The following is a 72,089-nucleotide window of genomic DNA, read 5'->3' as shown; positions in this document are numbered from 1 at the left end:
TCTCTACTTTCTCTACCTTTCTTTCTCTAGATGCCTTGTTTTTCTCTCAATCCTTCTCTTCCTCCCAGTCAGGTTGGTATGGATGGTCTTCCTCTTCTCTCCTCTCTCTCCTCTCCGTCAGACTCAAAGTTGTATCCCCGCCCCCTGTCTCTCAGACTCTCGTGGGATTGGTCTGGCGCTCCTCTCTATCAGTGTGTGATGGAGCTGTGCAGCTCTGCTCAATGTCTCAGTCCCGAGAAAACACACAGACACGCACATATTTCCAAGTACAGCCACCTCTTTACAGATAGATATACAGTCATCATCTTTAGCGTTCAACAGGAAACACAGAAAGAATCACTGCTTGAATATAATTGCTTTTCACATTACACTACAATGTGTAAACCTGTTTTCCCATACAGTCTAAAACACACCGGCACACACACAAGTCACACAAACCAGTCACACACACACACACACACACAAAAACACACAAATTAAATACTTAATTTGAACCCCCCCCCCCCCCCACACACACACACACTGACCTACCACAGACTTACACTGTCTGACGTGAGTCATACCGCCACTAGTCTTCCTGTGCTTCGTCACTGAGGCGAAAAAGCCTTCCGTCAGCCTATCACCTTGTTCTGTGTGTGTGGTTCAGGAGTCTGGCCTATCAAATAGACTACAGACATCCCCCACACACTATCTGTTCCTATCTATCTAGTTCTATGGGACACTTTTGCACTAATTCTTCCAGTATTTCCCCTCAAGTCAGCAGATTTGTTTGTTTCCCCCCATGGTTCCTTCCTCCAACCCCCCACCCCGTCACACACACACCCCTGCGGGAGGGGGGGGGGGAGGGGGTCGATCTGTGCTGTGCCACAGTGGAACGTGTCACCCAGTCACTCAGTAAGGCTAGATAGCCCCGGCTCCCCGACCCACAGTCCCGCGGACCATCTTATCAGCCCCCCTGGCTCCAGCGTCTCCCCACCAGGCCTGAGCCCCCCACCATCCACGTCCCCAAAACACTGATAACAGAGAGGGGAGGGGGGACACTCCCTCCTGTATGGCCCCTCACTGTCTCCATCTCCAAGTGACATCATCAGAGCTGGGAATCGGTGAGTAACCATGACGACAGCGTCCATCCCATGGGGGAGAACGTTATGCTTATCACTCAAGAGCTATTAGACGAGAAAAAAAGTTTAGCTTTAGGAAGCAGAGGCTGATGGGTAAATAAGTTAACCAAGCCATATCCTCCATTACACAGTGGTTCCCGTATTTCTCCACTAATAATAGTGTGTGTGTGTGTGTGTGTGTGTGTGTGTGTGTGTGTGTGTGTGTGTGTGTGTGTGTGTGTGTGTGTGTGTGTGTGTGTGTGTGTGTGTGTGTGTGTGTGTGTGTGTGTGTCATCCCACAAGCCCACTATCAGAGTCCTAACTTTATGGCGACCAATTTCATAAAACCCCATTGTGTAATGCGTTTCCTGTCCGTCTTGTAAGAGGGAGTTAATTAGCCAATAACGCGCCAGAGCTGTAGAATGTCATGGTGTGCTGTCATGGCTGATTTCATTACCTGTCCGGATAAGAGACGTGAGGCGATACGGAGGGGAGAGTCCATCATTTAGGGAGGGTATTGACAAGAGAGAAGAGCCCAGGATTCTTACTTCCTATCCCTAATCTGGGGTAGCAGGCCATTACAGTATCCTTCAGATACATGCAAGAAACACACACACACACACACACACACACACACACACACACACACACACACACACACACACACACACACACACACACACACACACACACACACACACACACCCACACACACACACACACACATCCACCAGAGCCCTCACCATGTAGCCTAGCTCCATCCTTATCTCCTTGCCCCGGCGGCATCTTGAGACGCTAACTGTCTACAAATATGGAGAGCCAGGCATTGTCAACACCATCCCTGGCATCCTGATATGGCCCTCTGCCTCGCCCCCCTCCCTGGGAAAGGGTGAGAAGACACTGGCCCATCACTGACAACATTACATACCACTCAGAGTATGGAGGAGATAAGCCGAAAGCAGCACCCTCACCCCTACTCCCACCCAGGCCTAACCAGCTGGATCTTGGGGGAGACTGGGTCTATGGAGAGACTGGGCCTGGGGGGAGACTGGGTCTATGGAGAGACTGGGCCTGGGGGGAGACTGGGTCTATGGAGAGACTGGGCCTGGGGGGAGAATGGGTCTATGGAGAGACTGGGCCTGGGGGGAGACTGGGTCTATGGAGAGACTGGGCCTGGGGGGAGACTGGGTCTATGGAGAGACTGGGCCTGGGGGGAGACTGGGCCTGGGGGAGACTGGGTCTATGGAGAGACTGGGCCTGGGGGAGACTGGGTCTATGGAGAGACTGGGTCTGGGGGGAGACTGGGTCTATGGAGAGACTGGGCCTGGAGGGAGACTGGGTCTATGGAGAGACTGGGCCTGTGGGGAGACTGTGGGGAGACTGGGTCTACTGGGTCAACCGCTCCAAACCGGTTGACATCCGGTTTGGAGCGAGCGGTCGCATTTGCATTCGCTCTGCAGGTAGTATAACTTTTCATTACATTTCATTATAGTACAACGGTTTAATTTGTCCAACCTTAGCAATTTCTTCTTAACTAGCTACATAGCCGTCTGTGTATCAAAGATAATTGCGTAATTATCGTATTTCGTCGTCTATCGTATCTGCCCAGCAGCTAGCAAACGTCCACCGTCTACCGAATAGTAGTATAACTTTTCATTACATTTCATTATAGTACAACGGTCTGATTTTCATTACAGTACAACGGTTTGATTTGTTTGATCTTAGCTAGCTACATAGCCGTCTTTGTATCAAACATAATTGCGTAGTTATTGAGGTTCGCTAGCCAGCTATTTTCGCCCTAACGTAACGCAACGTAGCCAACACTGCTAGCTAGCCAGCTTGCCACCGAATAGCAGCATTGTAGAAACGAGTGCATTACAACGGAACGACTTGATTAGTGTAGTGTTAGCTGGCTACACAGTTGTCTTTGCTATCTTTGATTTGTTTGATCTTAGCTAGCTACTTAGCTGGCTACATAGCCGTCTTTGTATCAAAGATAATTGTGTAGTTATCGAGGTTCGCTGAGGTTCGCTAGCCAGGTATTCTCGTCCTAACGTAACGTAAGGTAGTCAACCCTGCTAGCTAGCCAGCTAGCCACCGATTAGCAGCACTGTAGAAACGATTACATTACAACGGAACGACTTGATTTGTGTAGTGTTAGCTAGCTACATAGTTTTCTTTGCTAGCTTTGTATCTAAGATAATTGTGTAGCTTTGAGTAATTATCGGTTAGCTAGCCAGCTATTTTCGCCTGCCGCGCTGCCGTCCTCCTACCTAGCCAACACTGCTAGCTAACACTGCTAGCTAGCCAACTTCTACCGAATAGCAGCACTGTAGAAACTTACATTACAACGGAACGACTTGATTAGCGTAGTGTTAGCTAGTTGTCTTTGCTGTCCTGGTATCCATGATAATTGTGTAGTTTAGAGAAATTTAGAGAAATTGTCGAGGTCACCTAGCCAGCTTCACTTTCAACAACGCAGCTACTGCTAGCCAGGCTACTTCACCAGCCAGCAGTACTATATCATTTTAGTCAATAAGATCTTTTATTTTATTTATTTTTTGCAACGTAAGCTTAACTTTCTGAACATTCGAGACGTCTAGCCCACTTGTCATTCTAATCTCCTTTGCTTTAGCGTAGCCTCTTCTGTAGCCTGTCAACTATGTGTCTGTCTATCCCTGTTCTCTCCTCTCTGCACAGACCATACAAACGCTTCACACCGCGTGGCCGCGCCCACCCTAACCTGGTGGTCCCAGCCCACCCTAACCTGGTGGTCCCAGCCCGCACGACCCACGTGGAGTTCCAGGTCTCCGGTAGCCTCTGGAACTGCCGATCCGCGGCCAACAAGGCAGAGCTCATCTCAGCCTATGCGTCCCTCCAGTCCCTCAACTTCTTGGCACTGACGGAAACATGGCTCACCACAGATAACACTGCTACTCCTACTGCTCTCTCTTCGTCTGCCCACGTGTTCTCGCACACCCCGAGAGCTTCTGGTCAGCGGGGTGGTGGCACCGGGATCCTCATCTCTCCCAAGTGGTCATTCTCTCTTTCTCCCCTTACCCATCTGTCTATCGCCTCCTTTGAATTCCATGCTGTCACAGTTACCAGCCCTTTCAAGCTTAACATCCTTATCATTTATCGCCCTCCAGGTTCCCTTGGAGAGTTCATCAATGAGCTTGATGCCTTGATAAGCTCCTTTCCTGAGGACGGCTCACCTCTCACAGTTCTGGGTGACTTTAACCTCCCCATGTCTACCTTTGACTCATTCCTCTCTGCCTCCTTCTTTCCACTCCTCTCCTCTTTTGACCTCACCCTCTCACCTTCCCCCCCTACTCACAAGGCAGGCAATACGCTTGACCTCATCTTTACTAGATGCTGTTCTTCCACTAACCTCATTGCAACTCCCCTCCAAGTCTCCGACCACTACCTTGTATCCTTTTCCCTCTCGCTCTCATCCAACACTTCCCACACTGCCCCTACTCGGATGGTATCGCGCCGTCCCAACCTTCGCTCTCTCTCCCCCGCTACTCTCTCCTCTTCCATCCTATCATCTCTTCCCTCTGCCCAAACCTTCTCCAACCTATCTCCTGATTCTGCTTCCTCAACCCTCCTCTCCTCCCTTTCTGCATCCTTTGACTCTCTATGTCCCCTATCCTCCAGGCCGGCTCGGTCCTCCCCTCCCGCTCCGTGGCTCGACGACTCATTGCGAGCTCACAGAACAGGGCTCCGGGCAGCCGAGCGGAAATGGAGGAAAACTCGCCTCCCTGCGGACCTGGCATCCTTTCACTCCCTCCTCTCTACATTTTCCTCTTCTGTCTCTGCTGCTAAAGCCACTTTCTACCACTCTAAATTCCAAGCATCTGCCTCTAACCCTAGGAAGCTCTTTGCCACCTTCTCCTCCCTCCTGAATCCTCCTCCCCCGCCCCCCCCCCCCTCCTCCCTCTCTGCAGACGACTTCGTCAACCATTTTGAAAAGAAGGTCGACGACATCCGATCCTCGTTTGCTAAGTCAAACGACACCGCTGGTTCTGCTCACACTGCCCTACCCTGTGCTTTGACCTCTTTCTCCCCTCTCTCTCCAGATGAAATCTCGCGTCTTGTGACGGCCGGCCGCCCAACAACCTGCCCGCTTGACCCTATCCCCTCCTCTCTTCTCCAGACCATTTCCGGAGACCTTCTCCCTTACCTCACCTCGCTCATCAACTCATCCCTGACCGCTGGCTACGTCCCTTCCGTCTTCAAGAGAGCGAGAGTTGCACCCCTTCTGAAAAAACCTACACTCGATCCCTCCGATGTCAACAACTACAGACCAGTATCCCTTCTTTCTTTTCTCTCCAAAACTCTTGAACGTGCCGTCCTTGGCCAGCTCTCCTGCTATCTCTCTCAGAATGACCTTCTTGATCCAAATCAGTCAGGTTTCAAGACTAGTCACTCAACTGAGACTGCTCTTCTCTGTATCACGGAGGCGCTCCGCACTGCTAAAGCTAACTCTCTCTCCTCTGCTCTCATCCTTCTAGACCTATCGGCTGCCTTCGATACTGTGAACCATCAGATCCTCCTCTCCACCCTCTCCGAGTTGGGCATCTCCGGCGCGGCCCACGCTTGGATTGCATCCTACCTGACAGGTCGCTCCTACCAGGTGGCGTGGCGAGAATCTGTCTCCTCACCACGTGCTCTCACCACTGGTGTCCCCCAGGGCTCTGTTCTAGGCCCTCTCCTATTCTCGCTATACACCAAGTCACTTGGCTCTGTCATAACCTCACATGGTCTCTCCTATCATTGCTATGCAGACGACACACAATTAATCTTCTCCTTTCCCCCTTCTGATGACCAGGTGGCAAATCGCATCTCTGCATGTCTGGCAGACATATCAGTGTGGATGACGGATCACCACCTCAAGCTGAACCTCGGCAAGACGGAGCTGCTCTTCCTCCCGGGGAAGGACTGCCCGTTCCATGATCTCGCCATCACGGTTGACAACTCCATTGTGTCCTCCTCCCAGAGCGCTAAGAACCTTGGCGTGATCCTGGACAACACCCTGTCGTTCTCAACTAACATCAAGGCGGTGGCCCGTTCCTGTAGGTTCATGCTCTACAACATCCGCAGAGTACGACCCTGCCTCACACAGGAAGCGGCGCAGGTCCTAATCCAGGCACTTGTCATCTCCCGTCTGGATTACTGCAACTCGCTGTTGGCTGGGCTCCCTGCCTGTGCCATCAAACCCCTACAACTCATCCAGAACGCCGCAGCCCGTCTGGTGTTCAACCTTCCCAAGTTCTCTCACGTCACCCCGCTCCTCCGCTCTCTCCACTGGCTTCCAGTTGAAGCTCGCATCCGCTACAAGACCATGGTGCTTGCCTACGGAGCTGTGAGGGGAACGGCACCTCAGTACCTTCAGGCTCTGATCAGGCCCTACACCCAAACAAGGGCACTGCGTTCATCCACCTCTGGCCTGCTCGCCTCCCTACCACTGAGGAAGTACAGTTCCCGCTCAGCCCAGTCAAAACTGTTCGCTGCTCTGGCACCCCAATGGTGGAACAAACTCCCTCACGACGCCAGGACAGCGGAGTCAATCACCACCTTCCGGAGACACCTGAAACCCCACCTCTTCAAGGAATACCTAGGATAGGATAAAGCAATCCTTCTGCCCCCCCCCCCCTTAAAAGATGTAGATGCACTATTGTAAAGTGGCTGTTCCACTGGATGTCATTAGGTGAATGCACCAATTTGTAACTCGCTCTGGATAAGAGCGTCTGCTAAATGACTTAAATGTAAAATGTAAATGGAGAGACTGGGCCTGGGGGAGACTGGGTCTATGGAGAGACTGGGCCTGGGGGGAGACTGGGTCTATGGAGAGACTGGGCCTGGGGGAGACTGGGTCTATGGAGAGACTGGGCCTGGGGGAGACTGGGTCTATGGAGAGACTGGGCCTGGGGGAGACTGGGTCTGGCAGCTGACAGAGAGAGGAAGCCTGACAGAAGGGCTCAACATGACATAGGATCTAGGTGACATGACAGACCTTACACTGTGTGGAATGACATAAGTGGTGTAATGACATAAGTGGTGCCCTGGTAGAAGAGGTTACATGAACAAAGGTGTTACACAGTTTGTAACTGTATACGGGAGCATGTGTACACAGAGTAAGCTAACTCAATAATACTAGGAAATATGACATAAGAAGTACATTGACAGACAACATGACCTTTGGAATTGTACATCTTAAACCTACTTTGCCGAATGCTGTATGTACGGGTCTGGTTTGAGACATGATAAGTCTTCTAAGCCCTCTCCCTGCTGCTCTGCAGTCCTGGCCAGAGGAGTGTGTTTCAGGCTAGGGTCAGGGGGGAGAGATGTCAGGACCAGACCTTGGGTCAGCCTGACTGTCTGGGGGATAATACTGCACCCCTGACCTAGGGCAGACAGGGGCAATAGAAAAGTGTGTGCGTGCAAATGTGTGCACAGGTGAGTGAGTGGGTGTATGTGTGTGCACTTTGGGAAGGAGGTACACAGGGCAAAGGACACATTGAAACATACGACTCCACATCTATCCATAATCACTCAATCATTCTACACCTCCATTTTCTAAGAAGTGGAAGAAGAAATCATCAGGAAAGCAACGATCTGGCAATCAACATACTACTATTTCTCTATAGACAACTTGTATTTCTCAGTTTACTCATGTGTAAAAGCCTTTTTACAGACATTATGCTACCAGTCAAATGGTTAAAAAGTTGTGAAATGTGCTCAACAGCTGCAAGGACATCATGCTGCTCTGAAGAAAGAAACAAGGACATCAATGACAGGCTGACAGATGTTCTTGGTCCAATAGAACACTGTTGTAAGCTCTACGACAGTGTTTCCCAACTCCAGTCCTCGAGTACCCCCAACAGAGCATATTTTTGTTGTGGCCCCGGAATAACATACCTGATTCTACTTTTTAACTAATTATCAAGCCCTTGACAAGTTGAATCAGGTGTTTTTGTCCGGGTCTACAACTTAAATGTGTGCTGTTGGGGAACTGGAGGACTGAGGTTGGGAAACGCTGCTATAGTACACAGTCGTGGTGCGTGGGTAAAATCACTGAGCAAGCAGAGCCAGAAACAAAAGCCATATTACAACCCATGTTGTGATAATTGCATTGTTTGCTCTATAACCTGCTAGTTCATATACAGTTGTGGCCAAAAGTTTTGAGAATGACACAAATATTAATTTTCACAAAGTCTGCTGCCTCAGTTTGTATGATGGCAATTTGCATATACTCCAGAATGTTATGAAGAGTGATCAGATGAATTGTAATTAATTGCAAAGTCCCTCATTGCCATGCAAATGAACAGAGTCCCCCAAAAACATTTCCACTGCATTTCAACCCTGCCACAAAAGGACCAGCTGACATCATGTCAGTGATTCTCTCTGTGAGTGATGATGAGGACAAAGCTGGAGATCACTCTGTCATGCTGATTGAGTACGAATAACAGACTGGAAGCTTCAAAAGGAGGGTGGCGCTTGGAATCATTGTTCTTCCTCTGTCAACCATGGTTACCTGCAAGGAAACACATGCCGTCCTCATTGCTTGGCCAGTAAGATTGCACCTAAATCAACCATTATTCGGATCATCAAGAACTTCAAGGAGAGCGGTTCAATTGTTGTGAAGAAGGCTTCAGGGCGCCCAAGAAAGTCCAGCAAGCGCCAGGACCGTCTCCTAAAGTTGATTCAGCTGCGGTATTGGGGCACCACCAGTACAGAGCTTGCTCAGGAATGGCAGCAGACAGGTGTGAGTGCATCTGCATGCACAGTGAGGCAAAGACTTTTGGAGGATGGCCTGGTGTCAAGAAGGGCAGCAAAGAAGCCACTTCTCTCCAGGAAAAACATCAGGGACAGACGGATATTCTGCAAAAGGTACAGGGACTGGACTGCTGAGGACTGGGGTAAAGTCATTTTCTCTGAATCCCCTTTCCGATTGTTTGGGGCATCCGGAAAAAAGTTTGTCCGGAGAAGACAAGGTGAGCGTTACCATCAGTCCTGTGTCATGCCAACAGTAAAGCATCCTGAGACCATTCATGTGTGAGGTTGCTTCTCAGCCAAGGGAGTGGGCTCACTCACAATTTTGCCTAAGAACACAACCATGAATAAAAAATGGTACCAACACATCCTCCAAGAGCAACTTCTCCCAACCATCCAGGAACAGTTTGGTGACAAACAGCATGATGGAGCACCTAACCATAAGGCAAAAGTGATAACTAAGTGGCTCGGGGAACCAAACATTGATATTTTGGGTCCATGGCCAGGAAACTCCCCAGACCTTAGTCCCATTGAGAACTTGCAGTCAATCCTCAAGAGGCGGGTGGACAAACAAAAACAGAAACAAATTCTGACAAACTCCAAGCATTGATTATGCAAGAATGGGCTGCCATCAGTCAGGATGTGGCCCAGAAGTGAATTGACAGCATGCCAGGGCGGATTGCAGAGTTCTTGAAAAAGAAGGGTCAACACTGCAAATATTGACTGCAAATAAATCCTTTGACACTTATGAAATGCTTGTAATTATACCTCAGTATTCCATAGTAACATCTGACAAAAATATCTAAAGACACTGAGGCAGCAGACTTTTTGGAAATTAATATTTGTGTTATTCTCAAAACTTTTGGCCGCAACTGTACATTGACACTGTGGTATATAGGCCTAAAGACAGAGACAATAACAAGAGACAGTGGCAGGATAAATTCAACCACACCTTCATCACAGAGCAACCTCTGTCCGGTGAAGTCCAAAAAGCATATTGCATGTAACAAACAGTTACATGACCTACAGCATGGTCAAGCAAGTTAATGTTTCTGACATTTTCGGACTACTAAACAACTATTGATTTAGAATCACAGAGAGTTACCCCAAGTCGCAAAGAAAACAGGAGCTGCCAGCACCAATTCAACTTCAATATTTCAACATCATCTAATTACCTATGCTAAGTCTAATACAGCAACAACTAAAAGATAGAAAAAACTATTTAGTCCAATCAACGTAAGCTAAATACATATGATGTGGCTGTCGATGGTCCTGATTTGTGTGTGTGTGTGTGTGTGTGTGTGTGTGTGTGTGTGTGTGTGTGTGTGTGTGTGTGTGTGTGTGTGTGTGTGTGTGTGTGTGTGTGTGTGTGTGTGTGTGTGTGTGTGTGTGTGTGTGTGTGTGTGCGCGTGTGTGCGCGCGCGCACGTCAAATCAAATTTATTTATAAAGTCCTTTTTACATCAGCAGATGTCACAAAGTGTTTATACAGAAACGCAACCTAAAACGCCAAAACAGCAAGCAATGCAGATGCAGAAGCACGGAGGCTAGGAAAAATTCCCTAGAAAGGCAGGAACCTAGGAAGAAACCTAGCGAAGAACCAGGTTCTGAGGGGTGGCCAGTCCTCTTCTGGCTGTGCCGGGTAGAGATTATAAGAGTACATGGCCATTAATGCCAGATCGTTCTTCAAGATGTTCAAATGTTCATAGATGACCAGCAGTGTCAAATAATAATCACAGTGGTTGTAGAGGGTGCAACAGGTCAGCACCTCAGGAGTAAATGTCAGTTGGCTTTTCATAGCCGAGCATTCAGAGGTCGAGACAGCGGGTGCGGTAGAGAGAGAGAGAGGGTTGAAAAAACACCAGGTCCAATACAAGGTAGCACATCTGGTGAACAGGTCAGGGTTCCATAGCTGCAGGCAGAACAGTTGAAACAGGAGCAGTAGCATGACCAGGTGGACTGGGGATAGCCAGGGGTCATCAGGCCAGGTAATCCTGGGGCATGATCCTAGGGCTCAGATCCTGAGATAGAAAGAGAAAGAGAGAGAGAGAGAGAGACAGAATACTGAAGTTCACACAGGACACCAGATAAGACAGGAGAATTTCACCAGACAGGACATACTGACCCTAGCACCATATACTATTGCAGCACAGATACTGGAGGCTGAGACAGGGGAAGGGTTGAGGGACACTGTGGCCCTGTCTGACGATACCCCCAGACAGGACCAACCAGGCAGGATATAACCCCACCCGCTTTGCCAAAGCACAGCCCCCACACCACTAGAGGGATAGAGAGACCACCAACTCACTACCCTAAGACAAGGCTGAGTATAGCCCACACAAATCTCCTCCAACGCACAAGCCCGAGGGGGCGCAAGACCCGGACAGGAAGATCATGTCAGTGACTCAACCAACTCAAGTAGAGTATAGCAAAAAAATCCTCGGGACGGCATGGAAGAGCACTAGTAATCCAGTGATAGGATCTAAGGCAGAGCATCCCAGTAGAGAGATGGGAGCCAGCCAGGCAGAGACAGTAAGGGCGGTTCGTCAATCTAGTGCCTTGCTGTTCACCTTCGCACCCCTGCGGGACTACACTCAATCATAAGACCTACTGAAGAGATGAGTCTTCAGTAAAGACTTAAAGGTTGAGACAGAGTCTGCGTCTCTCACATGGAAAGGCAGACCCATCCATACAAATGGAGCTCTATTGGAGAAAGCCCTGAATCCAGCTGTTTGCTTAGAAATTGTAAGGACAATAACGAGGCCTGCATCTTGTGACCGCAGTGTACGTGTAGGTATGTACAGCAGGGCCGAATTGGAGAGATAGGTAGGAGCAAGTCCATGTAATGCTTTGTAGGTTAGCAGTAAAACCTCGAAATCAGCCCTAGCCTTAACAGGAAGCCAGTGCAGAGATGCTAACACTGGAGTAATATGATCACATTTTGGGGTTCTAGTCAAGATTCTAGCAGCCGTATTTAGCTTTAACTGAAGTTCCTTTAGTGCTTTAGCCAGGGAGACGGAGGGTAGAGCATTGCAGTAGTCTAATCTAGAAGTGACCAAAGTATGGATTAGCTTTTATGCATCATTTTTGGACAAAAAGTTTCTGATTGTTGCAATGTTACGAAGATGGAAAAAAGCTGCCCTTGAAATTTTCTTAATATGTTCGTCAAAAGAGAGATCAGGGTCCAAAATAACGCTGAGGTCCTTCACAGTTTTATTTGAGACGACTGTACAACCAACTATCAAGATTTATTGTCAGATCAAACAGCAGTTTCTTTGTTTCTTCAGACCTATAACGAGTATCTCTGTTTTGTTCGAGTTTAAAAGTAAAACATTTGCTGCCATCCACTTCCTTATGTCTGAAACACAGGCTTCTAGAGTAGGCAATTTTGGGGATTCACTATGCTTCATCGAAATGTATAGCTGTGTGTCATCCGCATAGCAGTGAAAGTTGGCATTGTGTTTCCAAATTACATCTCCAAGCGGTAGAATATATAGTGAAAACAAGTGGTCCTAAAATGGAACCTTGAGGAACACTGAAACGTACAATTGATTTGTCAGAGGAAAAACCTCTGACTAACCTCCTTATGTGTGTGTGTGTGTGTGTGTGTGTGTGTGTGTGTGTGTGTGTGTGTGTGTGTGTGTGTGTGTGTGTGTGTGTGAGTGTGTGTGTGTGTGTGTGTGTGTGTGTGTGTGTGTGTGTGTGTGTGTGTGTGTGTGTGTGTGTGTGTGTGTGTGTGTGTGTGTGTGTGTGGATCTGTTCATGCAGGTAGAAAAAAACATGTTGACTCACCCTACTTGTAGAGAAATGCCAATGCCTTCCTCCTCTTTTCCATGTTGACGAAACGGTCTATGACCCTGTCATACAGTACCTGCTATATGTTTTGTTGTCCTAAGCAACCTGTCTAAAATGCTTGCTCGCTAGCCTAACTTGCTTTCATGGGCAATGATGAGCCAGCTAGAAACCTCTTAAGGATCCGCCCCTTTTTTCGCCTAAAATGACATACCCAAATCTAACTGCCTGTAGCTCAGGGCCTGAAGCAAGGATATGCATATTATTGATACCATTTGAAAGGATACACTTTGAAGTTTGTGGAAATGTGAAATGAATGTAGGAGAATATAACACTTTAGATCTGGTAAAAGATAATACAAAAAAAAACATACGTTTTTTTGTATTATTTTGTACCATCATCTTTGAAATGCAATAGAAAGGCCATAATGTATTATTCCAGCCCAGGCGTAATTTAGATGTTGGGCACTAGATGGCAGCAGTGTATGTGCAAAGTTCTAGACTGATCCAATGAACCATTGCATTTCTGTTCAAAGTTTTGTCGCAAGACTGCCCTAATGTACCTAATTGATTTATTAATAACTTTTCAAGTTCATAACTGTGAACTCTCCTCAAACAATAGCATGGTATTATTTTTCTGTAACAGCTACTGTAAATTGGACAGTGCAGTTAGATTAACAAGAATTTAAGCTTTCTGCCAATATCAGATATGTCTATGTCCTGGGAAATGTTCTTGTTACTTACAACCTCATGCTAATCGCATTAGCCTTCATTAGCTCAACCGTCCCACGGGAGGGACAACATTACCATTCTATAGCTACATATTGAACTTCCATCCTCTAGGGCCAGGGGCACAATGTATGAATTTAAGGTTTGATCAGAATCTACGTTATAATCATTGGCAAGTATGGAGAATTAAGTAAAACCACAAGTCCCAATCCCTATCTCCATCCATGGCCAATTTAGGAAAGGGCCATTTTAGCTAGCTAGCGACCGGAAGACAACAACAAAAAGAAACAACAATTTAAGTTGTTTCTGTCAATTACGTTTGGCTCTAGATGTGATGTGATTGGAGTGAAGCCAAATCCAAATTGGCTTCCCTTGACACTTTTTTGGGGTGCTCCAGGTCCATTCACCGTTGAGCTCACTCAGTTAAGCTCAACGCTGATTGGCTATTATTTTATACTTTTTTATCAAGGGAGACCAAATGCTTGCTAGCATTCAATGCTACGGGCGGCAACAATGTCATCATCTTTTTAACCAGAGAGCATCAGATAGATGTCCTACACATATAGAAACAGAGAGGTGCTGTTTCGCTCGCTCGGATGCTTTCTCCGATGAGATCAATTCGCTAGAGGCAGAAGGTAAGAACAGTTCTGAAACCCAGAGACGAAAGATAAATCATTTTATGTATTTTTCTTTTTTGTGGTACATTTTTGGGGAAATCCTGGCTTCCCTTGGCATCCATGAATACACACCACTGCTAGTTCATCCCATTGATTGTTATTCACAGACATTAAGCAGATGATAGAATATTGGCTCACAACTTGTACATATCTTATGTGTGTCTGTCAGGTGTTTAATGGATATTATCTGTGTGTATCTGGTGTTTGATGGATCTCAGTTGTGTGTGCATGTGCATGTGCATGTGCATGTGCGCATGTATGTATCCCTTAAAAGACTGGACAGTTTTGGCAATGTGAGTGTGTCCTGCCCGTAGATAGATCTTAGCAGTGGGAGTGTCCCTCTGGAGCATGGTGAATGTTAGCAGTGGGAGTATCCCCGTTGGGTACTTATTTGGCACCTCTGGCAGAGTGCTAATGCTGCAGAAGCGTTTAACAGTTAAACGACCGGCACTAGGGTCGCCAGGGGAGCCGCCTGCGACAAGCAGCCCGGTCCTCCTCTCCCCTCCTCTTGCCAAGTGGTAATGGGAGGAGGGGGGGGCGGGGGGGGGGGGGGGGGGGGGCACTGTGCCGATCCCATGCCGGCCCCCTGCCACACTGGATGAAAGCTCCCGACGGCCGTCGTCGCGGTAACTAATTTGCAGAGATTTTCTGCTCGGCTGGAGGCACGAGGAAGCCTTCGTCTATCCCCCTCCTCTCTCCTCTCACTCCTTCACTCACACACACTTCCCCTTCGCCTCCGTCCAGTCTCTCTCTTTTTATAACTACTGGTCCAGCCATTTGGTTGTACCAGTATGGTTGTCATGACAATGCAATGGTATATTGCCTTTATACAAATATGTCAATCATATGTGTCAATAAAATGACTGCATAAGGTTGACTTTGGCGTAACTATAACATTGCGCTGACCACCATCTCTCATTTTACCTCATTCCACACTTCCTCCATAGAAAACAACTTCCTCTCCGTATTTCGACACCTTCAACCCCCGGCAGTGAACACGCAGGGTTATCCCACTATCACCTCCTCCCAATATTCACTAATCACTAATAGAGCACTCTTTACAGTTCAGCTGGGGTCATGGGCAGAGGGAGAGGAGGGGTTTAATCACCCATTTTAACCCTAGCCGGCAGCAGCCTTTTAATGGGTATAAAAATATGGAAACGAGGGGTCATTTCCTGACCACAGCATTGCCTCAGCTGCATGTGGACTTGAGAGAAAGAAGGCTTTATGCATTTCACACATCTCTGTGCTCCGACATTCCTGTCACAGTCACACACTCGGTGTGCGTACGCGTAGACACACACAATGTCCCATAACACCTCTACAATGATGTACCTGCAGTAGATAAACATGCGGATTAAAAACAGAGAATCAATATTATTGATGGGAACACAACAGGATATATGATGACTGAGCTACGTGTGTGACACACTATCCCAAGGGTCCACAGGTTCATAATGGGGAAGCAAATGCAGAACTCATTCTGTGCATAGATTAAGGTCTCACAGTCTCACAGTGAAAGTGAATTGCGCAAAAATAGCAACAGAGGTTTCGAAAAATTTGTGTGTGTGTGTGTGTGTGTGTGTGTGTGTGTGTGTGTGTGTGTGTGTGTGTGTGTGTGTGTGTGTGTGTGTGTGTGTGTGTGTGTGTGTGTGTGTGTGTGTGTGTGTGTGTGTGTTCACAAACTGATGGTGTAACCAATTGCAGCTAAGACCTTGCAATAACAACATGAGGGCAACAATAGCTCTTTTCTTGTGGCCATTTGGCTCAGTTCCATTTTCCTCACTGTTATTTTAGCCGTATTACTAATCCCACTTTTGCCACCAGTCAGACAATCCACTGGCCGGAGGATAATTAGTCCTTGAGACTAAAACCAGGAAAGCGATTAGGGCTTATAGATCTATTTTCTTTTTCTCACTGACTAAATGTGTGTGTGTGTGTGTGTGTGTGTGTGTGTGTGTGTGTGTGTGTGTGTGTGTGTGTGTGTGTGTGTGTGTGTGTGTGTGGTTTTACTATCCTTGTGGGAACCAGAAAGCCTCACAAAGATAGCAAAACAAGGGAAATTCTGACAAGTGGGGACATTTTGTCGGTCCTCACAAGTAACACATATATTTTAGGCTTAGGAGTTAGGTTGGGTGTCAGGGATAGGGGTATGGGGTTAAGGTTAGGGGTTAGGGGTTAGGGAAAATAGGATTTTCAATTCTTTGGTCCCCACAAGGATAGTAAAACAAGTGTGTGTGTGTGTGTGTGTGTGTGTGTGTGTGTGTGTGTGTGTGTGTGTGTGTGTGTGTGTGTGTGTGTGTGTGTGTGTGTGTGTGTGTGTGTGTGTGTGTGTGTGTGTGTGTGTGTGTGTGTGTGTGTGTGTGTGTGTGTGTGTGTGTGTGTGTGTGTGTGTGTGAAGCAAATATCTTAATTTCAACGTTTTTTAAACATTTCATAAGAAAGTCAGACGTGCTGAAATATTCTCCAGATCTGTTTATGCTGAGTCTGGGTAATGATATTACAGCAAAAACAGTCACTTGTAATAACACACATAGAGCGCATTCTGTGACTGTGTATGTTCACTCTGTACCTGTGGCTGGGAGAGCCAGGGAAACAGGCTAGCGTTGGACTGCTCTGTTCGTCACTCAGGGCTTTACGCTGACACGGTCCCTTCACACACTGGACACACAGCCAGGGCTTGTGCTGCGAGAGCCTGGGGGTGAGAGAGGAGAGAGGCCCAAGGGAGGGGAGGGTGTGTGGAGGGGGAAGGGAGGTTGAATGTAAGGGAGGGAGGGGGGCTTTAAGTGAATAAAGGTTAAAGTCAGCACTGCTAATAGGGGCTCTTTGCACATGCAGCGCCTTTGCCTCCTCTCGCTGGGCCGGCTGTTAGCACCCTAGCTCCCCGCTCGCCTGCACTTCCACACACTCAACCCCCACCACAACCCCTACACACACGCAGTCCCACACACACCTCAAGCCCTCGGCATCTTCTTGAACCTACACCCCCTGTGTATCGTGTCTTACTTTTACACACACCAACATGCACTACGTATGTATGTAAAAGGGAATATATCTCACTTGTTTAGTCTTTAATTGTTAATTGACTGTAAAACGTTATGATAAAGTTTCAGAAGCTTATTTTGCGTAGTTACCTTGTTGTTAAAAAAAATGTATAGAACATTCTTATGATATTCAAAGACTATTCTGGAAACCGAAAGCTGTCTGCTTGAAATGTGTATGCTTGGAAAATTGCACGAATTGGCTATTATACATTCTGCAAAATTTGTGCTTGTATTCCATTTCGCTGCATTGCCAAAGACAAAAAGGCACAAGAACTCAGATATAAAAGTTTATACACTTTTCTACTCTCATACAATTTCACTCTAAACACTATCCAAGCCACAACACCAGACCTTGACCAGAACTTTTCAAGTTTGTAGTTTGTGTTTGAATGAGCTTTGTCATTGAGCAGGCCCAGCAGCAGTTCTCCCAGTTCTCCCAGGCAGAGACTTCTCTCCTTGTCAAAGTGAAAATCTGTGGAGGTGAAGTGGCGAGTTCTGAAGCAGAGGTCAAACCAATGGAAGGACACCGAGGTGAACGCCACAGTCTAACATGCGTTCCGGAATCATCCCACCTCGGCCATATTTAGAGATGTGTCTCCTCGCAGGCCGGCCCCGGGGGGAACGGAGGGCGATCCAGTTCCAAGGAGCAAAACACAATTAAAGCTCTCCTTAAAGAGATGTAAACTGCAGCCAATCCACAAGAGGCTAGTGTTCCAGGCTAAGCAAACACCATCCCCACTGTCAGCTTTTAGCACCATGACCCTACTGCAAAAAACCCAGGGTGTGTGTGAGACTGCAAAAAGGATTAGGGTGTAGCAGCGCTAGTGCCCTTGTCCCTCCTGGACGTCTGTCACAAGCCTCCTTCAAAACACACACCCTCTCTCACACACAAGTCCCTGTAGGAGCACATTAATCCACCTCTTAACCATCAAGCTCCTTTATTATTCATGGGAATGGCAGAGTCAAACATTCCCATTTAAAGACGCTACACTTGTTTGACCAGGAGAATGTCCGATAGTCATGTACAGACAGAGGGGAAGGCTGAGAGAGGGGAGGGGGAGAGAGGACAAGTTGGCCTTTAGCATAGTGGTAGTCAAGAGAAAGAGGGAGATGGAGAGAGAAATGGTGAAAGAGAGAAAAATTAAGCAAGAAAGGAAGAAAGAGAGACTAAGAGAAAGAGTGAGGAAGAGAATGAAAAGAGAAAGAGGGAGTAATTATTCAGACTGAGAAAGGGGAGGAGTGAGGAGTGAGAAGGACAGCTTTGAAGCTTATTGCGCAGTCTATAGCTTGACTGTCCTGACAGTAGCGAGATGATGCCACTTCCCTGTGTCCAACACCAGAAACTCCCAAGCTGATAGTGACCATGAGCGACACCTATAGGAACATGTGGATAAATCTGCTCTGAAGTCTGAGAGATTAGGAATTATATTGAGACCTCTCCATGCTTTGTCCTTGGCCACCATTCGTCTGCATCACAGTCAACCATCATCGCTTCTTGTGGCCCCAGTCCACAGTGACTTCGCTCCAGACTGACCCATCCACCTAGCCATGCAGGATGAGCAGGAATCAAAGTCACGCTCAAGGCCATGCTTCCTTTCACCAAAGCCCAACTCACCCCTCCTTCACTCTGCTTGAATGGCAACTGCTCCCCTTGTCCTCTCCCACCCCTCCCCCTTACTCAGACACACTCCCCTGGAAACCTTGTCCCCTCATCAAACTTTTGATCCGTTATATTCTAATTCCCCATCACCCCCTCCCCGGACCCACCCTTTATCCACCCTTCATCCATCCTTCCATCCTGTTATCCCAAAGGGTCAGGGAATTGTTGGGGTTAGAAGTGGGAAGAGCAGGGGGGTGTAGGAGTCTATGTGGGGGGGGGGGGGGGGGGGGGGTAAAAAGGGGAGACAGGGGTGGGGAGAAGACTCAGGGGAGAGGGTTTGAGAAGGCCCTGCATTTGAACTTAACCCCGCCATGCCCTGGGACGGACGTGGTAATTAGCACCAGGGATCAGCATCAAAAGGAACAGCGCAGCGGGAAGCTTCTCTAATTAGTCATATGAACGGAGGCAACCGCTCTGCCACTGCATGCCTCAGTCTCAGCCTCGGAGGGAGGGAGGGAGGGAGGGAGGGAGGGAGGGAGGGAGGGAGGGAGGGAGGGAGGGAGCTTTCTGCTGAAACAAGAGGGAGAAGCTAACCAAAGTCTTCTCGCTGCAGTCAGGGGAAATTATATGTATTTCATTCACAGAGTACATTACATCTATTCTGTTCTTGACATGGGACTTAAACAGGTGTTAAGGAGACCACTGATTCCTCAGTTAGACTGCAAATCACTCTGCAAGCATTGGGTTAAAGACACTCATTTTTTATGTTTCATTCTTTTGGTCACCTCTTTTGTAAAACAGTTTAAGATTTGTGATAGGTTCAAAACGTTTCATGATAAATGCACAAATGAAAATAAATGATTTGCTGGAATGCAAGATATGTCTTAGGACACTATTTCGAGCATGTTTCTGTTCTGGTTTATGGATGGATAAATGTGTATGTTTTAATACCAGTCTCATACACAGAGAGCATTCAAACTTATTTGGAAAAGTGTTATGAAAATGCTAATTCATTAATTCATCAGATATTCCAATAATAACTCAACTAAATCATATTATGATTTAGTTGAGTAAGCAAAACACACTCAAAATAATTGGGCTGTTATTTTCACGTTATTGACATTATGAGAACATAGGCCAAAATAAATACAGTCGTGCTAAATATTAGGCTACCTTTGTGTCCTTATCACGTTATTTCAAATGTATTCATAAATAAGCGTTCATTTTTACCCTACAAGCTCTGTAGGTGAATATTGGGTAGTGATGTATTTAAAGGCCTGGTGTGTGATAAAAGGGATTTACATGGACATGCAAGCACACGGATAAAAAAAACGACTGTCTAAATGTATTCCATTTGTAGGCAAATATTCGCCCTGTTGCAATGGTCTGTCTTCTGGTAAAAATCGTGGGGGCGGTGAACGGGTCCGGTCGGGTGTTGGCCACAACAATCCATTTCATTACTGTGGCTCTAACATCGAGGGATTCAATTCAATCAACTGGCGATTATTTTCCTAAATTCCACTCCTCCGGGATATGATATGATTCCGTGGCCACTGACCCTTACATGTGCCCCCAGCTCTCCACCGAAATAATTGTTGAAATCTTGTAATTGTCATATCCCTTAAGTGCCAGGGTTGTATCTGTAGATATCACCCATTCGTATATTGCCATCTGGAACGACCCAGTTGGTTCCTTACCACTGTGCACAAATGTCAGTTCAATGTCTACATTTGATTAACTTTTGGTTGAAATTTCAACTAATCTGAATTCAACAGGAAATCAACAAAGCATGTCATTGGGTTAGGTAAACAATTTGGTTAAAATAATAATAATAATCCCTTACATTGATTACTTTATTTCAAATCCAATCAGTTTTCCATGTTGATTCAACTTCGTCACATTTATTTTTTGTTGTTGAAATGACGTGGAAACAACGTTGATTCAACCAGTTTTTGCCCAGTGGGTTGTTGAATGCAAGAAACCCAGTGGCACGGATATGGAAGCCCTCTGCGGAAGCCGCGGGAGAAATGTCAACGTCATTAACACCATGCAGCATAAGTGTTCTGTTTCTTAGTTGAGCGATAAACACTCATTCTCAAATAACAATGAGCTAGATGAAAATATTGATCATATTGATTATATAAACAGTACGAGGAAAAGGTACCTAGCAAATGCCGTTAGATGCTTCCCTCATGATCACTGATGCACAATTTTGGGTAGACAATTTTGCGTGCATAAAATATTACTCAATCATGGCAAATTATAAATATTTCATATATTTAATTACGAATGGATGTCCCTTTCCACCGTGCAGGAGGATCACAGCGGATGTTTCCCCCGTGCAGGAGGATCACAGCGAATGTTTCCACCGTGCAGGAGGATCACAGCGGATGTTTCCACCGTGCAGGAGGATCACAGCGAATGTTTCCACCGTGCAGGAGGATCACAGCTGATGTTTCCACCATGCAGGAGGATCACAGCTGATGTTTCCACCATGCAGGAGGATCACAGCTGACGTACGGACGGGAGGGAAAGTGCGCACCTTCGGACCTCCATAGATTTTTGGGGAATTTGACACGTTATATTGCTTATATTTGTATTCCTCTTCCATTCAAAACATCGAAAGGACGAATGCATAGCCTATACAGTACATACTTCTACAATCATCAATCAAACACATCGATTGTGTTGATATTCCAATTCTTATGGGGGTCATATAAACTAACCTACAAAATGGGAGAAAGGACCAACAGGTCCATCTTGGTTTCTTCTGGTAGCCTATAAAACCATAATAACCAATGACCAGCAGCTTTTGAATATGCTCTCAGGTTTGCTGTGTCTTTAAGAGTCCCCTCCAGCCACCGGTCCACCGGCCCCCAAAGTGTGAATAATATTCGGTAAGGAGTTACGCTAAATGGGAAAGCTTTTAGCACATTATCCACTGGCAATTGCAAGGTAATCAAATTTGCCAGCACAGGTCCCTTATTAAATAACTGCAGCATCGGATTTGCATCCGGGAGACGCCTTAATGGGTTTAGTGCCCTGTGGATATCCTACCTCAGTGTTCATGTAAGCGCCGGCCCATCTCTCCGGGAGAGTGAGTGACATTGAGGATGAGAGGTGATCCCTCCACCCCGGAAAACACCGGAGTCAGCGCTTTTGAAATATAGGCTATATTTATAGGCGCGCAGTCGACATGCGTCAGTGAGTGCGACAAGTGGGAGAATGGATATGCGAAAATAGGATCTCAATAACGACAGGGAGGGGGGCAGAGAAGGGGACTCAGGCGAGGAAGCGTTCCATGTTTTTGTTCTAGCCTGCCTATCTTAATAAAAACATGTTTTTGGCTTCAGCACAATGTTAAATGTAGGTTTAAAGCTTAAGCCAAGCCTGCACTCTTAGAAAAAAAGGTTCTGGATTAAACCAAAAAGGGTTCTATTGTTAGCTTAATATATGGACTTATTTTGTAGGGTTATTTGATCAGAACCCCAGGGGTTCTTCTTCACTGATGGTTCTATATGGAACCAATTTCGGTTCTATATAGAACCTTAAGGGTGCCATATATGAAGCAAGCATAGAACCTTTTTTGGTTATATCCAGAACCTTTTTTTCTAAGTGTAGGCCTACTATACACATTTTTAGGCTACATTATTTGGGAAAATGTTACAGATTGTCTGTAGGATATGCTATTAAAGAAAACGTGCTATTACAATATTGTTCAGGCCTACATGTTATACCCAGGCAATAGCTATAGCAGGCCGAATATAGGCGAGGGCATTGCCTGCTTTTTAACTATTCGATCACCTGTGCAAGTGCCCCTTTTCCCTTTAAACAAACGTTCTTTACGTTTTTATAGCTTTTGGTTAAAAACAGAAAGCTGCTGGGGTGATTACAGCATTGTAATAAATGCTATAAAAGTATAATAACAATATTAATACAAATAGGCTATTAATACTGCTACTACTAATAATAATGAGAAGAAGAAGAATAAAAAGGAGAAGGAGAAGAAAAATAGTAGCCTACAACACACCAGAAAATGCCCAATCGGAAGAAAACAGATAAAATAAACAAATGTAGGTGCCAGTCCACGTGCATAAAGTTGAAGGTGAGGGGGTAAAGGGAGAGGGGGCAGATTAGGGGCGCATTGGTGTGTGTCATAGCACGGATTAAGCCTGTGCTGCCCCTGCACTCTATAATACTGCACATTAGTGGTCCGTCTGAGAATAGGCCTCCTATTCTCACGAACATTGAACACTTGCAGGGTCAAATAGCCTACCGTGTGTCTCGAGATTCTGTATCTCTTCCCCTCTCTATTTGGAAGAAAAAATTATTGGTTTGTATCCTAGCTATTATTATAAATCAGTTTGAGTAAATTATTAAATGTGTTGCAGAATAGATTGTTTGAGCAGATTTGAATACCCTCCCAGTTGAAATGTGAATATATATGAGATTATGTTAATTATCCAGCCAAAAAATGTAAATATCTTTTTAAAGGTATAGGCCTATGAACCCTCAAATTCTGGAGCTGTGGATTTGAAGAACTGTGTCGACATATTATAAACGTATTCCGATGAAAGGTTTCGTTACATTTATCGGACTCAAATTACAACAACAAAAAACACAGCCTATACAAATCAGTATACATTATTATAGATTATGTGAGAAAGTGTGGCCTATACTGTACAAGAATCAATGGGTAGGTATAACATTAGTTGAAATGACCACTGGACACTGGACATCTCCCATGCTTTTAAATGAATTAAATGAATGATCATTATGGGAATTTGATGGGGCGAACAAATTGAAAACGATTGCTGATGCACTTCAGAAATAAATCATTATACATTTTTTTAAGGTAAAAGCTAAAATATGACGAAAGTTATAATTTAGTCCTACATATTGACGATTATGCAAATGCAGCATTTTTTCTCAATTAGAGATGAGTGTACATATCATCTTATCACGCAATGGGCTACATTAAGTCATCGAATCAAGCAATAACAAAAAAGTGGGTCCAGCCTATCTCTTGATGTGTGAAGTGTCGGGTCGCGGTTAGGTTCCCTCTAGATTTGGGCTAATGGTCGGAATCGGAAGAAAATGTGTTTTTAATAGGCTGTTGGGCTTCGATTCAGTTTGCAGGACAGTATGTGACGTCGACACTGAGGAGGCGATTGGCTGCACACGATAGCGATGGAGAGGGGAGTGGGGTAGGCTAAAATTAAGAGCAGTGCAAAGATTCAACAGTCCGGATAAGACTTTGCCACTGGAGTGAAGACGCACAACGATTAGTCGGTTTTTAACAATGTGTTCAACGAGTCAAAAACGGAGAGTGTTTTAAGTTTGTTCTGTAATAGACGAAGCGCATACCTGTTCAAAAAACAGTCGAATTAGCTTCCATTTTTTCAGCGTTTTTGTGTGCAGCCTGCCAATAAAACCACAGAGCTCACTTCGCGAGCGGGTTGAGCTTTTGGACGTTTTACTTGTACTACTCTCACCATGGAGTACACCTCTTCCCCGAAGCCACAGCTCTCCTCCAGGGCAAACGCGTTCTCGATAGCCGCTATCATGTCAAGTGGAAAAACGAAGGACAAGGAAACCGATGAAAACACCATCAAGCCACTTGGTAAGCCGATCGCGCACAGTGCCTTACATATAATTCACATTTTCAATAGCCTACAATCGAGCGTGATAGTTTTTTTCTTGGCTATATTGTTTGTTAGATTGTTTGAATCAATCTTGACGATTATGCTATGGGTTGTCTATAGGCCTACTTCTGTTCCATGGGTCCTTGGGAAAATAACTGAGAACCTTCATTTAAATGTCTCACATGACTATATTTTTATAACCTTTCATAATATATTGGTCTAAAAATCAGGCAGTGCATAACCCCGGTCATAGACTCAGCAAACGTTTCAGTTTCAGATTGTATTAGTTGTATGTACGCGATACGCATGGATATACATCGTCCAACGAAATGCTTACTTGCAGGTTCCATCTCGACATTGCAACAACAATAAGTAATAATAAAAACATACGAACATAAAGCAATATTGAACGAGCATAAAACAATATTGATGGATTTTACACATGTAGGCCTACAAAAATATGTATTCAGTAGGCCCATGGTTAACTGAATAGGCTCTGAATCCAATTTGTAAGTCGCTCTGGATAAGAGCGTCTGCTAAATGACTTAAATGTAATGTAAATGTAATGAAGCGTTTATTGTATCCAGTGTAAAAATAAAAAAAAGTGTATGGACTAATGAAATAGAGCTATCAACATTATTTCAGAGTTTTCTCTATCCAGAAATATCATGCAGCGTTGGCTGTAGTGGTGCTTGCTGATAATTGCTAACATGTTGCTGAATATTTGATTTAATCAAGTTTACTTTTCAATTTATCCAAGAAAAGGGTCAAATGTAACATTTTCGTCAGATAAATATTAGCATTCAGTGAATACATGGAGACATGGGTTAGTAGACTAGACCTGTATGCAATTACTGACAAAGAAATATAACCCGGACATTGCTGTTAGCCAGAACAATGTCATTGTAAGGAATTTTTTTAATTTAAATTTGTAGTATGCTAATTTAATGTCGTTCAATGAAAAGCAATAAGAAAAACCATACATCTTAATTTTAATGTATATTCTTGCATTTGTCAAATACCCCTCACGTGTATTGATAATTATTTTAACTTATTTGAATACAATACATTGTTTTGGAATTTCTCTCTCTCTCTATATATATATATATATATGCTACTAGGCTCGTTGTTAATTGATACAATAATTCGTTCTACTACTTTCTAAAGCTAAATAATAATAACCAATTTATGACATTTTTGAAACAACTATGGCTATACAACTATGGCTATGAGTTTGTACATTGCTCTAAACGTATAATAGACTTCATATATATATATATTTTTACTCCAGCTAAAACATATATATATGTGTGTGTGTTTTAGCTGGAGTAAAAATAAACAACTGAAACCAGCATTTGAACATGGCGTTTTTTCATCCATAGAACAATTTGTGGAGAAGTCCTCCTGTAACCAAGGTTTGGGAGAGCTGTCTTCTCTAGATGGGCTCGGAGATTTCAGCGGGAGCGCGCCTCCAGTGTGCACAGAGCCGCTGATCCCCACCACCCCCAGCGTTCCCAGCGAGGAGATGGCCAAAATCTCCTGCAGTTTAGAGACCAAGGAACTCTGGGACAAATTCCATGATCTCGGCACTGAGATGATCATCACTAAATCCGGAAGGTAAACGTCAATTTCTCACTGCAAAAACAGAAAGTGTTACATGTTAAGGCATGTGTGTACTATATTATCGAACCACGTAGGCTATTAGCCAACTTTACTTTTTAAATATGAACGACAATTATACCCTAATGTAGCCTAACACGCAAACTAAAGCTACATTTTATAATCCTGTTATGTCTATCTGATTACCCATGTCATATTAAGCAAAGGGTAATTGGATGTTGTGTTTTGTATTTTGCAGGCTCAAGGAATACATTTTTTTAAATAAGTATGTAGCCTATAATAGGACTAATTTCGGCAGTTATTTCTGTTTTTTTACATATGAAAACTGTGCGATAATTGCACCACAAATCATTGTAGCGCACCTGCCATGCGTGGAAATGTTTATAGCCTAAGGGTAATTATGTAATCAATTTACACCTCTAAATGTTGAGAAATAAAAACATTTGTATAAATATTAACATCATTTAAGCAAAATACTTGTCCTCGAAAAATGTCATGCTGTTCAAAATATATTGTAGGCAAATATTCTCCCTCCCATGAATATCTATTGAAAAAAATATAGGGAACATGCCTCCCGCCAAAAACATGTTTTATCAAATAGCCTACAGTTAAAGGAAACATATAAACCTCATACAAAACGGGAGCTATTGATAATATTTATGGACAAAGGAATTCAGTGAAATATGATTCTCATCATCTTATATTTTACTTGGAGCCAAGGTTTGAGTAAATATTTATCTCTCAGCGAAAATGGTTGGCGTGGGTTTGTGTAGTCGTTGTGTTTACCGTCTCTCTTCCCCTCCAACAGAAGAATGTTCCCCACCATCCGTGTGTCCTTCTCGGGGGTGGACCCGGACGCCAAATACATCGTGCTGATGGACATTGTTCCGGTCGACAACAAACGCTACCGATACGCCTACCACAGGTCGTCCTGGCTCGTGGCGGGCAAGGCGGACCCCCCTCTGCCTGCACGGTGGGTCACTTTTTTTGTCTCGTCTCTCATCACAGCGAGGCTTTTATGCACGAGTCGTTAATGTGAAAATCATTCACAAAATGGTATGTGGTAGTAGCCAATGACGCTAATTATTGGTATATGGATAGCAAATACACTATATGGCTTAGATAAATACATTTTGGAAGTATTTTTTAACTTGACCGACAACGGTCAGCATTGGAACAAATCCGTCCTTTTGATTTTGAATAGCATGCTAATACGTTTTTCTGTGTTTGCATGGACCTTTTCAATTCTAAAATGTATTTTAATATACATATTGTATTTATACTGCAGGTTATACGTGCACCCTGACTCTCCTTTCACTGGGGAACAGCTGCTCAAACAAATGGTGTCTTTCGAGAAAGTAAAGCTCACCAACAACGAACTGGACCAACACGGACACGTATGTTATTGATTTGTCATTGATATTGAAACATTGAAGCAGATTCATGTTATTTCTGACATGAACTGAAACATGAAATGACTAGAAGGCTGTATCGCCTAACCCGAGAAAAATCCCATACAGGCTATCCTCATCATATAACTTTGTGGGTAGTTTCCCCGTGCAATATTGGATTCATAATTATTATCTCAAAGTGTAAACAATATTGACAAATTAAAATGATAATTTGGGGGATATTTCTAAAATATGTACGGGAATTGTGTTTAGATTGGATTATAACGGTTTAAATAAATAAACATACTTGCAGGTGATTTTTGAAAGAATTGCTCTGTATTTTCGCGTGGAAAATATTTTTTTCCAAATCTCTTTCACATGTTATTGGGAAATGAAATGTTCTCAACTGTAAATCAGAGACGTGTTGGATTTAAAATCCACATGTTGCTTTGTTTCACCTGTTAAGATCCAGTTGCATTTTATCATTTAAATTAATATTTTCTTCATATTCAAATCATCTTTTTTTCTGAAGGGGAAATTAATACGGCCTACATTTTAACGAGAAGCAGAAACACGTGCTAAACTAAAGCACAATAAGCCTATAGTGCAGAAACGAAAACAATAATGGAATATGTGTCCCATGCAACACCATTCATTTACATTATTAACATTATTAGACTAACATCATACACTGATTAGCCTACACCATACCAACCCAACAGGTTGTGCGGAAAAACGTCTCCTTGAATTTACAAACACGTTACATTTCGAGGGCATGTCCTCGAAATGTATAGGCCTACTCTTTTATTCTATCGAATACCACATTCGGTAGATAAAAAGAGTAGGCCTATAGGCGAGAGCAATGATGACAACACCAGATAGATATTTGCTAAACAATGTGAATGATGTCATGAGATTTTGATTTTCATGACGCAAGTAAAGACCCATAAAGCTGATTGCTTCCTATTCATGCACAAGTTCAAGTTGAGATGTGTCAATTGTGAGAATTTTAGCTGAATGTTGATGAAGGCAGGCAGGAACTCCTAGTTCTTAGGACACCATACTATACCACACCTCCTTTGCCCAGTACAGTCTCATATACAGTATACAGTATGAATCTAGATGTGAATCCTAGAGATCTGAACCAGAGTATAGCAGACTAACTCCCCATAGCCACACAGCCACACTGTATAGGCTATGGAGTCAGATAAAGGAGAAATGCTCTTCATCAAATCAAATTGTACTTGTCACATGCTTCGTGAACAGCAGGTGTAGACTAACAGTGAAAAGCTTACTTACGGGTCCTTTTCAAACAATACAAAGTTAAAAATAAAGATAACAAATATAAAATAAAAATATAAATACCGTAAATACATGAATGAGGAATACTGTAAATACATGAATGAGGAATACTCTAAATACATGAACAACAATAATGAGGAAAAATAACATGGCTATATACAGGGAGTACCAGTACCTATTTGATGTGCACGGGTACGAGGTAATTGAGGTAGATATGTAGATAAACAGTGCATTGGGAAAGTATTCAGACCCCTTTACTTTTTCCACATTTTGTAATGGTACAGCTTTATTCTAAAATGTATTAAATCCCCCCCCCCCCCCCCCCCCCTCATCAATCTACACACAATACCCCATCAAGACAAAGCAAAAATAGTTTTTTAGTAATTTTAGGAAATGTATAAAAAACAATTTTTTTAAATAACACATTAACATAAGTATTTCGACCCTTTACTCAGTACTTTATCGAAGCACCTTTGGTAGCGATTACAGCATCTGGTCTTCCTGAGTATGACGCAACAAGCTTGGCACACCTGTATTTGTGGAGTTTCTCCCATTCTTCTCTGCAGATCCTCTCAAGCTCTGTCATGTTGGATGGGGAGTGTCGCTGCACAGCTATTTTCAGGTCACTCCAGAGATGTTCGATCGGATTCAAGCCCAGGCTCTGGCTGGGCCACTCAAGGACATTCAGAGACTTGTCCTGAAGCCACTCCTGCGTTGTCTTGGTTGTGTGCTTAGGGTCGTTGTTCTGTTGTAAGGTGAACCTTCGCCCCAGTCTGAGGTCCTAAGCGCTCTGGAGAAGGTTTTCATCAAGGATTTCTCTGTACTTTGCTCCCTTCATCTTTACCTCGATCCTGACTAGTCTCACAGTCCCTGCCGCTGAAAAACATCATGCATGATGCTGTCACCTTCACTGTAGGGATGATGCCAGGTTTCCTCCAGACGTGACGCTTGCCATTCAGGCCAAAGAGTTCAATCTTGGTTTCATAAGAACAGAGAATCTTGTTTCTCATGGTCTGAGAGTTCTTTAGGTGCTTTTGTCAAATTCCAAGCGGAAGGTCATGTGTCTTTTACTGAGGAGTGGCTTCCGTCTGGCCACTCTACAATAAAGGCCAGATTGGTTGAGTGCTGTTCTAGGAAGAGTCTTGGTGTTTCCTAGCTTCTTCCATTTAAGAATGATGGAGGCCACTGTGTTCTGGGGACCTTCAAAGCAACAAAAAATGTTGGTACCCTTTCCCAGATCTGTGCCATGACATAATCCTGTCTCGGAGCTCTACGGACAATTCCTTCGACCTCGTGGCTTGGTTTTTGCTCTGACATGCACTGTCAACTATGGGACCTTTATATAGACAGGTGTGTGCCTTTCCAAATCATGTCGTCTCAATTGAATTCACCACAGGTGGACTCCAATCAAGCTGTAGAAACATCTCAAGGATGATCAATGGAAACAGGATGCACCTGAGCTCAATTTCGAGTCTAATAGCAAAGGGTCTGAAAACTTATTTAAATAAGGTATTTCTGTTTTTTATTTGTTATTCATTTTCAAAAATGTCTAAACCTGTTTTTCACTTTGTCATTATGGGGTATTGTGTGTAGATTGATAAGGGGGAAAAATTACTTGAATCAATTTTAGAATCAGGCTGTAACGTAACAAAATGTGGAAAAAGTGAAGGTCTCTGAATACTTTCTGAATGCACTGTAGGTAAGGGTAAAGTGACTAGCCAACAGGATAGATAATAAACTGAGCTGCAGCAGCAGCGTATGTGGTGTTTGTGTTTGTGTGTGTGTGTGTGTGTGTGTGTGTGTGTGTGTGTGTGTGTGTGTGTGTGTGTGTGTGTGTGTGTGTGTGTGTGTGTGTGTGTGTGTGTGTGTGTGTGCGTGTGTGTGTGTGTGTGTGTGTGTGTGTGTGTGTGTGTGGTGTCAGTATGCATGTGTACAGTACACATTATGTGTGTGTGTGGGCATATGTAGTGTGTGTACGTGTATGTGTGTGTTGGGATGTCAGTGTAAGTATGTGTAAGTGTGAGGGGTAGAGTTCCAGGCAGGTACTTTCTGTTAGTGTTTTTGCTTGTAAGCAGGAAGCAGGAGGATAGAGTTATGGTCTGATTTGCCAAAGGGAGGGCCTTGTAAGCATGAAGCAGGAGGATAGAGTTATGGTCTGATTTGCCAAAGGCAGGGCCTTGTAAGCAGGAAGCAGGAGGATAGAGTTATGGTCTGATTTGCCAAAGGGAGGGCCTTGTAAGCAGGAAGCATGAGGATAGAGTTATGGTCTGATTTGCCAAAGGCAGGGCCTTGTAAGCAGGAAGCAGGAGGATAGAGTTATGGTCTGATTTGCCAAAGGGAGGGCCTTGTAAGCAGGAAGCAGGAGGATAGAGTTATGGTCTGATTTGCCAAAGGGAGGGCCTTGTAAGCATTTCTGTGTGTGGAATAAAGGTGATCTAAAGTTGTCACCTCTAGTTCCACAAGTGACATGCTGGTAAAAATGTAAAACGGATTTCAGATTCCCTGCTGTAAAATCACCGGCCACGAGAAACTCTGCCTCTGAATGTGTGTTTCTTATTTGAGTATAACTCTATGCAGCTTGTTGAGCGCTGTCTTAGTGCCAGCATCGGGGTTTGTGGTGGTAAATAGACAGCTATGAAAAATATAGATAGAAGTATGGTCTGCAACTTATCATGAGGTATTCTAACCCAGGAGAGCAAAAACTTGAGACTTCCTTAACATTAGAGAATGTGCACCATATGTTGTTAACAAAGAGACACACCCCTCCTCCCTTCGTCTTACATGAGTCTGCCATCCAGTCTTGATGATGCATCAAAAAACCAGCGTGATGTATATCCATGTCCTCGTTCAGCCACGCCTCTGAGAAACGTAGGATATTACAGTTTTTAATGTCCCGTTGATAGGATAGTCTTGAACAGAGCTCATCCAGTTTGTTCTCCAGTGACTGCACGTTCACCAATTTCTCAGACTCCATAGTGTTAACATGTTTATCTTTTCACACTCCTCTCTACTGCCACCCCAGTCATCCTCTCTCACTCTATCACCTTGCCTCTTCTATCACCATGCTCTCTCTTTCTACTTCCTGTCATCTCTCTCCACATCTCTCACTCTCATTCTCTCTCCTCTATCTAACCCAGTGTTTTGCCCTCTCTGTGTCTCTATAGATCATACTAAACTCCATGCATAAGTACCAGCCCCGGGTCCACATCATCAAGAAAAAGGACCACACCGCCTCCCTTCTCAACCTCAAGTCAGAGGAGTTCCGCACCTTCGTTTTCACAGAGACTGTCTTTACCGCGGTCACAGCCTACCAGAACCAGCTGGTGAGCAGTTAAATCACTACTCAACTGTTCTGTACCAGGGTCTTATTTATTAATGCACACAACGTAAAACCAAAACAAGCGTTTCGTATTTGACTACAGTTACTCCCTCCTCCTTTCCTCCGTATGGTGCCTAGTGAACATGACCCAGGGGTTACCAGGGAGGACGTGTTCTGTTGCTGGATAGTGTTCACGGGTAGAGACAATATGTTGAATATAGGGGGTTGTGTGGCTGGTTTACAGACAACATGCAAAGGGAGTGTGTTCAGCTCTGTCTAAAGCCAGTTTTGCCACCCAGGTTATCCCTGACTCCCTTTGTGTGTTTAGTCTGGCTATCCCATGGAAAAAGATAGAGAGAGCGAGACAGACAGAAAGGGAGAGGGATAAGAGTCTGAGACAGAGAGAAAGGAGAAAATAGCATCTAATCTGTTTGCGGGCCTCTTTCTTTCCAGATAACCAAGCTGAAGATCGACAGCAACCCGTTTGCGAAAGGCTTCCGAGACTCCTCCCGACTGACGGACATGGAGAGGTACAGGGAATTTTATGTCCTTGCCTGTTTGTTTATTTCTGTCCGGCGCGGATAAGATAAACAAGGGGAATGGAACTGGGAGAGAGGGGTGAGAGTAGTTGTGTTAGGAGCTAGCTATGGAGCTATGTACTCATTAGCAAGTGCACATGCCGTGTTGTTTATTTATTTCTGCTCATTAGGAGTGTGTGTGTGTGGAGGGGGGGTATGCGTGTGTGTGTGTATGTGTGTGTGTGTATGTGTGTGTGTGTGTGTGTGTGCGTGTGCGTGTGCGTGTGCGTGTGTGTGTGTGTGTGTGTGTGTGTGTGTGTGTGTGTGTGTGTGTGTGTGTGTGTGTGTGTGTGGTACAGTTTTGCATACGTGTGTGTATGTTACAGAGAAATTGAGAGAAAAAGGAGGAGAGGGGACACTGAATTCGTTTTGCAACTAGATGAAGGACTGTGTTACAGTATAGTGTTGGTTTTTATTTCAATGCCAGTAAATGTCTGAAATGTTTGTTTCTATAGATATCTTGTGGTTATCTGAGTGACTTCCCAGGGTGCAATGCCAACCCACCCTACTATAAACTTTGGGCTAGCACGCACGCACGCACGCACGCACGCACACACACACACACACACATACATACATACACACAGTCCTATCCAAAGGATTTCATGACCTACAGCCAAACAAACACACCTTTTTTTGATTGACCAATTCCAGCACTATTGCCAAAATCAGCTGATAAATCAGACCATCCCAGGCCGTTTCCCAACCAAACAAGCAAAGTCAAAGACTACCAAGAGACAGCTAGACAACCAACTCCCCCTTTCTGGCTGTCTCTTTTTGAGGGCTGTGAATTAGATCTGATCAATTGATCTTCAGGGAGCTGCAGAAATCACATTAGTCTGGAGTCAGCCACTGCACTAAAACACAGTGTAATTTGATTGGCTGCTGTGACTGATTGAAACCAGCCCCCTGCGTCGTGGCCTACTGTGGCCTCTGTGCCGGACAGGCCAGAGCTGATAAAAACACACGCACATTTGTACTGCGCCGCTGACAGATATTGCACTTTCCTAACTTAATTGGGGAGCTAATGTGGACGCATGGCTCTTGTGATGCAGACCACTCCTGTCCAACCAACCCTCCTCCTCCACCACCACCATATCTGTCCCTCTCTGTGTCACTGAGACGCTGTCTGACAAGACTCACAGGAACTAATGCACTTTTTGTTAGAGTACACACACTAAGACTAAGACACACACACTGCTTTAATTATGTACTTTGATACTTAGAAAATAAGGATCTTTGCTTTTATGCTCCAAAGAGGTATCACAACTATTGAAAAATGTTGTTGTGTATTCTGGGCTTTTCTATCTTTATCTACATTATGTGTGATTTTGTTGCACTGGGATTTTATAGACCGTACATTTGCCTTTCTAACTAAAATGTTATGGGCTCGTTATTTTTACATACCTAATGTATACAGATATATTGAATGCGTGCAGATATATTGTGTGTGCTGATATATTGTGTATCTATTGTCTACATACTGTACATTCAGCATTGTCTGTCACCAGTGTAACTATAAAAGATATAATTTGGGTTATAGGTTACTGCAAAGACATGATATATCTTGGTGAGTTGTTTTGGGGTATTGGTGTGAATGCAGATACAGTATATATTGGACTGAATGTACATTTTATATTAGAATAGGATATTTCCATATTTTGGTGTGAATGTACCAATATGTTTAAGAGTGAACATAGAGATATATTTTGGGCCTTTCTCTTTGGTTTTTGCTGCAGGGAAAGTGTTGAGAGTTTGATCCACAAGCACTCGTACGCACGGTCGCCAATACGCACCTACGCAGGTGAGGAGGAGACACTGGGGGATGACGGCCACGCCGCACACAGGGGTAAGAGAGTTTGTCACACACTGATGATGTCATCACACACGTTTCACAAGATGCACATCATGCTAATGAGCCAAATGAGGGTCGTTCGGTGTTACTACTACCGCGTTATTTGACAAAATAATTCAAACAACGGTCATTCACATAAATGGACCAATAGAATGCTGCTGAGTTAATGTAGTGCAACATCAATGACAGTATTATAGTAAGAGGTCTCTAAAAGCGTTTCTCCATCTCTCTCTAAGGTTCTGCGTTCACCGCCTCTGACAACCTCTCCCTGAGCTCCTGGGTCAGCGCCACCTCTGGTTTCTCAGGCTTCCAGCACCCCCAGTCCCTCTCTGCCATGGGCTCCAGCAGTGCCTCCATGGCCAACCCCTTGCCCCACCCCATGCAGGGCTCCCTGCCCCCCTACAGCCGGCTGGGCATGCCCCTGACGCACTCAGCCTTGGCAGGCACCATGCAGGGCAGCGGGCCCTCCTTCCCCTCCTTCCACATGCCCCGCTACCACCACTACTTCCAGCAGGGCCCCTACGCTGCCATCCAGGGACTGCGCCACTCCTCCACCGTCATGACCCCCTTTGTATGACTCCCTCTGGGGTGACTGCCTGGCCGAGTAGCCTCTCATCAGCTACAACTACGCTTATAGACGCACCTGCACACACAAGTAGATAAACTCACCGATTTGTCCCCTTCAGCATCATCACCCATCGTCACCACCATGTCCTTGTAAATAATAAGCCCTCTGGCCGAGGCGACTGACTGGACGACCTGGAGAGGCTGCCTGGCTGCTGTCCTGCATGCTGACAGCTGAACCGGAGAGGAAACAGACTCCTACGGGACCTGGTGAAACAGACACAAGACCCACAGACTGATATGAACACTAGATATGAACACTATTGACCTGCATATGAACATTTACGACCCAGATATGAAAACTGATGATCCAGGTATAAAAAAAAATAATCAACAACAGAGATGCTGAGGAATGATGAGCATGCACAGTGATGCGTTGTGGGAAATATGTAATGGTCTGCTTGTGATGACTGTCATTTGCCCCTGCCCTCCAACTGTTGGTCACAATATTCATTTTGCACCCACTCTCCAGAAAAGCATGGACAGGAGAACCAGTGAACTGTCTGGCTTACGGACATTAAAACCAGAGGGTGTGGTAATTGTTTGTTCTCTCACAGCTTCGGAGGAAAATGAAGAATACGGGACTCCAAAAGTTACGGGCGTGCACAACTTCCAATCCTGGGCACCGCTTGTGGCCACAAAGGAGAACTGTCTTCACACCAGCTGCTGGGGCATGGAGGAATGGCAGCCATTTTAGACTGAGTCAAAGGATTCCCACAGCTTGCTGACCAAAACTCACAGGGAGGGTAGAGGCAACATCTCTCCTCTCCTACTTGAACTCAAACTCCGTTAAGCTTCCTCTGCAGGCAGAATCCTATAGCCTCCTCCAGTCAGGTTGGCTGTTGCCATGGTAGTCAGATTAGTGCACATAGATGCCCTAGAGACAGAGAGAAGCCAATTGTTTCTTTCCCATCTAAAAAGCCAGCCACGTGTACAGTGAAGAAGTTATAGTGGAAGATGATCATGTTTGATAGCAGTACATAAATATATCCACACTACACAAACACACACACAGGACACAAACTATAAGACGAATGTCACATTATACAGTAGTGCCATATCATAGGACGCATGCTGTTTGCAACAGATAACACAGAAAACATTTGTTTAAAAAAATCCTGACCCAAACCGGGTCTCAAACTACTTTTTCAGTTTCCTTTGTCATCCAAAAAGCTTATATTCACCTCATGCCTTTTTATGTACTGCATCCAATTAGATTTGTGAGGTCACTGAAAAGAGATGTTTGTTCATGTCTCACGTGTGAATGGGCCCTAGAAGACCTCTGGAGGACCTCTCTATCGAAGTCACAGAGCGTTAAAATCACACTACGTCGTAACGTATCCCCAACACCAGCAGATTGTCTTCTCTAACCAATCAATGGCAAATCAGTAATGTATCAATGAAGTACCAAGAGGGAGAGAAAACCTGCAGACTCTGCAGCCCTGAAAGGCTAAGATGGACTTTCTCTTGCTGTATTGGCCTGAAGCTTGATTCACTGCCTAACCAATAGCTAACCTCTGGCGCCACACTATAGCCTGATTACTGTAGCCTGATCTATGTCTGTCTCAGGCTGTGTCGACACTACAGCACTCTGGGAGAAAGTCCACACCTGTAAATAATGACTCAGTGGTGCCTCCCCTTAGAGGAGGGTGGGGAGGGAGGGAAATCTATTTTGGTCGTCACATCATTGGCGATTCATCAAGCTAGCCCCTTCTAACCAAAATGACACAGAAGCTAAGATAGTGACACAAAACGCATAGTGTATGCATCGGTACCTTTGTAGTGCCACACTCTAAAAATAAAGAATAATTGCAGATTGATTAATCTATTCAACGATGTCTCATACAGTTTGTTACCACAGTAAAACCAATGTTATTGTAAAATGCCGTTCCTATTTTGGCAAGAAAATGACACCTAAGGCAGCTTTGTAAACCTCTAATTCACAGCTAAGACATCCTGACAATTATTTTTACTATGTAGATCTCTCTTTCGGGGCAAAATGGGACAAACTTGGATGGAAGTGAAGGTCTAATACAGTATTTCATTGTTGGTTTTGTTTTCAATGCTGAGTCTCTTGATTTCATTATGCTGAACAAACCAATCACATGGAGCCAAAAAACAAGCATAAATTAGGCTACAATTTGGCCATATTATTGTGGGCACTAATTCTGCATTTAGCTTACTTTACTGTTCCCACTTACTCACCATTTGCATACCATGTGTCCACAAGCAGTCAGCAGGTTTGGAGTTGGAATGAGTTTTGCAGGATTTTTTAGTTGAAAACGTGTTGATGGACAACTCTCAGTAGCCTACACAATGCATGGACTTGGAGGCTTTATCGAGGTGCTATCAGAGATGATGATTGCCAGTGAGGGCATTAACTCTAAGGCTTTCAGTTGAAAGAGGCAAGTGTTTTCATTGTTAAACAATTTCGCATAAGAACTCTAACAAAGGTCTTCAAATGGTGTTCTCTTCAATCTATAGCCTACATCTGGAATTCACTCCCCATCTTTCAACATGTCCTGGTGTATGCAGCTGCCAATTTCGCCATGTCTTGGTAGGAGGGGGGATTGTAACTTTCAACTTTCCATTTTGAACAATGTGTACGCACACTCAAAGTATGCCATGGGAAATAGATCTGCAAGGATTTTGTCATGTTTTTTTGTGTTTTTATTATTACTTTAAGTGTAATCTAAATATACAGGATGACATCTAACAAGATTTTGTTTCGTTGATTTTGTAAGTGCAATATATTTATTTCTGCTCTGAAAATGATCTTGTGTAATGTACTATCTGACGCTTAAAAATATGCACTACCATTCAAAAGTTTGAAGAAATGTCCTTGTTTTTGAAAGAAAAGCACATTTTTTGTCCATTAAAATAACATCAAATTGATCAGAAATACAGTGTAGACATTGTTAATGTTGTAAATGACTATTGTAGCTGGAAATAGCAGATTTGTTTATGGAATATCTACATAGACGTACAGAGGCCCATTATCAGCAACCATCACTCCTGTATTCCAATGACACGCTGTGTTAGATAATCCAAGTTTATCATTTTAAAAGGCTAATTGATCATTAGAAAACCCTTTTGCAATTATGTTAGCACAGCTGAAAACTGTTGTCCTGATTAAAGCAATAAAACTGGCCTCCCACTCCTCTTTCTATTCTGGTTAGAGCAATTTTGCACTGTTCTGTGAAGGGAGTAATACACAGCGAGATCTTCAGTTTCTTGGCAATTTCTCGCATGGAATAGCCTTCATTTCTCAGAGAAAGAATAGACTGACGAGTTTCAGAAGAAAGTTATTTGTTTCTGGCCATTTTGAGCCTGTAATAGAACCCACAAATGTTGAGTATCTGGAACATCAGCATTTGTGGGTTCGATTACAGGCTCAAAATGGCCAGAAACAAATAACTTTCTTCTGAAACTCGTCAGTCTATTCTTGCTCTGAGAAATGAAGGCTATTCCATGCGAGAAATTGCCAAGAAACTGAAGATCTCGCTGTGTATTACTCCCTTCACAGAACAGTGCAAAATTGCGCTAACCAGAATAGAAAGAGGAGTGGGAGGCCCCGGTGCACAACTGAGCAAGAGGACAAGTACATTAGAGTGTCTAGTTTGAGAAACAGATGCCTCACAAGTCTTCAACTGGCAGCTTCATTCAATAGTAACCGCAAAACACCAGTCTCAACATCAACAGTGAAGAGGCAACTCCGGGATGCTGGCCTTCTAGGCATTAACATTGTCTACACTGTATTTCTGATCAAGTTGATGTTATTAAAATGGACAAAAAAAAGGGGGTTTCTTTCAAAAACAAGGACATTTCTAAGTGATCCCAAACTTTTGAACGGTAGTGTATGATATTTGTAAACCATAAGAAATATATATATCACCCCCAAAATGTCTCTCAGTGTTGTTTTTTTTCATGCAGTGAATCGCTCATCATGTATAAGCTGAAGTGTCAGTGGTTCCATCACCTTACATCATGACCATAACTAGAGTTGTACACAACTGTAAAAGCTAATTAGATCAATCTTTATGTAAAGTGCATTTAAAGACATGCTCCAGAACATTGGGGACTAGTAAATCTTTTTTAAACCTCCCGCTTTGGGTTGGATCTGTCGATGTGTAGTTCATACATGCATAATCTAAGAGCAGAATTACCGCCAATTTGACTATTTTCTGGTAGCTGTGCGCCGCCATTTTCCCTACATTTTCCCCGATGTGGGACATCCCTTAAGCAATTCGAGTTCCAGCCAATGAGCCACAAACCGTCGCCATTTGAGTGACAGCTAGCAAGATGCACACACAGCAGAGCGAGAGAGAGAACAATGACGTGGGGCACATATCTGCACATACAGTATGTGACGTAGCATGCAATTTTCGGGGACCACTTGGCTCGTGAGCACTACTTTCAGAACTACTGTCAAAAAAATATACTAAAGTACCCGGAGAATCTTTAAATATCTCAAAACACTAGACTAGTTATTCCCAAACTGGCAATGCCGTTGGGGGTAGGCCAAATAAAAATGTGATTCACTTTTTTTTTTAATTAAAAAAATAAAACAAATTTGAATATATTTTAGAAAAAACATTTCTTCACATTTTCAAACAATAGATTTATGTTTTGGGTGATGTTTTTTTCTCGCTTTAGTAGCCTTGTTTCACTGCCAAAAATCAAATTAAACCATCTAGTGTTCAGCGAAATAACAACACAATGTCAAATGCAGGTAGCCTAGTCAAATAGTTAACATCCAATCACATTAACCGTTACTATCTCACGGGAATTCCACTAACGGTCCGTATGTAGCCAAACGGAGCTGCTGCTCATGTTGGTGTCTGTACTGATGGCGCAAAAGCCATGTCAGGGAGACATAATGGAGTGGTAACGCGTGTGCAAGCAGTTGCTCCCGACGCCACTTGGGTACACTGCAGCATCTACCGAGAGGCTCTTGCTGCCAAGGGAATGCCTGACAGCTTGAAAGACTTTTGGACACTACAGGGAAAATGGTTAACTTTGTTAAAGCAAGGCCCCTGAACTCTTGTGTATTTTCTGCACTATGCAATGATATGGGCAGCGACCATGTAACGCTTTTACAACATACAGCGGTGCGCTGGTTATCAAGGGGCAAAGTATTGACACATTTCTTTAAATTGAGAGACGAGCTTAAAGTTTTTTTTACTGATCATAATTTTCATTTCTCTGACTGCTTGCATGATGAGGAGTTTCTCACATGACTGGACTATCTGGGTGATATATTCTCTCGACTGAATGATCTGAATCTAGGATTACAGAGATTCTCCGCAACTATATTCAATGTGCGGGACAAAATTGAGGCTATGATTAAGAAGTTGGAGCTTTTCTCTGTCTGCATTAGCAAGGACAACACACAGGTCTTGCCATCATTGTTTGATTTTTTGTGTGCCAATGAACTCAAGCTTACGGACAATGTCAAATGTGATATAGCGAAGCACCTGAGTGAGTTGGGGGGCGCAATTACGCAGGTACTTTCCCGAAACTGATGACACAAACAATTGGATTCGTTATCCCTTTCAGTCCACTTACCGATATCTGAACAAGAGAGCCTTATCGAAATTGCAACAAGCGGTTCTGTGAAAATTTAGTTTAATCAGAAACCACTGCCAGATTTCTGGATTGGGCTGCGTTCAGAGTATCCTGCCTTGGCAAATCGCACTGTTAAGACACTGATTGTCACGTTCCTAGACTTTGTGCTGGTGCGCCCGGAGTTCGCACCTTAAGAGGGGGGGGTTATGTCACGTTCCTGACCTATTTCTGTTAGTTTGTTGTATGTGTTAGTTGGTCAGGACGTGAGTTTGGGTGGGCATTCTATGTTTTCTGTTTCTATGTTGGTTTAAGGGTTGCCTGGTATGGCTCTTAGTTAGAGGCAGGTGTTTGGCGTTTTCCTCTAATTGAGAGTCATATTTAGGTAGGTTGTTTCACAGTGTTCGTTGTGGGTGGTTGTCTCCTGTGTCAGTGTCTGTATGTTACGCCACACGGGACTGTTCCGTTTTTTTGTTAGTTCGTTCGTTTTATGTAGTCTGTTTTCCTGTTTCATGCGTTCTTCATGTTGTATGTAAGTTCGTGTCCAGGTCTGTCTACATTCGTTTATTTGTTTTGTAATTATTCAAGTGTTCGTCGTGTTCTTCTGTTTTTGTTTATTAAATCATTATGTATTCACAACCCGCTGCATTTTGGTCAAATCCCTGCTACTCCTCTTCGGATGAGGAGAAGGAGGAAGCCCGTTACAGAACCACCCACCAATCCAGAACCAAGCAGCATAAGTTCGAGCAGTGGAACACGCAACAGGAGAGGCTTAATTATTTGGAGAAATGGACATGGGAGGAAGACCTAGAAGGCAAAGGACCCTGGGCGCAGCCAGGAGAATATCGCCGCCCCAAAGCTGAGCTGGAGGCAGCGATATATTTATATTTATATTTAAGTCATTTAGCAGACGCTCTTATCCAGAGCGACTTACAAGTACATACATTCATACTTTTTTTTTTTGTACTGGCCCCCCGTGGGAATCGAACCCACAACCCTGGCGTTGCAAGCGCCATGCTCTACCAACTGAGCCACACGGGGCCTGTGAGGAGGCAGCTACGAAGCAAGGCTGGAGACCGGAGAATCAAGCCCAAAACTGCAGATATGAGGGGACGTGTCGAGCACGGAAGCCCGAAAAGCCCGTGAGTACTACCCAAAAATGTATTGTGGGGGGGGGGGGGGGGGGGGGGGGCTAAGAGGTAGTGGGCCAAGGGCAGGTAGGAGACCTGCACCCACTTACCAGGCTAACCGTGGAGAGCGGGAGTACGGGCAGACACCGTGTTACGCAGTAGAGCGCACGGTGTCTCCTGTACGTGTGCATAGCCCAGTGCGGGTTATTCCACCTTCCCGCACTGGTAGGGCTAGATTGAGCATTGAGCCAAGTGCCATGAAGCCGGCTCTACATATCTGGCCACCAGTACGTCTCCTTGGGCCGGCTTACATGGCACCAGCCTTACGCATGGTGTCCCCGGTTCGCCTACATAGCCCGGTGCGGGTTATTCCACCTCCCCGCACTGGGCGGGCGACGGGGAGCATTCAACCAGGTAAGGTTGGGCAGGCTCGGTGCTCAAAGGAGCCAGTACGCCTGCACGGTCCGGTATTTCCGGCGCTACCTCCCCGCCCCAGCCCAGTACCACCTGTTCCTCCTCCACGCACTCTCCCTATGGTGCGTGTCTTCAGTCCGGTGCCTCCAGTTCCGGCACCACGCACTAAGCCACCTGTGCGTCTCCAGAGCCCTGTACACACTGTTCCTTCTCCCCGTACTCGTCCTGAGGTGCGTGCCCTTAGCCTGGTACCACCAGTGCCGGTACCACGCACTAGGCCTGAAGTGCGCTTTGAGAATTCAGTGTGCCCTGTCCCTGCTCCCCGCACTAGGCTTGAAGTGCGTGTCTCCAGTCCGGTGCCTCCAGTTCTGGCACCACGCACCAGGCCTACAGTGCGTCTCAGCCGGCCAGAGTCTGCCGTCTGCTCAACGGCGCCTGAACTGTCCGTCTGCCAAGTGCCGCATGAACTGCTCGTCTGCCATGAGCCTGCAAAGCCGCCCGTCTGCCATGAGCTAGAGCCTTCCGCCAGACAGGAGCCGCTAGAGCCTTCCGCCAGACAGGAGCAGCCAAAGCCTTCCGCCAGACAGGATCAGTCTGAGCCATCCGTCTCCGCAGCGCCATCTGAGCCATCCGTCTCCGCAGCGCCATCTGAGCCATCCGTCTCCGCAGCGCCATCTGAGCCATCCGTCTCCGCAGCGCCATCTGAGCCATCCGTCTCCCCAGCGCTGTCTGAGCCATCCGTCTCCCCAGCGCCGTCTGAGCCATCCGTCTGTCCCGAGCCATTAGAGCCGCCCGTCTGTCCCGAGCCGTCAGAGCCGTTAGTCAGTCAGGAGCCGCTAGAGCCATTCGTCAGTCAGGATCTGCCAGAGCCGCCAACCAGACAGGATCTGCCAGAGCCGTCAGTGAGCCATGAGCGTCCAGAGCCGCCAGCGAGCCATGAGCGTCCAGAGCCGCCAGCGAGCCATGAGCGTCCAGAGCCGCCAGCGAGCCATGAGCGTCCAGAGCCGTCAGCCAGCCATGAGCGTCCAGAGCCGTCAGCCAGCCATGAGCGTCCAGAGCCGTCAGCCAGCCATTAGCGTCCAGAGCCGTCAGCCAGCCATGAGCGTCCAGAACTGTCAGCCAGCCATGAGCGTCCAGAGCCGTCAGCCAGTCATGAGCTGTCCCTCAGCCCAGAGCGGCTATTTATCCAGAACTGCCCCTCAGTCCAGAGCTGTCTCTCTGTCCGGAGCTGCCTTTCAGTTCGGAGTTGCCCCTCTATCCTGAGCTACCTCTCTATCCTGAGCTATCTCTCTGTCCTGAGCTATCCCTCTGCCCTGAGCTATCCCTCTGTCCTGAGCTATCCCTCTATCCCGGTGCTGCCCCTTGTCTCGATGTTACCCAAAAGATTAAGTGGGTGTAATATGAGGGTGGTCATTTGTAGGGGGAGATGTAAGCTGGGATTGACTATGGTGGGGTGGGGACCTCGCCCCGAGCCTGAGCCACCACCGTGGTCAGATGCCCACCCAGACCCTCCCCTAGACTTTGTGCTGGTGCGCCCGGAGTTCGCACCTTAAGAGGGGGGGGTTATGTCACGTTCCTGACCTATTTCTGTTAGTTTGTTGTATGTGTTAGTTGGTCAGGACGTGAGTTTGGGTGGGCATTCTATGTTTTCTGTTTCTATGTTGGTTTAAGGGTTGCCTGGTATGGCTCTTAATTAGAGGCAGGTGTTTGGCGTTTTCCTCTAATTGAGAGTCATATTTAGGTAGGTTGTTTCACAGTGTTCGTTGTGGGTGGTTGTCTCCTGTGTCAGTGTCTGTATGTTACGCCACACGGGACTGTTCCGGTTTTTTGTTAGTTCGTTCGTTTTATGTAGTCTGTTTTCCTGTTTCATGCGTTCTTCACGTTGTATGTAAGTTCGTGTCCAGGTCTGTCTACATTCGTTTATTTGTTTTGTAATTATTCAAGTGTTCGTCGTGTTCTTCTGTTTTTGTTTATTAAATCATTATGTATTCACAACCCGCTGCATTTTGGTCAAATCCCTGCTACTCCTCTTCGGATGAGGAGAAGGAGGAAGCCCGTTACACTGATGCCCTTTGCAAACACGTACCTATGTGAGAGTAGATTCCTGGCCCTCACTAGCATGAAAACTAAATAAAGGCATAGACCGTGTGTGGGAAATGATTTAAGACTGAGACTCTCTCCAATACAACCCAACATTGCAGAGTTATGTGCGTCCTTTCAAGCACTCCCTTCTCATTAACACGTGGTGAGTTATTCACCATTTTCGATGAACAAATAAGGTATTATATGTAAGATGGTTAAATAAAGAGCAAAATTATTGATCATTATTATATTATGATTTGTGCCCTGGTCCAATAAGAGCTCTTTGTCACTTCCCACGAGCCGGGTTGTGACAAAAACTCACACTCATTCTTATGTTTAATAAATGTATCATATAGTGTGTGTGTGGCAGGATTACAATTATGGCAAAAAACAACATTTGAAGGTGCGCTGACCATGGTGCTAGAGGGGGTATGCAGGTGGAGGTTGAATGTTTGAAGGGGTATGAGACTATAAATAGTTTGGGAACACATACCCTTGACTTACTTGACTCATTCCTTCCAGCTCCTAGTGAAGCAAAGGGCTTCAACAGTACATCTCCAGCGAACTTCGCTGTTCTCTGTGTCTTCTTTGGGCGCCCAATGTTTCACCTATCACTATAAACAATAACAGAAGAAGTTACACCTAGCACTATAAACAATAACAGACAACGTTTCACCTATCACTATAAACAATAACAGAAGAAGTTACACCGTGCACTATAAACAATAACAGAAGAAGTTACACCGTGCACTATAAACAATAACAGAAGAAGTTACACCGTGCACTATAAACAATAACAGAAGAAGTTACACCGTGCACTATAAACAATAACAGAAGAAGTTACACCGTGCACTATAAACAATAACAGACAACGTTTCACCTATCACTATAAACAATAACAGACAACGTTTCACCTATCACTATAAACAATAACAGACAACGTTTCACCTATCACTATAAACAATAACAGACAACGTTTCACCTATCACTATAAACAATAACAGACAACGTTTCACCTATCACTATAAACAATAACAGACAACGTTTCACCTATCACTATAAACAATAACAGACAACGTTTCACCTAGCACTATAAACAATAACAGACAACGTTTCACCTATCACTATAAACAATAACAGACAACGTTTCACCTAGCACTTTAAACAATAACAGACAACGTTTCACCTATCACTATAAACAATAACAGACAACGTTTCACCTAGCACTATAAACAATAACAGACAACGTTTCACCTATCACAATAAACAATAACAGACAACGTTTCACCTAGCACTATAAACAATAACAGACAACGTTTCACCTAGCACTATAAACAATAACAGACAACGTTTCACCTATCACTATAAACAATAACAGACAACGTTTCACCTAGCACTATAAACAATAACAGACAACGTTTCACCTAGCACTATAAACAATAACAGACAACGTTTCACCTAGCACTATAAACAATAACAGACAACGTTTCACCTAGCACTATAAACAATAACAGACAACGTTTCACCTAGCACTATAAACAATAACAGACAACGTTTCACCTATCACTATAAACAATAACAGAAGAGAGTCAAACAACATCACTTCAAAAAAATTAAAGTTACGGTTCATTCACAAATCATTTAAGTAACTTCTATTTGGAAAGTCAACATTATTTACATTGTATCCTTTGACTAGAATGTAACACGGTACTATGCACAGGTTTGTTCAAGTGTTACATTTGAAGAATGTTCAGTGTTTCATTGAGTTGCCCTCTTGAGAATGAAGAAATTGTAGATTGTCATCTTTAGGGTGAAAGGTCAAATCTCCCCATAACACTATCATAACTCAATCTTTCACTTCTAAATATACATGTATCCATCCTCCCTTGTTGACACAAAGCCCATATCTACTGGCTGAGACTGTTGGGGTAAGAGGAGGGAAATCCTAGAGCACCCCCCAGTGGCTGATAGAGAGACATGTTTAACTGACTCAAAAACACACATTTCCCGACCCTGCATTGCATGTACAGAGAGATGGTGATTCAAATGCACTCTATTCAGCTAGGCTACTGATGAGACGGACATGTATCATGATCTCCAACAACACACTACACTTGGAACACACTGGCTAGTGTCCAAGTGTGAATGGAAACACATCAAACATTTTTCATGTTGGTCCAGGTGTCTCTCACATCTAAAATGCGGGCACCAGTCCCCGAGCTGACAAGGTAAAAATCTGTCCTTCTGCCCCTGAACAAGGCAGTTAACCCACTGTTCCCCAGTAGGCCATCATTGTAAATAATTATTTGTTCTTAACTGACTTGTCTAGTTAAATAAAGGTTACATTTAAAAAATGAGGGAGTCACCTGGAATGCATTTCAATTAATCAACATGTATGCCTTGTTAAAAGTTAATTTGTGGAATTTCTTTCCTACTTGATGCAGTTGAGCCATTCAGTTGTGTTGTGACATGGTCTGGGTGGTATGCAGAATGTTATTTGGTAAAAGACCAAGTCCATATTATGGCAAGAACAGCTCAAATAAGCAAAGAGAAATGACAGTCCATCATTACGTTAAGACATAAAGTTCAGTCAATGCGGAACATTTCAAGAATTTTGAAAGTTTCGGCAAGTGCAGCCACAAAAACCATCAAAAACCATGATGAAACTGGATCTCATGAGCACCGCCACAGGAAAGGAAGACCCAGAGTTAACTCTGTTGCAGAGGATACGTTCATTAGAGTTACCAACCTCAGAAATTGCAGCCCAAATAAATGCTTCACAGAGTTCAGGTAATAAACAAATCTCAACATCAACTGTTCAGAGGAGACTGCGTGAATCAGGGCTTCATGGTCGAATTGCTGCAAAGAAACCACTACTAAAGGACACCAATAAGAAGAAGAGACTTGCTTGGGCCAAGAAACACGAGCAATGGACATTAGACTGGTGGAAATCTGTCCTTTGGTCTGATTAGTCCAAATGTCCGATTTTTTGTTCCAACCACCGTGTGTTTGTGAGACGCAGAGTAGGTGAACGGATGATCTCTACATGTGTGGGTCCCACCGTGAAGCATGGAGGAGGAGGTGTGATGATGTGGGGGTGCTTTGCTGGTGCACATGGTTTTTCAGTTCTGCCCACAAATGTTCTATAGGATTGAGGTCAGGGCTTTGTGATGGCCACTCCAATACCTTGACCTTGTTGTCCTTAAGCCATTTTGCCACAACTTTAGAAATATGCTTGGGGTCATTGTTCATTTGGAAGACCCATTTGCGACCAAGCTTTAACTTCCTGACTGATGTCTTGAGATGTTGCTTCAATATATCCACATAACTTTCCTGCCTCATGATTCCATCTATTTTGTGAAGTGCACCAGTCCCTCCTGCAGCAAAGCACCCCCACAAAATGATGCTGCCACCCCCGTGCTTCACGGTTGGGATGGTGTTCTTCGGCTTGCAAGCATCCCTCTTTTTTATCCAAACATAACAATGGTCATTATGTTCAAACTGTTAAAACAGTTCTATTTTTGTTTCATCAGACCAGAGGACATTTCTCCAAAAAGTACGATCTTGTCAATGGTGTATTGGAGGCGAAGTCAGGTGCACGAGAGCAGAGTATAATGAACAGGCACACTTTTATTATAGTTCCAAAAATGAGAGCACTACATAAATCAAACGCGCTCAAAAAATGGAACATAAAAGTAAAGCGCGTAAACTAACACCACATAACAATAACAATTCAGGTTATGTCGATATAGGACTCGTTTTACTGTGGATATAGATACTTTTGTACCTGTTTCCTCCAGCATCTTCACAAGGTCCTTTGCTGCTGTTCTGGGATTGATTTGCACTTTTCACACCAAAGTACGTTCATCTCTAGGAGACAGAACACGTCTCCTTCCTGAGCGGTATGACGGCTGCGTGGTCCCATGGTGTTTATACTTGCATACTATTGTTTGCACAGATGAACGTGGTACCTTCAGGTGTTTGGAAATTGATCCCAAGGATGAACCAGACTTGTGGAGGTCTACACTGTTTTTCTGAGGTCTTGGCTGATTTATTTTGATTTTACTATGATGTCAAGCAAAGAGGCACTGAGTTTGAAGGTAGGCCTTGAAATACACCCACAGGTACTCCTCCAATTGACTCAAATGATGTCAATTAGCCTATACAAAGCTTCTAAAGCCATTACATCATTTTCCAAGCTGTTTAACAAAGGCACAGTCAACTTAGAGTATGTACACTTCTGACCCACTGGAATTGTGATACAGTGAATTATAAGTGAAATAATCTGCTTGTAAACAATTTTTGGAAAAATTACTTGTGTCATGCACAAGGTAGATGTCCTAACCGACTTGCCAAAACTTCAGTTTGTTAACAAGACATTTGTGGATTGGTTGAAAAACAAGTTTTTTAGGACTACAACATAAGTGTATGTAAACTTCCGACTTCAACTGTATGTGGGAACTCCTTCAAGACTGTTGGAAAAGCATTCCAGTTGAAGCTGGTAGAGAGAATGCCAAGAGTGTGCAAAGCTGTCATCCAGGCAAAGTGTGGCTACTTTGAAGAATCTCAAATAAAAAATATATTTAGATTTTTTAAAACACTTTTTGTGTTAATACATGATTCCACATGTTTTATTTCATAGTTTTGATGTCTGCACTATGATTCTACAATGTAGAACATTTTTTAAATAAAGAAAAATCCTGGAATGAGTCGGTGTGTCTAAACTTTTGACTGGTACGGTATATCTCTATCTCCCACCGCATAAACACACTAAACATGCACTATGACAACCCGTCTGTCTCCTTCTGAACACACAACATATCCCCTGCATCTCTCTCGCTCCAGCGCCATAACCATCAGCGCAGAAGCAGACAAACCGAGGGATCGATCACAGGACGTTAGTCACCGTTTCACCAGGAGGAAGGGGCCCACTTCTACCCCTGATAAGAATCAGTTACATCCTTTGAAATAAATAAATAAACAAATAAATAACATCCAGTAGGACGCTGATTGGATTAGGGATAGGGGAAGGGCAGGCGAACCACCGTGAGGTATGGACAAACAAATTGGAAGGAGCACTTGGGCCGGAGAGTCCATTTTAGAGCATCACGGTATAATTTACACACGGAGGGGCGCGAGACGAATCTAATGTCATTTCCATCAATTTAGCATTTTCCTTTTTTTTCTCTGTTCTTTTAGTGGTCGGTCGTTTAAAGCGTCTGGGATGGAGGACAGGCTTGCATTACAATGTGGGAGACAGACTGTTCACCGCACTGAGAGGCTGCAGTTTATGGTGTGATGACCTATAGTTTATCCAACGGCCCTGTACAGCTAGAGGTGAAGTCAAGCTACTTATAATGTGCTAGACCTATATCTGCAGGAACAAGGTCTGGCCATGTCCAAATAGTGTGCAATAATAATTTCCTTGTCACATTTTCTTGGTGAGTACTGATTTAAAAGAAGCATGAATTGAAGAAAAATAGACTCCAACCTTTCTACCTTTTTGTGCTCGATTGCATAACATCTGTTCAAAGTCACAGGTTCTAGGCCCATTTATAAATACATTATGGCAGTGATATAACTTTACACAATATACTTTTACATGTTGTCAGACTTGAATAAACACTGAACCAAATAAACAAATAAACCTCATCAGCAAACTCTCAACCACACCTGAAACACTTCCTCAAAACAGCATGATCAGAAAATGGTTGTTGTCAAATAATACACAGGACCTTCATGATAAAAGCGCTCACCTCTGCAGGTCTAAAGGGTGCTTGTATATGTTTCAGATGTCCGCCACTAATTAGGGTCCCCTGGGAAACACGGTCGGTTCCTAACCTGTCCAGTATAGTAAGCTGATTGTTACACTCAGGGTTTAAATCAGTTTAGGTCAGGGCTCTCCAACCCTGTTCCTGGAGAGCTACTGTCCTGTAGGTTTTCACTCCAGCTGGGGTTGGAGTAAAAACCTGCAGGAGGGTAGCTCTCCAGGAGACCCCATGGTTCAGGTTTTACATTTTTGTTGGTAAACAACTGTGGTCATTTTGACACAAAATCAATTCAACATTGCTAAATATACAATGTATGGCACATATTATCTATCCAATAGTTATGGTCTCCTATTCTAAGGTTGTGGAACTTACTTTCCACATCAATTAAATGTTGGTTCCAAAATGCCAGATTCTCCTCTCACTTTATGGCAGGTACACAAATCACCCACAGATTCTCCAAACAACAAGGTGTGATAGGAGAGAAATAGAGGGGAGCACTGCATTACAAGAGTTATAATGATGATGAAATGTCATACAAGACCCCAAACACCCTGTATAAAATCTCCCCTCCTACTAAGGATAGTCCAACCTTGGGTGGAGGGAGGGACATTAACTTGATTTGATCAGGCTTATAGGGGGACATGTAAGGAAATGAAATGCCCGTCAAGCCGCTGTCATGCATAATTAATTGTGCTTCTACAATGAACTACACAAAATCCATCGTCATTTGATTAGAGCGTTTTGGAGGACCCCGAAGTGCTTTGCTGTCTATGCAATTTCCCACTCACCTCCCTATCTGAATGTCCAGGGGAGGGATAAGGATGTAATAAGGGTGTGTGTGTGTGTGTGTGTGTGTGTGTGTGTGTGTGTGTGTGTGTGTGTGTGTGTGTGTGTGTGTGTGTGTGTGTGTGTGTGTGTGTGTGTGTGTGTGTGTGTGTGTGTGTGTGTGTGTGTGTGTGTGTGTGTGTGTGTGTGTGTGTGTGTGTGTGTGTGTGTGTGTGTGTGTGTGTGTTCAGTGGAGGCTCAATCAACCCAATCAAAGGATCAGAAAATGAATCTAGTACTGAAAGCATAATCTACAACTAGCTAGCACTGCAGTGCATAAAATGTGGTGAGTAGTTGACTCAAAGAGAGAGACAATAGTTGAACAATTTTGAACAAATACATTTCTTAAAAAATGAAGGAAAGGCAAGGGAGAGAGAGAGAGCTAGCTATATTTAGTTATAATTTTTTTTTCACTTAGCTAGTTTAGCCTACTCAAACACCCGGCTCAATGAGGGAGATTCTATGTTAGCTAGCTGGCTATGGCTATCCAACACTGAAACTCTTCCAAGTCGAGGTAAGCTTTTGGTTTTATAAATGTATTGCCACCGGGGCCTGCCAGTGTAACTGCTGAGTTGCTTGCTGTACACTGTACTGCCTGATTGTGGCAGGTTTACAAACGCGTTACCCCAGTTTCACTTGGTCAACTTGATTACTCAACTATTTCTCTCGTTCTGTGCACCTAGGTTGTAAACTTTCATTCATAGGTTAGGTTGTATCAACCTCATAGGGAAAATGTAATGTAGTAGCCTAAACCTATCGATGTTATATTGAGCTGGGTGAATGGAATATAAATGACAGTCATCTAATATGTTATAGAAATAAGGCCATGCTGATAAAAAGAAAAATGTTCTCCCTCGTCTTAAACAGAACCGACTGCCACTGTTCTGTGTACATGTTTTACTATATTTGTGAGTACCAGAAGTCCTCACAAGAATACTAAACCAACTAAAACTCAGAAGTGAGGACATTTTGCCAGTCCTCACTTGTAAAAAGGCTATTTTAGGCTTAGAAGTTAAGTTTAGGGGTTACAGAAAATAGGATTTTGAATGAGAATCATTTGTTATTGTTGGTTCCCAAAAAGTCCTCACAAGTATAGTAAGACATAGCTTTGTGTGTGTGTACGTGTTTTGGGTTTTACTACCCTTGTGGGGACAGAAATTCAAACAATTGGGGACATTTCACCGGCCCTTTAGGGTTACAATTAGGGTTAGGGGCTTAAGGTTAGGGTTCGGAAAAGAGCTCAAAGTGGTAGATTCACTCTCCAATGAAAATGCATGAACCCCTGGGAGATGGCACTCTGCAATCCCTTACTGTCATGCAGACTGAGGAGAAAAGGGAGAGAGGAGAAGGCGCCAATAGGAGTGGAGAGAGAACGTCAAATAAAATGTTCATGTTTTATTTGTCACATGCTTCATAAACAGGTGCAGAATAACATGGAAATGCTTACTCCTGGGTCATTTTCCAACAATGCAGAGTTAAAGATAAAGATTTATTAGAAATAGTGATACGAGGAATAAATACATAGTGACTAACAATAGAGAGTAAAAATAAAATGGCTACAATGCATGCGGAAGGTTCAGTCCCCTTGACTTTTTCCACATTTGTTACAGCCTTACTCAAAAATGTATTAAATTGTTTTTTCCCCTTCAATCTACACACAGTACCACATAATGATAAAGCAAAAACTGTTTTTCAAAAACAAGAAAAACAGAAATATCACATTAACATAAGTATTCAGACCCTTTTCTCAGTACTTTGTTGAAGCACCTTTGGCAGCAATTACAGCCTCAAGTCTTCTTGGGTATGACGCTACAAGCTTGGCACACCTGCATTTAGAGGGTTTCTCCAATTATTTTCTGCAGATCCTTTCAAGTTCTGTCAGGTTGGATGGGGAGTGTCGCTGCACAGCTATTTTCAGGTCACTCCAGAGATGTTCGATCTGGTTCAAGTCCAGGCTCTGGCTGGGCCACTCAAGAACATTCAGAGACTTGTCCCGAAGCCACTCCTGCGTTGTCTTGAATGTATGCTTACGGTCATTGTCCTGTTGGAAGGTGAACCTTCGCCCCAGTCTGAGCTCCTGAGCGCCTTGGAGCAGGTTTTCATCAAGGATCTCTATGTAATTTGCTCTGTTCATCTTTCCCTCAATTCTGACTAGTCTCCCAGTCCCTGCCGCTGAAAAACATCCCCATAGCATGACGCTGCCACACTGTGCTTCACCGTAGGGATGGTGCCAGGTTTCCTCCAGATGTGACACTTGGCATTCAGGCCAAAGAGTTCAATCTTGGTTTCATCAGACCAGAGAATCTTGTTTCTCAAGGTCTGAGAGTCCTTTAGGGGCCAATGGCAAACTCCAAGCGGGCTGTCATGTGTCTTTTACTGAGGAGTGGCTTCCGTCTGGACACTACCATAAAGGCCTGATTGTTGGAGTGCTGTCGAGATGGGAGAAACGTCCATAAGGACAACCATCTCCCCAGAGGAACTCTGGAGCTCTGTCAGAGTGAACCTCGGGTTCTTGGTCACCTCCCTGACCAAGGCCCTTCTCCCCCGATTGCTCAGTTTGGCCGGGCAGCCAGCTCTAGGAAGAGTCTTTGTGGTTCCAAACTTCTTCCATTTAAGAATGATGGAGGACACTGTTCTTGGCGACCTTCAATGCTGCAGAAATATTTTGGTACCTTTCCCCAGATGCGTGCCTTGACAAAATCCTGTCTTGGAGCTCTACAGACCATTCCTTCGACAACATGACTTTTTTGCTCTGACATGAATGTGTCAGCATATGGTCTCACAAGGGGTCTGAGGATCTCATCTCAGTACCTATTGGCAGTCAGGCTACCTCTGGCGAGCACATGGAGGGCTGTGCGGCCCCACAAAGAAATGCCACCCCACACCATGACTGACCCATCGCCAAACCGGTCATGCTGGAGGATGTTGCAGGCAGCAGAACATTCTCCACGGCACCTCCAGACTCTGTCACGTCTGTCACATGTGCTCATGTGCTCAGTGTGAACCTGCTTTCATCTGTGAAGAGCACAGGGCGCCAGTGGCAAATTTGCCAATCTTGGTGTTCTCTGGCAAATGCCAAACGTCCTGCACGGTGTTGGGCTGTAAGCACAAACCCCAACCTGTGGACGTCGGGCCCTCATACCACCCTCAAGGAGTCTGTTTCTGACCGTTTGAGCAGACACATGCACATTTGTGGCCTGCTGGAGGTCATTTTGCAGGGCTCTGGCAGTGCTCCTCCTTGCACAAAGGCGGAGGTAGCGGTCCTGCTGTTGGGTTGTTGCCCTCCTACGGCCTCCTCCACGTCTCCTGATGTACTGGCCTGTCTCCTGGTAGCGCCTCCATGCTCTGGACACTACGCTGACAGACACAGCAAACCTTCTTGCCACAGCTCGCATTGATGTGCCATCCTGGATGAGCTGCACTACCTGAGCCACTTGTGTGGGTTGTAGACTCCGTCTCATGCTACCACTAGAGTGAGAGCACCGCCAGTATTCAAAAGTGACCAAAACATCAGCCAGGAAGCATAGGAACTGAGAAGTGGTCTGTGGTCACCACCTGCAGAATCACTCCTTTTTTGGGGGTGTCTTGCTAATTGCCTATAATTTCCACCTTTTGTCTATTCCATTTGCACAACAGCATGTGAAATGTATTGTCAATCAGTGTTGCTTCCTAAGTGGACAGTTTGATTTCACAGAAGTGTGATTGACTTGGAGTTACATTGTGTTGTTTAAGTGTTCCCTTTATTTTTTTGAGCAGTGTATAAAGGTACAGTAGTCCCACCCCGATGTAATGTTGGTAGCCACCAGAAGATGGTGACAGAGGCTTATAAATGCAGGGATGGATGTCACCAACTACAATGCTGCTTATTGCTTTCTACAGCAGGGTTTCCCAAAGTCTGTCTGAGCGCCTGGAGCAGGTTTTCATCAAGGATCTCTCTGTAACCCCCCCTGGGTGAACATTTTGGTTTTTGCCCTAGCACTACACAGCTGATTCAAATAACCAACTAATCATCAAGCTTTGATTACCGAATTTGGGAAACCCTGTTCTGTAGGTTCTGTTTTCAAGGTCTAAATTAGTTCCTGATTAAATGTTATGAATGAAGACCTATACAGTAGCGTGTGATTCTGACAGAATTAACGTGGCAGTTTAGGATAATTATGTTAAGGTTAGAAAAGTGGTTAGGGTTAGCTAAAATGCTCTCCTAACCTGCTATGAACAGTCACTTCCGGTCGTAGCTGTACTCCATCTAGTCACAACCGCCTAGATGGGAATATGTACTCTTAAATACTGCGAGATTCCGGCATTTTAGCAATGCTACAGTACCTGTAGACTTCTAGTCATTGCGCTAATGCTAGTTAGCATTGTCTCACGAAACTACCGCTCAGTTCCTTCATACTACACTCAGAGACATACAAATGGTATCCACGTGTTCATCTGACTCTGGGGAAGTAAAATTCCAAAATGTCACGGTATCCCTTTAACTTCTACCTGGTACAGCCAGGTGACTATAGGCCTTCCCTCTGAGTCTAGTTCCTCTCAAAGTTTTTTCTTTCTTTGGGAGTTTTCCTTTACCGTTGTGTGACAATTGATGATGTTAAAGGGCTTCATGATTAAACTTTGATTGATAAACAATTATACCTGTTATAGGAGGAAGGACAGGAGTTAGGGAACAAAGAGCTAACATCTGAAAGGAAGGCCAGCTGCAGGGAGTGGCATGTAGACCGCCCTGCTACTGCTCAGTCATCAGGAGATGTACCGAGACAAGGAGCCAAACATTGAGGAGTGGTGTTGGTCCCCTGCTGATGACCCTGTAGCTGGCCTATGGTCTGTTGGAGGTGCGATAGGCAGAGATGCCCAGCAGGTAACCATTGACCTTTCTATATAAAGTATGTCAGCTGAAGAGAACCCATTCCCGTTAACATCAATGACTTAGGGAAGAGTTGCAGGGGGAGTGGTACACACTAAAAGTTCTGTTCTTGCTGCACCAGACCAAATTCAAATTGATTTCATTTCCTGTGCACATGTCTTTACCATAAGAAAGTGTGCACATACATGTGTGTTGTGTGTACATTAATCTGTGGGTTAGTCTCCGTTGGAGACGGCACAGCCAAGGTATTGAAGTGGTATTTGAACAGTCGTATCAGAGGCTGACTCTGACCCCACAGTCTCTCCCTATCGCCAAACAGAAAACCTGGTCACCATTGTAAACGTCCATCACACATTAACAACATCTGCTGTGTGTGTGTGTGTGTGTGTGTGTGTGTGTGTGTGTGTGTGTGTGTGTGTGTGTGTGTGTGTGTGTGTGTGTGTGTGTGTGTGTGTGTGTGTGTGTGTGTGTGTGTGTGTGTGTGTGTGTGTGTGTGTGAGTGAGTTGCATGCTCTAAAGGGGCTCGCAAAAGGTCAGAGTTTGTCCCAATCGCCGCTGGGGTGGAACATTTGACCCAAAGGTGATGTCAAAAGGGCATCACCGGACCAGTACCCACAATTCGCCACTCAACTAAGCAACAGTTGGTTGAACTTGAGCATAGTGTGTATGTTGGTTTCCCCTACTGCCTACCCTATTTCACAACAGCAATATTCATTTACTTCAATATTTCAATTTCAACAATTGAAGCCAAACTATTTTAGTTGGGGGACAAAATTGTATCATAAGTAACGATACATGGTAAACCATGCATATGAACTGTGTGTTTGCTGTGTGTCAATACATACATATGTGTTGGACAGCACTCATCACCTGATTGGTCCTTTTGGAAGTTCAGAGGTCACTGGATTTCCTGGAGTCTGATAAAGCTTAGCAAGGGGAGGTAATTTAACCAATTGAATTAGGAAAAAGATGTTCCGATCTGGTGTTTGTCTTACTCTCTGGTTTCCTGGCAACCGTGTAGAGCCCTGTCACTTTGTCTGTCTGTGTGTGTGTGTGTGTGTGTGTGTGTGTGTGTGTGTGTGTGTGTGTGTGTGTGTGTGTGTGTGTGTGTGTGTGTGTGTGTGTGTGTGTGTGTGTGTGTGTGTGTGTGTGTGTGTGTGTGTGTGTGTGTGTGTGTGTGTGTGTGTGTGTGTGTGTGTGTGTGTGTGTGTGTGTAAAAGAGAGAGAGAGAAAGAGTGGTTACCCATTAACAGCCAGGTTATTTAAGATGACTTTGTCTTGCTTTATTTGAAGTAAAACCTTTGCTTCACACCCTCCCTTCTTTTTAATCTCTCTCTCTCTCTCTCTGTCTCTCTAGTGATTAGCACTAATCTTTGTTTGCAGAGTTATCCTCTGAGAGACGGACACAGTTAAGCGGCTATAGGAGTCAGGTGTATGTTTGCTTCTCACCTTTCTTATCGCTTCCCAAGTTTGCCATCTACCCAGAGGGCCTTTGCTCTCCATTTTCTCACTCTGTCTCTCTCCATTTCTCTCGATGTCTCTCTCTCTCACGTTCAGTATGATAAGGAAGTTGTTGTGTCCGTAGGCACTGTGTGTAATAAACAGGTGAAAAGATGTGTCGTTGCAGTTGGGCCTTGCATGTTGGCTGATAATTTTTTTTGAAATGGTGACGTGTTTGTGTTTTCTTCAGCGGTTTGTGTGTGTATACTGGGGATGAGTATGCCGTTTTGCTTTGTTAGACCTTCATATCACCTTGTTAGACCTTCATATCAAAGTATAGCATCTTCCCTCCATTTTCTATTATCATGACCCCTCTCTAATCTCTGTATGGGTCGAAGGTCACCGAACATGCTCACTACGTCTCCATATCTTCTTTTACTCACTCAGGGGTGACTCCCTTTCTCCCCCAGCCATGGTTCATCGTTCATCGCTTCTCTTTCTACCCCCTTCCCTTCCCTCTCCTCTCTGTCATCACAGATACCCTGGTGTCCCCCCCTGACCTTCTGAAACCCCTTTTGGACCCCCCCCCCCCCCCCCCCCCCCCCCCCACTGCTCCCCTGTCTTTCCCCCTGCCCACCCCAGTTCAGGGGCTATCAGAGTCATCACAGTTCTTCTGTCATCTTCATTCATCAAAAAGAGAAGAGAGTTGAAAGCCCCTCTCTCAACCAATGGCCTTTCCCCATTCGACATGTCTCCCACCCTCTTGGTTTTCTGCTGCCAATTACCTCTCTGTTCAAGCCTCCTTAGGTTGATCTCCACCAATCATGTCTCTCCATCTATGGCCTGTGTTGGTCTTAGTCTGTCCACCAATGACCTGTTTCACTTCAATATGTCTCTTACCCTTTGAATGCAACCTGCTAACACACATACAGTACATACACATGAGAATATGGTGATGTGTGTGTTTGGTTAAGTGCGTGAGAGCAGACCATGTCCTAGTCAAAGCATGTCTTCCCTGCACCACAACAGACACGGCGTCTAGAGAGAGAGGGCAGGAAAAGAGCAAAGCGATAAATTAGATGGCCTAATGCGCCATCAAACTGTCACATTGAACTGAACAACAACACACAAGACTCCATTTTGAAAGAAAGGAATGAAACCCCAAATGAAGTGCAGGATGTGAAGCGTCCTCTAGTGTTACTCAGTGTGTGTGTGTGTGTGTGTTTGCGTGGGTTTTGGTTGGGGTGCGGGGGTGGGGGTGGGGGTGGGGGTGGCTGTGGAAATGTTTATTAGGTGAGAAGGAGTTAAACCTAACAAGTTTCAAGTAGCACTCGTGCATGTTACGGAAATAGCCACAGGAAACCACAAAGTTCCATGGAACAGCACACCATTCCAAGTGTATTGACCCAGAACTAAAATTTTGCATAATTGCTTCAGATGCTAAATTATGTTTAGGGGGGAGACATATTAGAAAAAAATACTAGAACGAGGAGCGGTAGCAGGGCGATAGCTCCACCCCCCTTTCTTTGCAAGCTATGGGCAAGTCTATGGGTCAAATGTCCCCTCCCTTTTAGAAATATGCAAAATCAAGATTTGTCCAAATGATCAGTCTGTCACAGGATCAAAATTCCTTGTTAATCGTCCCATTCCACAGTCTGTTGACAGACACTATGATACCAGATATGTTACGTGCGTTTGTCCACAAGAGATTATCCATCTGGTATGGATGGAAAGGGGTGCTGACAACATCAAAGTGGTGGCTTCAGTTCCTGCATATGCCAACCATGTCTAAAAGCAGCATCAAATTGGGCCCTATGATCAGACCTGCTACAAGCATTCAATATATCGCACCCTGTAATACACCCAAGAAAACTGATGTAGAAGGATGGATGGAGGGGATCTGGTGCCACCTCTCTCTCACCTTCATCTCCCCTCTTCACTTCACCCCTCAACTTCCTGTGACCGTATCCCCTTTCTGAGGGCGTGGGGTCAGAGTTGATCTATTAGCCCCCTGAAACCCCTCCCCCCATCCCCAGTTAGCCCGAATCGTGCCTGAAAGGGTTGCCCCGTGCAAGGCATCGTGGGCTGGGGGGCCGAGGGGGCAAGAGAGAGGGCAGGGCTGGGACAGCAGCTGTCATCACTCTTCAGCCCCCAAACCCATCGCCCCAGGGGGATGGGAGTCCCTTCGATGCCCCCTACTGACCCTCTACTACCCTAGATGAAACCCCAGCATATACCACCACCAGGCTGGCACAGGACTTCAGAAAGTCACATTGGCTGGCTGGTCAACTCACTGGGACACATATAAACAAACAAAGATACACAAACATGCACACGCGCATGCATGCACACACACTCCAACACAAACCCCAAAATACAGAAAACCTTGGTCCTGTCCCAAAGTGCTCGTTGGGCTACCGTCTGCTCTCTGATTGGTTGAGATCCCACATCTGCCCTGACCTTTGGGCTGTAGTTTAATCTACCCCCGGGGTCAAGGCTGGGTCACCATGGCGATGTAATGACTTCCTTCTAATAAGGTTTGATGTATGGTCGTACTGATAGGCCCCTGCGATAACCACTGTGTCACCCCGATGCTAGGTTCCGGAGTCTAATTCCTCTCCAAATACGAGGCCAGGATCTGTTTATCTCAGAAAATGAGAGAGATTCACCAACTAAGTTCGATTCTAGGGTCCATTCAGAAAATTAACTGACATTTCAATTCAAGAATAAAAAAAATCCTCATAGAAGATATTTGGAATTTCAATTAATGTCCTGATTTGACTGAACTGAAATGGTATTGACCTCAACTTATTTATAATACTTTATTATTCTTTAGAAAATGATTTATGTGTTTAAAGGCTGACAACATGGAATCATTACACAGAGAGCGACAACATGTATCACAACAGCAACGTGTATCCTCAATAAGGATGTTGATTAGTTGTGGACAATTGTGTTTAAACCAGATTTTGTGCCAAAATAGCCTTGAAAGTGGCAAGTTTTATGGTTGGACATTTAATCAACTTGCGTGATTGGAAGAATGATTGGTCTACAGACGAACGATCCTGGCAAATAACCTGAGACTGGACACAGAGTAGATGAGCATGCTTCTCTTAATGGATGGAACAAATTCCCTTTTTGCAGGAATGTAATTAGTTTAGGGTAATAACAACAAAGAAAACAGGGCCCTTTTCTTTGAACAAAACTTCAGCTCTTGGAAGAGTACCTTTTACTGGAATTGTCCAACAACCAAACATTTGTTTGGTCTGTTAACATCATTAAAAGGACACTGTTACCGTAAGATCAACAAGGCAAATTGAGGTAGGACATTTCACAGTGCACAGCATCTTCTTGTAATGATGAACCCCACCCTTTAGGAGCTTTTCAGGAGTGACACACACACACACACACACACATCAACAGGTATTAGACTGACATTAACACACACACAGATGCACGTACAGGTGTAGGATCTTAATTTGATCACCCTGTTGCAGGAGAACTTTCCTGCAATGCAGGAAATGTCAAACGTGTAGTGTATTTCAGGTTTGAAAAGGCTTCTGAGGTTTTGACATTTTTAACTTGATTTTCCCTCACGAGAAATGCATCAACCCCTACAAAAATGTCCATTCATTATAATCCACAGAATAATTCAAATGTCTTGTTGAGGCAGGATTATTTTCCTGCTGTAGCAAACTGGTTCAAATGAAGATCCTACATCTGTTCACAAAGCTAGGTTACGTCCTGGTCTGGACTGTGCCGTCATGGTGATAAAGTTGGTGCTGACTCACTGCACATTATGCCTGTGGCACGAAAGAGGGACACTGGATACTAAAAAGTCATCACTATGGAATTTCCAGAGCACACTACTCTTTAATGTAATACTGCACTGGGAGACGGAGAGGGGGAGACGGAGAGGGGGAGAGACCAAAACAAAGGAAGGATGATGGCGACAGAGAGAATAGAGAGACATTTGTTTTGCAGAGAGTTAGAAGAGACATAAATAGAGAGAGAAAGGGATAGAGACGTAGAGAAAGATATGTAGAATGAGAGAGGAGGTGAGAGAGAGAGCCTCCAGCTTGTTGCTCTATTGAATATGGATGGCTGTAGGTATGCTGCTGTACTGCGTCCGCCCAGTAGATGGCGATACATTGACACCCATGCAGACCAAAATGAAGCCAGCACAAAACAACAATGCAGTAGGAGTCATAGAAGTGGTCATCAAACCTGGTCCTGGAGAACATCAGAATGTCCCTAGTTAGTACAAACAGCAAAGGAGTATAGTGCACACTACACTACACAGTTGATGGCCTGATCTTGCAGATGCTCAAATTAAGAATTTCTATCAAAGGATCCTCTGGTTCCATGGGCAATGTTAGTTAAATCAGATAAAATAAATTAGGTCTGGAACATGTTTGAATTTGTATGGTCGCCAATGTCTCTTCCATTGAACTTTCCGCCATCGGCTTTGCAACCATTGGTAAAGCCTGGTATCACAGCTGTATCGTGCCTTGTAGGATGAAGAGTTCAAGAGAACACAAGCTGTGGCCAAAGACAGACTCTAGTCGCCGAAGATTGTTGCAGCTTTATCACCCGGGGCGAAGAGGACTAAGTAAGTATGTAAGGAAGTGAAGTTGATTAATATCCCTGCTTCCCATATGCTTCCAGAAATGTTTATGGAAAAATCATAGCAAATGGGTTCATTTAGTGATATGTCCTTTCAATGAATGAGAATAGCTGGCTTCAATGTAAATTGACCAATGTAGGCAAATCACACAAACACACATACACATTGTCCTACTGGTATGTGGGAGAAAAACGGCAACATCCTCTGTCCGGCAACAATGGCCGCCGTTCTCTCAGTGAGTGGGAACAGAGAGGAGGACAGGTGTCCTTTCCACCAGCTGGACCAGTGACACAGAGAGGGAGAGAAGGAGGAAAAGAGAGAGAAAGGGGACAGAGAGAGAGGGAGAGAGGGCATCTGTTTCCCGTCTGGGACACATCTGGAGGAAGAACAAACAAGGAGTTGAACCGCACGGGGCCGTGAGGGGAAACGGTAGGAGTACCTGTCACATACACTTCCTGGTGAAAATAATACTGCTTCCTCTCTCTCTCACTCTCCCTGAGCAGCTCTCATAACTGCACGGTTTTAGGCTAGTGGCAAGACCCCCACAATTTTTTTAGATACCCCTATCCAAGGTATAACAAAACACAACCATGTTTTTCCATGTCTCTAAGGTCTCCCATATATGAAATGGATGGTTGTGTAAACATAGTTTACTGCAAAAGTGGTTCAATTGATAGATATTGTGACACACCCCCTTAATTCAAACAGTGCACAATAATGCCTGGCTGGAGGGGGTGTGTCACGACCTCCGCCGAAGTCGGTCCCTCTCCTTGTTCGGCGGTCAACGTCACCGATCTTCTAGCCATCACTGATCCATTTTTCATTTTCCATTGGTTTTGTCTTGTCTTCCTTCACACCTGGTTCCAATCCCATCAATTACATGTTGTGTATTTAACCCTCTGTTTCCCCTCATGTCCTTGTCGGAGATTGTTTGTTTGTATGTTCGTGTATTATGTATTGGTGCGCGACGGGTTCTTGTACCCATTTTTATTTATGTTGTATTTTGAGTTTTGGAGTTTTGTTAAGTTTATTAAACGACTCCATTTATACCAAGTTCGAGTCTCCTGTGCCTGACTTCCCTGCCACCTAAACACACGTTGTTACAGGGTGGGCATCATAAACTCATGTAACCTAATATTGCAACCACTGATATTGCTCAAATTTGGAGTACAAGTAGTCAATTGTCTGCCCTACATAGAGAAACAAACAACATAAGGACATCTTAAAGCGTTTTGGAAATATAGACCTTTAAACACACAGATACAATAGGCAGAAATGATTAAGATACACTTAACTCTTTGGTAGCTTTCCAAGTGAAATTTGCTCTCATTCAGTGCAACATGGTCCTGCCTGACAAAAATACACACAGTGACACGTTTCTTGATGTTGTGGCTATTGTAATTGGCTGTAAGGAAAACAAGTGGTTTCAGACATCGACATTTCCTTTTTGGGGTCCAAGGTTCCTGAAAGGATGTTGTATCTTCAGCCCCTAGTCTTGCAATTAAGTCAAAGGAGCAATCACAGATTATCTTTATATTTTGCCTCAAATCCAATATGGCATCAAAAATGGCTGCCATAATAACATTTGATGAAGGTTAAATCACCCGTAAATATGATTTTTATCAATTGAGGGATTTTTTCAACACTCTATTCTGTATCCAATATGGCCAACATGATTGAACATTAGCCTGCATATAAGTAGCACTTGTTCATTTTGTGTTGTGTTATTCTGTCTTTAAAATGGTTTCATAAGGCTCTTGCTATATCGAGGGTAGGAGTTGCACAGTCATGGCTCTGTTGTGTTTGGATAGCCGAAGCCAACTCGTTTTTCAAATGTGTGTTCATGTTTTAATCTCAGTCACACACTTACAGCATACCAACATTGGGAAATTCCACCAAATATAACAACAAGCCTTTCACCACACAAGCACACAGTAGTGTAACCGGAAGGCAACCATAACACAACAGTCAGCTACTCTAGTAGTGTATTTATACAGCCCTCTTTTCCCCACTAAAACAAAGTGTGTAAGGTTGATTCAAAGTCTTTGAGGTGGCGAGGTCACGTGATGCCGCGGAGCTGAGCAGACGTTGACAAACCGGGCTCTTCAAAGTTATTCTATTATTACCTAAATAACAACGTTGAAACAATATTCTAACATCGGCTGATAAATTGTCAAGTACTTACCTTCCCAAATAGCCATGGACCGCCGAAAGAGAGGCAAGAAGGACGACCAAAACGTCGTTGACTCCCAAGATAACGATAACGCTAGCAAGATTAGCATTAGCCCTCATAACTCAAACGACAGTTCCAGACTGTTGCTCTCGGCCTCTTGCGAGCCTGCCGACATGCTGGCTACTCTCCTCCAGGAAATTCAGGATGGTAACAAAGGTCTTTCTATGAAAATCGATAAGAGAATGGCCGAACTCCATTCTTCCATTGACGACCGGAAATCCTCCATGAATGATCTCCTTTTGAGAACGACTGAGGCAGAGTTGCGCATTAGCACAGTTGAAGACACCATCGCTCGACATGACCAGGTCTTGATACAACTGCAAAAGGACAATGCCTACCTCAAAAACAAGGTAGATCAGATGGAGAACCAGAGCAGACGTAGTAATATCCGTGTGGTGGGATTGAAAGAGGACAGCGAGGGCCGTGACCCGGTCCGTTTCTTCACTCAATGGATCCCGGATGTCCTAGGCACAATCAACTTCACCAAGCCACTGGAAATCGAACACGCCCACAGAACATCAGCGCCGAAACCCCGGACAGATGAGCCCCCACGGGCCGTCCTGGTCAGGTTCCTCCGTTTCCAAGACAGAGAGAAGGTACTGCAACTCGCAAGAGCCAAAGGGGACATAACCATTGATGGCAAGAGGGTCAGCCTTTTCCCGGATATGAGCGCGGATCTCGCAAGACGTCGCAAGCAGTTCAGACCTGCCGCCAAGGCACTGAAGGAGAAGAACATCATCGGCTACCTCATCCACCCTGCGCGGATGAAAGTTCAGTACAACGGTCGAAGCCATCTCTTCAACACGCCGGGAGAAGTGTACACTTTTCTCAAAGAACTGAGCAACGTCTGAGCCAGAACGGTCTCTTTGGGGGATAAGATGCAGTTTGTTTGTTTTCTCTTTTCCGGACTGAACCGCTGATATCCTCCTGGTCGCTATAATTGATTTGTACATTTTCAACTAACCGTATCTTTCCGGGGTGAGTTCTATTACATTTACAGGAGAGTATATTTTGGTTTAGTACATATCACTGGGCGAAGCAAATAAGTGGGTTTTGGCCCACTGCTTTCCCCCTCATTTATGTTAATCTTTCGAAAAGAGACTCAAGCAGCCCTTACCGTGGGCAGTAAATATTCAGCCATAAATGTCTATTCACAACGTTTGTTTTCAATTTAGAGAGCTCGCAGGTTTTAGTTTACGCCAAGGTTTAGCTAGTAAGAGCAAGATGGAAAGCGAGCAGCAACGTATCTCTACAAGTGTATTCATGTTTGATTGTTGGGATTGTGGTTTTAGCCTAACAATCGGGGTGGGTGGGATTCTTTATTTTTTTCCCCTTTTTTCTATGTTTATTGTTTCCTTCCTAAAGAGACACATAGGTCACTTCTGTGTTCAAACCAATGTTGAAACATTTCCTAACTATCTACATATGATAGATTTCCATTCAGTTACATATTTTATTTTTACTTTTATTTTTTTATTTTTTTATCCCATTTTCTCCCCAATTTTCGTGGTATCCAATCGCTAGTAATTACTACCTTGTCTCATCGCTACAACTCCCGTACGGGCTCGGGAGAGACGAAGGTCGAAAGCCATGCGTCCACCGAAGCACAACCCAACCAGCCGTACTGCTTCTTAACACAGCGCGCCTCCAACCCGGAAGCCAGCCGCACCAATGTGTCGGAGGAAACACCGTGTACCTGGCCCCCTTGGTTGGCGCGCACTACGCCCGGCCCGCCACAGGAGTCGCTGGAGCGCGATGAGACAAGGATATCCCTACCGGCCAAACCCTCCCTACCCCGGACGACGCTATGCCAATTGTGCGTCGCCCCACGGACCTCCCGGTCGCGGCCGGCTGCGACAGAGCCTGGGCACGAACCCAGAGACTCTGGGGGCGCAGTTAGCACTGCGATGCAGTGCCCTAGACCACTGCGCCACCCGGGAGGCCCCCATTCAGTTACATATTTGAAACCCTACTATGCTTAATCCACTAAAATATGTCACATTCAACGTAAAAGGTCTTAACAGCCCGATTAAAAGGAAGAGAGTCTATACATACCTTAAGAAATTAAAGGCTGACATCGTGTTTTTACAAGAAACACATCTTACAGCCAGTGAACACAAGAAATTGAAGAGGGAATGGGTAGGACAAGTTGTTGCGTCCTCTTTTAACTCCAAAGCAAGAGGAACTGCAATTTTGATAAGTAGACACATCCCCTTCTGCGTTAGCAACACCATCTCTGATCCCTCTGGCAGGTTTGTTTTGGTGCAGGGGCATATGTTTTCAGAGTCTTGGACCCTATTGAATATTTATGCTCCTAACTTCGATGACCATATGTTTATTCAGAATGTCTTTCTTCAGGTCGCTCAAGCACCACCAGGATGGTTACTGGTTGGAGGAGATTTTAATTTTTGTTTAGATACAGTTCTTGATAGGTCCTCTGATAAACCCTCACTTCTTACCAAAGCCAGCAAGCTCACCATGTCATTCATGAAAGATCTCAATTTACTAGACATCTGGAGACAGTTGCACCCACAGGATAGGGACTACTCTTTTTATTCACACCCACACAAGACACACACACGCATAGATAACTTTTTACTGTCGACACAACTGTTTCATAGAGTGTTAGATGTCGAGTATCTCCCCAGATTGCTTAGTGACCATTCTCCCCTGGTATTATCAATCTCCATTCCTACCAAGGTAAATGGAGCATATAGATGGAGACTAAATTCTACACTCCTAAAGCAACCTGAATTTTGTGCATTCATCAAAGAGCAGATCAATATTTTCACTTTGACAAACAAACCCTCTGCTCCTGACAGTTTCATTCTTTGGGACACATTGAAGGCCTATCTGAGGGGACAGATCATTTCCTATACTAAAGGGCTGAAGAGAAAACACTGTGCGGAAATGAGTGCCCTTGAATCTGAAATCTCAGAGCTAGAGAAAACCTACCAAAGAGGCCCAACTAAAGATCTATACAGGCTTTTGGTAAATAAAAAACTGAAATATAATATTCTGAACACATATCAAGCTGAGAGGGCCATCACTAAATCAAAACAGCGTTATTACGAGCTTGGAGAGAAAGCACACAAAGTATTGGCATGGCAACTGAAAGCAGAGGAAAGTAAGAGGACAATTAATGCTATAGAAACTCTCACTAATGAGATATCTTTCGACCCTACTGAAATTAATAATACTTTTAAGAAATACTATGAAGACCTCTACACTTCCCAATCAAGCGATGATCTATCAGAGATCGACTCCTTTCTCTCCTCTCTCAACCTCCCATGCCTGTCAGGGGAAGACAGCGAGCGCCTGAGTGAACACTTCTCAGTTCCTGAACTGTTGGAGGCCATTAAATCCTTACCTTCTAATAAATCTCCTGGGGAGGATGGCTTCCCTCCAGAGTTCTATAAAGAATTTAGGGAGCTGTTGGTCCCCTACCTTATGGAGGTACTTAAAAAAGCCAGGGAAGACAACTGCTTTCCAGAGTCTTTCTCTCAAGCAGTGATTACTGTAATCCACAAGAAAGGGAAAAATCCACTGAAGTGCGCCTCATATAGACCAATCTCTCTCCTTAACACAGATTGTAAACTGGTCACCAGGATGCTATCTAAGAGACTGGAGTTATGTCTTCCCCTGTTGGTCAACCCAGACCAGACTGGCTTCATAATTAATAGATTGTCCTCCAACAATCTCAGAAGGTTCTTTGATATAATTCACCTTGCTAACAAAAACAAAATACCTAGTGTCGCAGTCTCCCTCGACGCTGAAAAGGCCTTTGATAGGGTTGAATGGCCATACCTCTTTCGCGTCTTGGAAAAGTTTGGTTTAGGTACCGGGTTTGTAAATTTGATAAAATCACTCTACAAATCTCCTAAAGCTAGGATTGCTACCAACAGGATTACTTCCTCCTCTTTCCCTCTCTATAGGGGGAACAGACAAGGTTGCCCAATTAGCCCCCACCTCTTTGCCCTCGCCATCGAACCGTTGGCTGAGGCTATTAGAACGTGCCCTGACATACATGGCTTTGAGGTGGGCACCCATACCCATAAATTATCACTCTTTGCGGACGACCTAATCTTATTTCTAACAAACCCAGAACACTCCCTCTCTCACTTGCAGATCCTACTACAGTGTTATAGTTCTTTCTCTGGATATAAGGTCAATTTAGATAAAAGCGAAATCTTACCGTTGTCTGTCTTTGACCATCATACCATCAAGCACAAGTTTCCTTTTAGATGGTCGCCTATGGGCTTCACATATTTGGGCATAATGGTGGATGGTAACCTGAACAAACTCTATGAACTCAATCTGGCCAATTTGTTGCAAAAGGTGGAGGGTGACCTTTGTAAATGGATGGACTTACCTCTCACTCTACTGGGTAGAATCAATGTAATTAAAATGAATGTCCTGCCCAGATTTCTATATATGTTTCAATCTCTCCCTATCCCTGTTCCCGCAGCATTCTTTTCCTCTCTCGACAAGATGACCAGACGGTTTATCTGGCACGGCAAAACCCCTAGGGTTGGCCTGGATAAACTGACCAATTACAGTCAAGGGGGCTTAAACCTCCCCAACTTTAGAATGTACTACTGGGCAGCACAGTCTAGGTTTCTGGCTCAGAGGTTTGACAAGGGTCCCTCTCCCTCATGGTTGAACATTGAAAAGCTTGAGGTAAATGATGACACTGGGGCAGAATTGTTTTACAAATGGGACAGAAAATCTATAAAAACCATCACAGACAACCCTTTAATCATACATTCTGTCCTGGCATGGGGCAAACTACATGAGCTGTTCGGACGAGGGGGATTCCTTTCCCCTAAAACCCCTTTATGGAACAATAGATTGATTCCTATGTTTTTCCAGAATAGTAACTTTAGACCATGGTCTGATAGGGGGATCACTCTTCTAGAGCATTGTTACGAGGAGGGAGTTCTTATGTCTTTTGATCAGCTGAAACAGAAATACCACTTGCCTAATAGGGACTTCTTTAGCTACCTACAACTACGAAACTTTATTAGGGTGTCTCTCAAGGGACAATGGAACCTACCTAAGATGTCACCTATTGAACAACTCTGCCACGCAGACCAACCACTGTTCAAGACCATTTCCCGTGTTTACGATGCTCTTATGTCAGGACTAACACTGCCTGGGCTAGATAAACCCCGACTTAGATGGGAAAAAGATCTGGGTATTGATCTCGATGAGGGTCTATGGAGTGACCTATGCAGGGATGGTGTTACATCCACATTGAACTCCAGATACAGACTGATTCAGTTTAATTTCCTCCATCAGCTTTATATCACCCAATCTAGACTGCACAAGTTCAACCCTGATATCTCCTCCCTATGTTTTAGATGTGGCTCAGATGAAGGAACATTCCTCCATTCCACTTGGCAGTGTTCAAAACTACACAGTTTCTGGCAGGGGGTATGCGATACCATATCCTCAATTCATGGGGTTGCATTCCCTCTAGACCCGGAGGTCTGTCTACTGGGCAACTTTACTAACACCAATCTTAGGCAAAGCCATACTATAAAGCTAACAGAAATATTGTTAGCGATTGCCAAGAAATGTATCGCCTTGAAATGGAAATTGGATTCCCCCCTGCCAGTTGCAATGTGGCTATCAGAAGTTAATAGTTGTATCCCACTGGAGAAAATTACTTACCGCTTGAGGAATAAGTTAAATACATTTTACAGAATTTGGCAACCTTTTATTGACTATATGGAGAATCTCCCCCCACATCACATTGAATGAACCTCTAGATTATCCTTATATAATGTTTCACACGTAACGTATAATATGTAGCCTACGGCAGGTGACCTTATGATCCAATGTCTCATTATTATTTTTATTTTTTATTGTATGTCTGTATATATAATTATAATTTGTTTTATTTTTTCTTTCTTTGTTACGCTCATCTGTTATTGTCACTTTGTCCTATTGTTGTTTAATATCTTGTCATGTTTGTCTTGAATGTTGTTAATTGGAAAATGCAAAAATAAAATACTTTAAAAAAATAAAAAAATAAAAAATAAAAAGTCTTTGAGGTGACCAGGACATGAGTGAGTTCTTAAAGGGTGAAGAAACAAGGTAGTCAGTGGTGGTTATAGTTCTAGGGCCTGAGCAGCTTGCACAGCTAACTGGTCATTCTGGGCAAGCTGCAGCGACCAAGGTAGTATCCTTCCTGTATGGCTGACATGGTATTGGGGCTGTTGGCTGATCAGTTTCCATTTCTACAGATCATTATAGTCAGCTGATGCAGCTTGCATACCAAATAGACCCATTGACTAACTGAAATGTTATCCCAGCCAGAATGATGCTGGGGACACTCCAGTAGTGGAATGGTTGGTTGTCTGGTTGTGAAGGAAAGGGGTGTCACAAACAGACTTGCCTTTAGAACTTTCCAACGCCTAATTGGTCTGTGCTAGGAGTGTTTTATGTTGAATGTGGCAAAAAGTCCTGCATGTCACATCCTAGTCAGAGTGTACTGTAGCTAGGTCATAGACTATGACTAAGAAACGTTGGTTGAAAGGGACATAGCACAGCTTCACACACATACAGAGCCTTCGTAAAGTATTCAGACTTTCACTTTTTCCACATTTTGTTACGTTACAGCCTTATTCTAAAATGGATCAAATATTTTTTGCCCACAACAATCTATACACAATACCCCATAATGACAAAGTGAAAACAGGTTTTTAGATAAGTATTCAGACCCTTTGCTATGAGACTTTGAAATTGAGCTCAGGTTTATCCTGTTTCCAATTATCATCCTTGAGATATTTCTACAACTTGGTTGGAGTCAACCTGTGGTAAATTCAGTTGATTGGACATGATTTGGAAAGGCATACACCTGTCTATATAAGGTCCCACGGTTGACAGTGCATGTCAGGTGTTTTTTTACCTACTGGGTTGTTATACATATGGAATGTGCGACTCTCTTTGTTTTTCTAGGTTACAGTTTATTCACCGTTAGTCAGCACCTCTACACTAAATCATTTTCTCTGGGTGTGCACCAGCTCATGCTTTTGATTAGAGCAAAAACCAACCCATGAGGTCGAAGGAATTGTCTTTAGAGCTCTGAGACAGGATTGTGTCGAGGCACAGATCTGGGGAAGGGTACCAAAAAATGTCTGCAGCATTGAAGGCCCCCAAGAACACAGTGGCCTCCATTTCTTGAAATGGAAGAAGTTTGAAAACACCAAGACTTCCTAGAGCTGGCCACCCGGCCAAACTGAGCAATTAGGTGAGAAGGGCCTTGGTCAGTGAGGTGACCAAGAAACCAATGGTCACTCTAACAGAGCTCCAGAGTTCCTCTGTGGATATTGGCGAACCCTCCAGAAGGACAACCGTCTCTGTAGCTCTCCACCAATCAGACCTTTATGGTAAAGTGGCCAGATCGAAGCCACTCCTCAGTAAAAGACACATGACAGCCCGCTTGGAGCTTGACAAAAGGCACCTAAATGACTCTCAGACCATGAGAAAAAAAAGTATCTGATCTGATGAAACCAAGATTGAACTCTTTGGCCTGAATGCCAAGTGTCACATCGGAAGATAAACCAGCCAGTGATGACAGCATCATGAGGGGGTGATGTTTTTCAGCGGCAGGGACTGGGAGACTAGTTAAGATCGAAGGAAAGATGAACGGAGCAAAGTACAGAGAGATCCTTGATGAAAACCTGATCTCAGGACCTCAGACTGGGGTGAAGGTTCACCTTGAGAGAATCCCAAGAGCGTGCAAAGCTGACATCAAGGCAAAAAGGGACCATTTGAAGAATCTCAAATGTAAAATATATTTTGATTTGTTTAACACTTTTTTTGGTAACTACATGAGTTGCCTGTCAAGGGACATTCGGGATGGCACTGACATTGGAGAGGTGAAATTCCTATGACATATGAAGACCCAGTAAGTTAATGGCCTTTCTTGTCAATGAGTGTCAGGTTGTGTTGGTTCATTGTAGTGAACACCTGCCTTATGTGCTTGTCATGTATGGTTGCATCCTCCCTATGCACCATAACTGTCACCAAGTCAACATATATGGCAACTCCAGGACAGACAGTCAGCATGGT

At 44.3% G+C, this 72,089-nt stretch overlaps 1 protein-coding gene and 1 non-coding gene across 3 annotated transcripts; one reads left to right on the top strand and one right to left on the bottom strand.

Moving 5' to 3' along the window:
- Window positions 1–23,932: 23,932 nt before the first annotated feature.
- On the top strand, window positions 23,933–37,828 carry LOC129837546 (T-box transcription factor TBX20-like). 2 transcript variants are annotated; one of them, XM_055903831.1, is made up of 9 exons: window positions 23,933–24,342; window positions 25,747–25,981; window positions 26,793–26,957; window positions 27,273–27,381; window positions 31,842–32,000; window positions 32,450–32,526; window positions 34,118–34,144; window positions 34,314–34,423; window positions 34,666–37,828. In XM_055903831.1, the coding sequence occupies exons 1-9, from the start codon at window positions 24,216–24,218 to the stop codon at window positions 35,004–35,006; spliced, it is 1,350 nt and encodes a 449-aa protein (XP_055759806.1). In that variant the 5' UTR covers window positions 23,933–24,215; the 3' UTR covers window positions 35,007–37,828. The 2 variants fall into 2 exon arrangements, with proteins under 2 accessions (XP_055759806.1, XP_055759807.1); XM_055903832.1 differs by lacking the exon at window positions 34,118–34,144.
- A 3,757-nt stretch (window positions 37,829–41,585) lies between these two features.
- trnaa-ugc (transfer RNA alanine (anticodon UGC)) lies at window positions 41,586–41,661 on the bottom strand. Its single transcript has one exon. It is a non-coding gene; the product is annotated as a tRNA-Ala (tRNA).
- Window positions 41,662–72,089: the final 30,428 nt, after the last annotated feature.

Source organism: Salvelinus fontinalis, chromosome 38 (assembly GCF_029448725.1).
Source record: "Salvelinus fontinalis isolate EN_2023a chromosome 38, ASM2944872v1, whole genome shotgun sequence".
NCBI lineage: Eukaryota > Metazoa > Chordata > Actinopteri > Salmoniformes > Salmonidae > Salvelinus > Salvelinus fontinalis.
This window is presented reverse-complemented; position numbering and strand designations above follow the sequence as displayed.

Bases quoted from the DNA above. Each gene is read 5' to 3' on its own strand.
- LOC129837546 (XM_055903831.1), top strand. From the start codon at position 24,216: ATGGAGTACACCTCTTCCCCGAAGCCACAGCTCTCCTCCAGGGCAAAC. The intron at 25,982-26,792 runs GTAAACGTCAAT...CCCCTCCAACAG, and splicing joins ATCATCACTAAATCCGGAAG to AAGAATGTTCCCCACCATCC. The intron at 32,001-32,449 runs GTGAGCAGTTAA...CTTTCTTTCCAG, and splicing joins CAGCCTACCAGAACCAGCTG to ATAACCAAGCTGAAGATCGA.